Source organism: Anguilla rostrata, chromosome 2 (assembly GCF_018555375.3).
Source record: "Anguilla rostrata isolate EN2019 chromosome 2, ASM1855537v3, whole genome shotgun sequence".
Lineage (NCBI taxonomy): Eukaryota > Metazoa > Chordata > Actinopteri > Anguilliformes > Anguillidae > Anguilla > Anguilla rostrata.
The window spans coordinates 73,698,402-73,770,490 of record NC_057934.1 but is presented as its reverse complement, the minus strand read 5'-3'; the positions used below and the strand labels follow the sequence as shown (position 1 = coordinate 73,770,490).

General features: G+C 47.8%; 4 protein-coding genes and 1 long non-coding RNA gene across 7 annotated transcripts in view; 1 reads left to right on the top strand and 4 right to left on the bottom strand.

The window, feature by feature from the left end:
* Window positions 1-13,753, bottom strand: part of cep131 (centrosomal protein 131) — a 34,649-nt gene extending 20,896 nt beyond the window's left edge. Inside the window, exons 1-12 of the mRNA XM_064323464.1 lie at window positions 12,850-13,753; window positions 11,381-11,577; window positions 10,874-10,968; window positions 8,603-8,771; window positions 7,826-8,089; window positions 7,572-7,735; window positions 7,226-7,405; window positions 5,756-5,873; window positions 4,155-4,262; window positions 2,671-2,839; window positions 567-646; window positions 175-339 (exon numbers count right to left, since the gene is read on the bottom strand). Coding sequence (XP_064179534.1) covers window positions 175-339; window positions 567-646; window positions 2,671-2,839; window positions 4,155-4,262; window positions 5,756-5,873; window positions 7,226-7,405; window positions 7,572-7,735; window positions 7,826-8,089; window positions 8,603-8,771; window positions 10,874-10,968; window positions 11,381-11,566 — 1,698 coding nt within the window. The 5' untranslated portion in view covers window positions 11,567-11,577; window positions 12,850-13,753. The remainder of the gene's footprint in view (window positions 1-174; window positions 340-566; window positions 647-2,670; window positions 2,840-4,154; window positions 4,263-5,755; window positions 5,874-7,225; window positions 7,406-7,571; window positions 7,736-7,825; window positions 8,090-8,602; window positions 8,772-10,873; window positions 10,969-11,380; window positions 11,578-12,849) is intronic.
* Window positions 13,754-21,538: 7,785 nt separating this feature from the next.
* On the bottom strand, window positions 21,539-25,708 carry si:dkey-282h22.5 (uncharacterized protein LOC107988040 homolog). The gene is made up of 4 exons (XM_064324397.1): window positions 23,855-25,708; window positions 23,301-23,419; window positions 22,769-22,895; window positions 21,539-22,082 (listed from the first exon to the last, which is right to left on the bottom strand). Exons 2-4 carry the CDS (start codon window positions 23,407-23,409, stop codon window positions 21,818-21,820), a joined length of 501 nt encoding a protein of 166 aa, XP_064180467.1. The 5' UTR covers window positions 23,410-23,419; window positions 23,855-25,708; the 3' UTR covers window positions 21,539-21,817.
* A 1,611-nt stretch (window positions 25,709-27,319) lies between these two features.
* nploc4 (NPL4 homolog, ubiquitin recognition factor) lies at window positions 27,320-55,664 on the bottom strand. Of its 3 annotated transcripts, none has more exons than XR_010328567.1 (18): window positions 55,453-55,662; window positions 54,133-54,213; window positions 53,107-53,216; window positions 51,243-51,494; window positions 47,698-47,746; window positions 45,658-45,752; window positions 43,659-43,782; window positions 41,930-42,109; window positions 41,426-41,512; window positions 38,978-39,049; window positions 38,267-38,393; window positions 36,405-36,565; window positions 33,943-34,014; window positions 31,809-31,901; window positions 30,509-30,625; window positions 29,050-29,152; window positions 28,056-28,524; window positions 27,320-28,025 (listed from the first exon to the last, which is right to left on the bottom strand). XR_010328567.1 is itself a non-coding variant. In XM_064324394.1 (18 exons), exons 1-18 carry the CDS (start codon window positions 55,465-55,467, stop codon window positions 28,364-28,366), a joined length of 1,797 nt encoding a protein of 598 aa, XP_064180464.1. In that variant the 5' UTR covers window positions 55,468-55,664; the 3' UTR covers window positions 27,320-28,363. The 3 variants fall into 3 exon arrangements, 2 of the variants coding, with proteins under 2 accessions (XP_064180464.1, XP_064180463.1); XM_064324394.1 differs by having other exon boundaries at window positions 27,320-28,524; window positions 51,243-51,342; window positions 51,445-51,494; window positions 55,453-55,664; XM_064324393.1 differs by having other exon boundaries at window positions 27,320-28,524.
* A 495-nt stretch (window positions 55,665-56,159) lies between these two features.
* Window positions 56,160-60,539, top strand: tspan10 (tetraspanin 10). Its single transcript, XM_064324395.1, has 3 exons — window positions 56,160-56,477; window positions 57,013-57,593; window positions 59,444-60,539. Exons 1-3 carry the CDS (start codon window positions 56,385-56,387, stop codon window positions 59,748-59,750), a joined length of 981 nt encoding a protein of 326 aa, XP_064180465.1. The 5' UTR covers window positions 56,160-56,384; the 3' UTR covers window positions 59,751-60,539.
* A 1,218-nt stretch (window positions 60,540-61,757) lies between these two features.
* On the bottom strand, window positions 61,758-63,424 carry LOC135249112 (uncharacterized). Its single transcript, XR_010328566.1, has 2 exons — window positions 63,311-63,424; window positions 61,758-63,082 (listed from the first exon to the last, which is right to left on the bottom strand). It is a non-coding gene; the product is annotated as an uncharacterized LOC135249112 (long non-coding RNA).
* Between the last annotated feature and the right edge of the window lie 8,665 nt (window positions 63,425-72,089).

Here is a 72,089-nt window from a genome sequence, read left to right as displayed (position 1 = left end):
ACACAGCACAAAGATTACCCACACACACAGATTATACACATGCACACACACTCACAGCACAAAGATTATACACACACACACAGCACAAAGATCATACACACACACACTCACACAGCACAAAGATTACACACACACACACTCACACAGATTACACACACACACACACACACACACCTCGTCGATCCAGGCATATTTCTCCTTCCTGAAGCTCTTGGGCTCTGGCTCCTCCTCAAGCAGCTTCAGTGTGTCCAGCAGCTCAGTCAAGGTGGTTTTAGACTGTGGTCTGCTGCATGGCTCCCCCTGCTGGTGGTCCTCCACACTCACTGGCCCTGTCGCCCCCTCCAGCACACACATAAGCTCACATAAACTCACTCTATACAAACTCACTACATATAAACTCACTGCATCTACCACAACAACACATACAAACTCACTGCATATGAACTCACTGCATCTACCACAACACAATTAAATGCTGATGATGATTTGGTAGAGTTCGGAGTGCCATTGCATGATAGACTGGTAATGTTTTGGGAGGCCCCAGGAGCAGGTGGGGGGGGGCTTACCTGGGAACCTGTGCATGGGGGGGAACTGGCCCTCATACTGGAGGGGTCATCATGATCAGCTGCCACACTGCCACTGGAATCTGTGAGGGAGCAGAGATAGAGGATCAGCATTACACTGCCAACCACAGGCCAACTACATCACTGTCCCACCTGCTACATCCCTCCTCCACCAGCTACATCTCTCCTCCACCAGCTACATCTCTCCACCACCAGCTATATCTCTCCTCCACCTGCTACATCCCACCTCCTCCACCTACATCTCTCCACCACCAGCTACATCCCTCCTCCACCAGCTACACCTCTCCACCACCAGCTACATCTCTCCACCACCAGCAACATCCCTCCTCCACCAGCTACACCTCTCCTCCACCAACTACATCTCTCCACCACCAGCTACATCCCACCTCCTCCACCTACATCTTTCCTCCACCAACTACATCTCTCCACCACCAGCTACATCCCTCCTCCACCAGCTACAACTCTCCTCCACCAACTACATCTCTCCACCACCAGCTACATCCCTCCTTCACCAGCTACACCTCTCCTCCACCAGCTACATCCCTCCTCCACCAGCTACATCACTGCTCCACCAGCTACATCCCTCCTCCACCAGCTACATCCCTCCTCCACCAGCTACATCCCTCCTCCACCAGCTACATCACTGCTCCACCAGCTACATCCCTTCTCCACCAGCTACATTTCTCCACCACCAGCTACATCACTGCTCCACCAGCTACATCCCTCCTCCACCAGCTACATCACTGCTCCACCACTACACTCTCCTCCACCAGCTACATCCCTCCTCCACCACTACACCTCTCCACCACCACTACATCTCTCCACCACCAGCAACATCCCTCCTCCACCAGCTACACTCTCCTCCACCAACTACATCTCCCACCACCAGCTACATCCCTCCTCACCACTACACCTTCCTCCACCAACTACATCTCTCCACCACCAGCTACATCCTCTCCACCAGCTACATACTCTCCTCCACCAACTACATCCTCCTCCACCAGCTACATCCCTCCTCACCAGCTACATCCTCCTCCACCAGCTACATCCTCCTCCACCAGCTACATCACTGCTCCACCAGCTACATCCCTCCTTCACCAGCTACATCCCTCCTCCACCAGCTACATCCCTCCTCCACCTGCTACATCACTGCTCCACCAGCTACATCCCTTCTCCACCAGCTACATTTCTCCACCACCAGCTACATCACTGCTCCACCAGCTACATCCCTCCTCCACCAGCTACATCACTGCTCCACCAGCTACACCTCTCCTCCACCAGCTACATCCCTCCTCCACCAGCTACATCACTGTTCCACCAGCTACATCCCTCCTCCACCAGCTACATCACTGCTCCACCAGCTACATCCCTCCTCCACCAGCTACATCCCTCCTCCACCAGCTACATCTCTCCTCCACAAAGGTACATCTCTCCTCCACCAGCTAATCCACTCCCACTCATCTCTCTCACATACATCTCTCACACCAGCTACATCCCTCCTCCACCAGCTACATCTCTGTTCCACCAGCTACATCTCTCCTCCACCAGCTACATCACTGCTCCACCAGCTACATCCCTCCTCAACCAGCTACATCACTGCTCCACCAGCTACATTTGTCCACCACCAGCTACATCTCTCCACCACCTGCAACATCTCTCCTCCACCAGCTACATCTCTCCTCCACCAGCTACATTACTGCTCCACCAGCTACATCTCTCCACCACCAGCTACATCCCGACCCCACCTGCTACATCCCTCCTCCACCTGCTACATCACTGCTCCACCAGCTACATCCCTCCTCCACCAGCTACATCACTGCTCCACCAGCTACATTTGTCCTCCACCAGCTACATCTCTCCACCACCAGCTACATCACTGCTCCACCAGCTACATCTCTCCTCCACCAGCTACATTACTGCTCCACCAGCTACATCTCTCCTCCAATAGCTACACCCCTCCTCCACCAACTACATCTCTCCTCCACTAGCTACATCCCTCCCCCACCAATCAGAGCCCTCCAGTGGGTCTTCACCAATCAGAGTCCTCCAAGGGCCCTCCGATGGACACTGAACCAGCTTTACTCACCTGTGTTCTTGGCCTTGATGTCCATGGTCGAGCCGCTGCTCTTGTTGCTATGCAACGCCCTGGCAGCTTTCCTGCGGCCCACCTTCCCTGTCTGTCTCAGCGCAGCAAGCTCCGCCCCCACCACCCGCTGCACCTCTATCGCCCGCTGGGCCCTCTTCTGCTGCAGCTCCTGAGAGAGAGTGACAAAGAGAGGGGGAGGGAAAGAGAGAGAGCGAGGGGGAGAGAGAGAAAGAGAGAGAGAGCCATCATCAGTCTCTACCAAAGTCTGCTTGGAATGTGTATGTGTGTGTGTGTGTGTGTGGGCGTGCAAGTTTTTCCCTGCCGCCAAATCAGGCAAAGGTGGTATCTCAATCAAAATCATGCAAGGCTTAAACCCCAGCCACAATATCAAGGGCAAATGCTTCTGATTCAAATACTACAAAATACTCAAATCCATTATATTTATTAAGTTTTTTCCCAAAATACTTGATACATTTTAATTGGCTCTAGCAGTATTACGTTTAGTAAACGGTAATCTGCGTAATGTACGGTTCTGCAGTCCTGCCAAGCGGATACGCTCAGAATTCAAAGTTCTGAAAATGTAATGATTCTCCTGAACAGCACGAGCACTTCCTCTTGTTTTGGCATAAAAAGTTTGAAAAATTCTAACAGGCAGCCTGAAACTGGAAGTCTCACAGCGGCCTACTGTTGCAAGCTTCGCAGACACAGATCTGCAGTTCTGAGTTCACAGAGCAGTGCAGCAGCACACTAGCTTTCTTCTTCATCACCATCATCATCGCCTTGTCCCTGAGGTCCCACTCTGGAGCACTGCGGCCGGGGCATGTTTAAACGTTCGTAATCCACTGTGCAAAAACAGGCTTTAGTACTGCCGAGAGTCACATTGCTGTCAAGGCAGCACAGAAAAATGATCAAGGTGGCTATCTTGGAATTCTATAAGTAATGTGGTACCAGGAAGGTGAACCAGGTATTCTAGCAACCTGGGAGAGCTGCAGCACCATGGACAGCACCGGCTCCACTCACAGGAGAGCCGTAGCACCATGGACAGCACCAGCTCCACTCACAGGTAGGGCGGCAGCTGAGGCGCACTGCACTTAGCTTGGCTGCTATCCATTAACAAATCTTGGGCCCTTCTATAAAAGGGCCCTATTCTCAGACCAAAGGATACTTCCTCTGTACGGCTGCAATGGTTTGTTTGAATGTTTGTTTTCTACAGACTCCTTTTGCCCTGACTTCGCCGGGGGTGGTTTTTGGTTGTCTGTTACCACGTTTCTTGTTTTCTGAAGAATTTCCGTTGTTTTTTAAGTTCTTGGAATCTGTCATCTGTCCACCATGTGATACAGCAACTAACCACAGCACAGCATCGCGGCAAGAAAATCCCTGGCGGGTGTGGGTGTGCATGTGCATGTGCCTGCAAATGTGAGTATGTGTGTGTGTGTGTACATGTGTCTCTGTGTGTGTGACTGCATGTGAGACAGTGGTCGCACCTCGATGGCTGCCAGACGAGCGAGCCGTGCCTTCTCTTCTCGAACCCGTTTCCTGTCCTCTGGTTTCTTCTTCTGCAGAATCATTTCCTTCCCACTCGACTCCTGCTCCTTCACAGCAACAACAGCCATGTCAGGACCGCAGCACTGACATCCCAGCGCTAGGTCTGTACTGCTGCTCAAAAAGCACTGACATGCCAGCGCTAGGTCTGTCCTCCTGCTCAAACAGCACTGACATCCCAGCACTAGGTCTGTACTGCTGCTCAAATAGCACTGATATCCCAGCGCTAGGTCTGTACTGCTGTTCAAACAGCACTGACATCCCAGCGTTAGGTCTGTACTGCTGCTCAAACAGCACAGACATCCCAGCGCTCGGTCTGTACTGCTGCTCAAACAGCACTGACATCCCAGCGCTAGGTCTGTACTGCTGCTCAAACAGCACTGACATCCCAGCGCTAGGTCTGTACTGCTGCTCAAACAGCACTGACATCCCAGCGCTAGGTCTGTACTGCTGCTCAAACAGCACTGACATCCCAGCGCTAGGTCTGTACTGCTGCTCAAACAGCACTGACATCCCAGCGCTAGGTCTGTACTCCTAATTAAACATCACTGACATCCCAGAACATAGGATCGCTACCTGCCAAAGCATCGGCAAGAAATCCTGCGGTGTGGTGTGCATGTCATCCTGCTCAAACAGCTAGTGTGACATGTCCTGTGGTTGTACTGCATGTAAATGGCGCACTGAGCTCCAGACGCAGGATCTGTCCTTTGCTCTCAAACAGCCGACTTTCGTCTATGGTTCTTCTCTGCTGTTTCAATACCCACTGACTCCTGCTCCTCACGCACACAGCATGTCAAACAGCACTGACATGCCAGCGCTAGGTCTGTACTGCTGCTCAAACAGCACTGACATCCCAGCGCTAGCTCTGTACTGCTGTTCAAACAGCACAGACATCCCAGCGCTGGGTCTGTACTTCTGCTCAAACAGCACTGACATCCCAGCGCTAGGTCTGTACTCCTAATTAAACAGCACTGACATCCCAGCGCTAGGTCTGTACTGTGGCTCAAACAGCACTGACATCCCAGCGCTAGGTCTGTACTCCTAATTAAACAGCACTGACAACCCAGCGCGAGGTCTGTACTGTTGCTCAAATAGCACTGACATGCCAGTACTGCAGTATTGTACTGCAGGACACACTCAAATCCAGGCCCCGCCCCCAGGACACACTGAACTACAAGACCCGCCCCCAGGACACACTCAAATCCAAGACCCATCCCCAGGACATACTCAACCCCAGACCCCGCTCCCAGGACACACTCAAACCCAGGCCCCACCCCAGGACACACTCAAACCCAGGCCCCACCCCCAGGACACACTCAACCCCAGGCCCCCCCCCGGACACACTCAACCCCAGGCCCGCCCCAGGACACACTCAAACCCAGGCCCCACCCCCAGGACACACTCAACCCCAGGCCCCGCCCCCTGGACACACTCAACCCCAGGCCCCGCCCCAGGTCACACTCAACCTCAGCCCCCCCAGGCACCTCACCAGGCCGCCCAGCACACTCAACCCCAGGCTCTGCCCCAGGCCCCACCCCCATACCTTCTTGCTGGTGCTAAGCAGGCGCTCCAGTGCAGCCCGGCCTGCGCGCTGCCTCTTAGCATGGCGCCTGTACCAGCGCTGGATAGTGACCACAGCATGGTTCACCTGCTGGATAAACCTGCACACACACATACACACAGAGTCAGTACAATAAACACACACACACACACACACACACAGTCAGTACAGTAAAAACACACACATACACACAGAGTCAGTACAGTAAAAACACACAAACACACACATACACACAGAGTCAGTACAGTTAAAACACACACACACACACAGAGTCATTACAATAAAAACACACACACACACACACAGTCAGTACAGTAAAAACACACACACACACACACATACACACAGAGTCAGTACAGTAAAAACACACACATACACACAGAGTCAGTACAGTAAAAACACACACACACACATACACACAGAGTCAGTACAGTAAAAACACACACACACAAACATACACACAGAGTCAGTACAGTAAAAACACACACACACACACACACACACAGAGTACAGAAAAAAACACACACACGCAGACTGAGTACAGTAAAAAACACAGACACACACACAGAGTCAGTACAGTAAAACACACACACACACACATACACACACACGCACGCACACAGAGTACAGAAAAAAAAGCACACACACACATACACACAGAGTCAGTACAGTAGAACACACACACATACACAGAATACAGTAGAAAAACACACACACAGTACAGTAAAACACACACACACAGTCAGTACAGTAAAACACACAAACACACACACACACAGAGTCAGTACAACAACACACACACACACACACACTGGCACACAAACACTCACACACAGTGTCAGTACAGTAAAACATACATAAACACACATACACACACACACACACACAGGCACACAAACACTCACACACAGTGTCAGTACAGTAAAACATACATAAACACACACACACACACAAACAGGCCATACAACACAAACACTCTTGACTGTCTTCATCAATGGCTACTACAGCATTGATCGGTAACACGTTACAATCAGGTCATGACCTGCCATTATCTAACGTAGATAACATGAATTAATGATATGCAAATAGATTAATTCCGGTTAGTAGTTAACAAATATATTCACTAATGTATTAGTCAAAAGATTACTCATACATTATCAAAACATAGGATAAACTTACAATTAGTTAACCATTTATAAATACATAAACGTTTTTAAAAATCCCAATACGAACTGGCATTAACTAATGTAGCCGTTAACGTAAATTAATAATGTACAAATACATACAAACAAAGCTGTACAAATGAACCTTTCAGTAGTTAGTAATTAACAACTACATTAGTTAATGCCAATTCATGTGACCTTATTGTAAAGTGTTACCCCTTGATCTGTACATCTCATGATGCCAAGAAAGTCCCCATGATGCTTTGCAGTGACAGGACAGTGACATCACCTTTCGGCCTCCTCCTCTGTGACCTCACGTCTCCTGTACAGGGTGGGGCTGCCGATCTGGGAGGGGCTGCTGCAGGAGGCATTGTTGTTATTGGAGGAGGACGAGAAGTTCTTCTGCGATTTCGTCAAAGATCCACCCTCCACTGGACTCTCCTCACGGGCTGTAGCTTTCATAATATTACTGAATAGAGAGGGAGAGAGAGAGAGCAGGGGAGAGAGAGAGAGGAGAGGGAGAGAGAGGAAGGGAGGAAGTTAAGATGTCATGTTGGTTTTGAACTGCTAGAGGGAGCAATGCTCCAGGAAATAGCAGACCGTCATGCAGGAACAGGGCACTGGATTCTGCCTACTTGAAGGAAGGCTTCTGATTGGAGCTCTTGGGAGTGAGGGGCTGGTCTGAGTGGTTGTTGTGCAGGATGGTCGTCACGGCGTTGCCCACAGCTCCTTTGTTGCTCCTGAAAGGTTTGTGACAGATCAGGGAGACGACCAGGCCACAGCCAAACACTCTGAATTGCTGCTAAACTGAGCTGACCACACCCACGACCACATCCATGAGCATGACCACATCCACAACCACATCCATGAGCATGACCACATCCACAACCACACCCATGAGCATGACCACATCCACAACCACATCCATGAGCATGACCACATCCACAACCACATCCATGAGCATGACCACATCCACAACCACATCCATGAGCATGACCACATCCACAATCACATCCATGAGCATGACCACATCCACAACCACATCCATGAGCATGACCACATCCATGACCACATCCATGAGCATGACCACATCCATGACCACATCCATGAACATGACTAGATCCATGAATATGACCACATCCATGAACATGACCTACATCCATGAGCACACCTGAGCATGCACCACATCAGGTGAGACAGTGCCAACGCTACCATCCTACACTATGTGGCTAGTGAATGGGGGCAGTGCAACTTCGCCTCTCCTCTTGCCCGTGGACCTATGCTGCGCACTAGCAAGCTTTGGGGGGCTGGAAACCCGCGCTGGTCATCCTGATGGATGAGAGAAAAGAGGGAGGGGGGGAGACGGCAGGGTATGAGAGAGAGAGAAAAGAGGGAGGGAGAGGGAGAGGCAGAGGGAGTGAGAGAGAGACAGAGAGAGAAGAGGGAGGAAGGGAGAGAGCGAAGAGGGAGAGAGAGAGAGACAGGGAGATATGGGTATTGGTGTGCACTGGTCATTCGACATGTTCATAGAATAGAGGGAGAGAGACGTTCTCTTATGATGTTACATATAAATACAAAGAACAGGAGCACACACTCAAAAAAAAAAAATTATATGCATCTTGGCAAAAGAGTTACTTTGCAGCCTTTCACTGTGGCCAGTGAAGACAAACAGGTGTGTGAGTGTGCGTGCGATGTAAGGGGATTGTGGGAAGGTGGTAGGTACCAGAATGTTCCAGGTGGTGCGGTCCGGAGAGGTCTTGCTGAGGCTGGCTAGCTTCCTCCTGCCATCCAGACTGCGGTCAAAAAACGACAGGAAGTCCTCCGACGACTCCTCCCTGAGGCCACAACACAAGGTCAAAGGTCACCAAAGCATTCTTCCTCCAGTGTTCACTGAACAGGAGCACAGGGATAGGGTGCTGGTGTGTCCCGCGCTTCCCTAACCCCAAGACCAGGGGTGGTCAAACTCAGCCGGGAGTCCCCTGTGTAATTAAAGTTGCTGATTTTAATTTCAGTGATGTCCCAAAATGGACTGTTGCCCAAATGTAATATATTTACATCTTGAATGGAGTTCAGGATTGCACACCCTACTGCAAACGACCACACCTCCTCCTTTTTCTGATTGGCCGCCTGTAAGAACCAATCACATCTCATACTGCCCTCAGAAGGCATTCCGATGGACAGAAGTCCGATGTGGAAGCGTGCTCTTACGGGGAAGTTAGAGGGGGCAAAAGCAGCAGCTCCATTCACCCCCTTTTTCCTGGGGGAGGGGTTCAGTTAGGATCACACGTGCACAGCGTGACCCCATCACTCACCCCAGAAAACCGAACAGCCTCCCAACCCAACATGGGGCCAGACACAGACACATCTAAAGCCTGCCCCCCCAAAGTCTGGCCCCGCCCACCAGCATCTGCCGGCACCCTGACTGGCAGCTGGCCTTCTGAAGACAAGCCTGCATGCTCACCCTGACAACAAAACCAGGGAGGCGTGCTGGGGGGGGGCTACTGTTAAACAATGGGGTCCCAGCACACACACTGGGAGAAACCTTGCCCCCAACCCCTGACCCCCGACCCTGTCACCTCCCCAACAGCAGCTCAGCACAATGCCACGCCCCCCCCTGGGGTTGGGGGAGGGGGGCAGCTGGAGAGAAAGTCCAGCAACAAGCCTCCTACAGCTCCAATGTACTCCATGACAGCATGACCACATGCCAGCGTGGGCCTGTAGCATTTACATTACATTACATTACAGGCTCTTATCCAGAGCGACGTACAACAAAGTTTATAACCATAACCATGGACAAGTGTGTTGAAAACCCTAGAGGGAACACTTTAGCACACTGCCATCTATAGAGACTGGGCCTGTAGCATTTAGCACATGCTAATCCAGAGAGACTGGGCCTGTAGCATTTAGCACATGCTAATCCAGAGAGACTGAGCCTGTAGCATTTAGCACATGCTAATCCAGAGAGAGTGGGCCTGTAGCATTTAGCACACACTAATCCAGAGAGACTGAGCCTGTAGCATTTAGCACATGCTACTCCAGAGAGAGTGGGCCTGTAGCATTTAGCACATGCTAATCCAGAGAGACTGGGCCTGTAGCATTTAGCACACACTAATCCAGAGACTGAGCCGGTAGCATTTAGCACATGATACTCCAGAGAGTGGCTGTCATTTAGCCACACTATCCAGAGAGATGAGCTGTACATTTAGCACACTAATCCAGAGAGACTGAGCCTGTAGCATTTAGCACATGCTACTCCAGAGAGACTGAGCCTGTAGCATTTAGCACATGCTACTCCAGAGAGACTGGGCCTATAGCATTTAACTGAATTTTTTGTAGTTGAGATGGTGTCTGTAACAAAATGTTTTGGAGTTCAGATGGTGTCTGTAACTGTGTTTTGGAGGTGACAGGCTGTCTGTAACAGTGTGTTATGGAGGTGACAGGCTGTCTGTAACTGTGTTTGGGAGGTGACAGGCTGTCTGTAACAGTGTGTTTTGGAGTTGACAGGCTGTCTGTAACAGTGTGTTTGGGAGGTGACAGGCTGTCTGTAACAGTGTGTTTGGGAGGTGACAGGCTGTCTGTAACAGTGTTTGGGAGGTGACAGGCTGTCTGTAACAGAGTGTTTGGGAGGTGACAGACTGTCTGTAACAGAGTGTTATGGAGTTGAAAGGCTGTCTGTAACAGAGGGTTTTGGAGGTGACAGACTGTCTGTAACAGAGTGTTATGGAGTTGAAAGGCTGTCTGTAACAGAGGGTTTTGGAGGTGACAGGCTGTCTGTAACTGTGTGTTTTGGAGGTGACAGGCTGTCTGTTACAGAGTGTTATGGAGTTGACAGGCTGTCTGTAACAGTGTGTTTTGGAGTTGACAGGCTGTCTGTAACAGTGTTTTGGAGGTGACAGGCTGTCCGATGTGTAACTTGCAGTGACAGGTGGACCGGTACCTCACACTGTTGTCAGCTCGCTGGTTGACCTGTGTGGTACTGTTAGAGCGCCGTAGGTTCTTGATAGAGCGGGAACTTCCCAGTCCAACTTCAGCCTAGGGACAACATGTGAGCTTTATCATAACCTCATCAGCTTCCTCCCAACACCATCGGCTTCATTACAACACCATCATCTTCATCACAAGAACATCAGCTTCATTACAACAACAGCTTCAACACAACACCGTCAGCTGCTTTACAACATCATTAGCTTCATTACAACACCAACAGCTTCACGTTATCACATATACATTATCAACACATCACCACAAAAGTATTTTTATTGTAAAAATGCATAAGAACATATCCTCTTTCATTCAAGTAATATACCGATACACCCCCAATAACCATGCACAAATACAGACGGACAGCCAGACAGATGTGCGCACATGCACAGACACACATAAATAGGCACAGAACAGAGTCACAGGATTATGGATTCGCGCGGCTGTTTACAGGGTTGCTTACCAGCGTGTTCCGCTTTCCCCTGCCGTCGCCCGCCACAGAGACCGACACCGAGCGGGAGAAGTGTTTCCCCGGCGATGCGCTGCTGGGCCGGCGCGATACGGCCAGCTGTGAGCCGGAGAGGCAGAGATCCGGGCCATCCCCAGCTACACCCACGGGTACAGCGCCGGGGCTGTGGGCAGCGTGCATGCTATCGGGACCTGCAGACAGACAGCCAGGGAGATAGGGAGACTGTAATTTGCCAGGATACTCAGTATGAGACCACAGAACTAACCAAGTCCAGTCACGCTAACTAAGCCCTGTCCTGCTTAGCTTCAGTACTAACCCTGCACAGCCCCAAGGCCTCAAATATGACTCAGACAGTGTCCGCAGCCCTTCAGCAGGTGCAGGAATCCGCTCTTTAAAAATACAGCTTCTTCCTCGTCAGACGGTGTTGCCCCGGGCAACCAAGCAATCCAAACATGGCCGCCCTATTCTCTTTGACAACCGCATAAATGGACAAAGGGGCGGAATTACTCACAACCGTGTCACCATATTCACTACAACATTTACGCCGAATCCCCGATGCAGCCAAGACATCGGTAGGCCTACGTTCTGCTGCGCCAGGGGCATCGTTCCGACATCGCCAAAAGCTGCACGGAGCAACCGACCGGAACAGGCAAAATGAACGGTGAAGTCGGGCTGATGTGCGGTTCAGGTTAAACTCTACAAACTCGCGTCCTAAAAGGCTCCGAGATTAAAGGCAGGTTGCCCCGGCAACAAACCTTAGCTTTCAACAAACAACGAAGTTTCATGAGACAACGCGGGCGGCTTTAGGCTTGGCAGCGACGATCTAAGAACAGACGAGAGTGGCACCTGTGCACTTGCATTGTGCCCCTCAAACCAAGGAAAATACACATTTCGTTTTTTTAAGGAAGCCCATCAAAACAACCTGTCTGATCGATGAAAAAAACTGCCAACGTGTAACAGCACAGGGCAACCTTGGAGTCAATAACTATCAGACTTCCAGACTCCAGGTTTATGTGTACTGCATCTCTAAAGGCAATCAGTCATCAGTCGCGCATTGGCGTGTAGGAGGGGAGAGCAGGGTTGCGAAGGATTGAGGGGGTCGAGAGAAACCAATGTTATAATAGGCCTACTGCCAGGCACAGTGAATCTTGTTGATCAGTGCAACCATGCATTTCAAGGCGTCACTGCCACACAGAAACATCTGAACGATAAATATTATTCTTGTCTTGTTATTACCACTAACTACTGACAGCTGTATATACTATGTATACTAAAATGCCAATGGTAAATAATAATTGTGATTATAAACAACAACAACAACAATAATGAACAATATAGAAACATTTCCGACAAACATATTTAATTAAACACGAGGTATCCGATATGGCTAGGCAGCATTTCAATTTTAATATGAACATGATTATAAATATTACGAATAAGTAGCTAATAGAAGTCTGACTTACCAGAAGTTATTACTCGCCGGTGATTCTGCCCAAAGTAATGGCAATTCAAGATAACAACGAAAATAAAATTTGAGTTCAAAGACTGACGGTGAGTTACTAAATCAATAGTCGTCTTCGAAAGTTCCACCAAATTAATGTTAATCACCACTGCTGTTAAATGGATTACATTAACTCTACAGCTTGTCTGCAGGTTTGGCCGACAGCTAGTCACAGAATATGCATTGCATACGGTATGAGCACGTCATTAATATAGCTAGATACAATAATGGGAAAAAAGTGTTGTAGCTAGCCAGTTACATGACACACTATTAAATAAGTATTCGATACTATGCTTAAATATTCTTCATAAAGAAAAATGGACAAGCGTCAAAGAATAGCTACACTCTTCCACAAAGAAGCAACAAAAGTAGGCTATACAAGTAAAGCACAGAGAGAATGAAAAATGGACATGTATTTGCTACAGGGTTCCACTAACCCCACTAATATTAGCAGGGAAGTCTTCCACCTGTCACGCTGTATGGTTAAATGCACTACTTTTGCAACAGGAACCTACAGATCGACTTCAGCCACCGCTTTCAATAAAAATTACGTTCTTATCTCGTCAAATACGTTACAGAATAGCAAGCGAACTATCCAGCAAGCTCCGTACTGATGCATCTTTATGCAACGCACAGTAAAATGGCTTTCACTTTTCCCATCACGGACTGATGTGTTTCTGTACTGTGCAGCTATTAAACGATTTCTGTCGCGAAAATGACTACAGACGACATGCAACCACCGACAGAATCACATAAAACAGAACTTCCAGCAGCTGATGCTTAACATCCAGTAGTTAACTGACTACGTCCCACGGCAGTTGAAATAGAGAATGAGGGACAACATTTTCGCTGTAACAACAGAAACATTTGAGCTCCGCCCATCGAAACCGGCGATTGGCGTTGTTGGGCGTCACTTTTCGCTAGCTAAGGCTACAATTGGTGGGTAAGGGGTTTCTGTTATAAAAATTGCTTATCTAGGGCGTGGCTAAGATGTAAGGTTGGTTGCCTTTGCAGGGGGCGTGCTCACAAGTTTGAAGCGGCAGATGTTTTCGCATTTGCTGGTGCAGCGGAAGCCTTAATTGAGATTCGTAATAAAGGAGAATTCCTGTACAAATGTTAATTTGCAGGAAAGATTAACCTTCTTCATTTGGAGTCAGGGAGTAACTATTTGTTTCATTCCGCAATAATTCTAACAAAAAAATGGAACAAAGCAAGAAACATCCTGGCTTCTGTTACAAATATCATTATAGACTGGCCGACTGGCCTCAGCAAAGATAAGCACTTTATTTATGAAGTATAAAAACTATACTTTTAAACATTGCCTTATCCTAGAAATAATCAATCCAATCCAGTAATCCATCAGTACTGTTTTTTTTCCCCAGAAGTTGTGAAAGGATAGTTCAACATCAACAGCTGAAAGACCAAAATCCAATAAAAGCAAATAAATAAATAAATAAATAAATAAATAAATAAATAAATAAATGCATTTTGCCAAGTATTGAAACATACTATTTTTATACTTAAGATCTGAATAAATGGATATGGGTAACAACAACAAAAATATAAAAGCAAATCAAGTAAACCTTTATATTAATACATAATATATTGTATTAATAACAAGAAATGCATCTTAAAAACTTTTGAAGGACCCACATGTCATAGCTAAATGGTACAAGTGTAACAAATGAGTTTGAGATTTTCCTGAGTCCAAAGTGGATTTTGAACATGTGACTCAGCAACCCCTGCTACACAAGGTACATGGGAGTTTCTGGGAGACCCCCAGATGTAGGAATGGGTGTAGTGCCCAAATATGCCCAAATTAACCAAGAAGAACAAAGATCCAAATAAAGTGCTATGTACACACAGGTCATTGAAGCCTATTTGCATATTGATATTTTTTCTTCAAACTTGTATAGCTCTCCTGTTCACAGCAGACCCATTGTGTCCCACAGATTGTGTTGTGTATGCGAAGTAGAAGCTCACAGCGATGCACTTCATAAGTAAAACTTTCCAAGGCAGACAGTGAAGTCGGCTTGGGGGGATGGGGGGGAGACAGAGAGAACAGGACCAGCTGGCCAGCAGAAAAGGAAAGGTTATTTAAACTCTACCGTCAGTTTCCAGATATGTGCTGTGTGCACACCAGGCCCTGAGACAGACTGTCCAGGGCAGGAGGGGGGGCTTAGTTTCAGCTCCAGATGGACTGAAGTGCAGACCTGCAGCTGGGGCAGTGCGGAAGGGGGGGCGGCAGGGAGGGAGCAACAGTTTGCATTCCAGCCCTTTGTCCCGACTGCTGCATTCCTATTGACGCTGGGCGGAGCTGGAGAACAGCGCGGCCTTCCCCTGACAGATGGCAGCCCGGAGGGGTCAAACTGCTGACCTCAAAGTCAAAAGCCCCCTGATCCTGGGGAGGGGGTGGGGGGTACCCCAGGCAGCTCACTCTTTTAGTTCCGCCCAGCATGTCTTCTCCTCTGTCTTTAGGGACGTTAGCGCCCCGACCCGCTAGGGAACCATCTGAACTCATCACACACATATCTGAGCACTTAAAAAAGGGGGAATGATCTGTAAAGACATGGGTCACATGATCGCCCTAAATTACAGTCGAGCCCTTTGTAAACGGGCTGTGTGACGCTGAGAGCTCAGCTCCCCACCAGAGGGCGCCAGATGGAGTACCTTACCCAAATTTCCACAGTAAATATCCTCACAGTGCAGAACTCTATCGCTTCACCGTCAGCCTGCTGCCAAACAGACCCAAAACTGGGTGGAACCATCCAGGGAGGGAATAGCTGACATTTGGATCACCCAATTAGAGGAAGGCAGGCGGTGTGAATGAACATGGCTTTCCTCCAATCAGACCTACCACAGCCTGCTGGTAGCTGTAGAAGCTGAAGTGAAAATAAAATAATTTGTTGAATGGAATTCATCAATAGAATGGAACAAGTTTTACATACTTCCAACTGACAATGCACAAACAATTCTTTTAAACTGTTAAGCTGATCTCTTTAGGAAAAGTTGCGTTCTTTTTACCAAGTTAGCTACAAAACCAGTAAGCTAGCTCTGTCAGCTTGGACAAGTCAGTGAAAAATTTCCCCATTCAAAAAAATCTACTTTCCACTTCACTGACTAGATGTGACTTTGTTGTTGGAACACCCATTAGCTGTGTGGTCCCAAGATTGGATGAGGTTGAATTGGATACATCCAATCAGACCAAGTCATATTTGTTCCACAGAGCAGGCGAGGCTCAGTCTGTGTCAGACTACACAGTCAATTTTGTAGTAAAAAACATGAGGTAAGTCCGTTAGCCTGGGTAAGTGTCAGCAGTAACCCAGCTTTAAAACAAGAGGTAAGTCAGTTAGCCTGGGTAAGTATCAGTAATAACCAAGCTTTAATACATGAGGTAAGTCAGTTAGCCTGGGTAAGTATCAGTAATAACCAAGCTTTAATACATGAGGTAAGTCAGTTAGCCTGGGTAAGTATCAGTAATAACCAAGCTTTAATACATGAGGTAAGTCAGTTAGCCTGGGTAAGTATCAGTAATAACCAAGCTTTAATACATGAGGTAAGTCATTTAGCCCGGGTAAGTGTCAGGCTGGTAACTATATGGCATTGGAAAGATGGGAGCAGGTGTGTGTCGGGTCTATACTGATCTATGCTGGTCACATTGAGAGGGTAGAGAAGATTTAAGGATCTTGCTTGAGCTGGCAATATGCTCGTTACTGTTTAATGGAGACATCACTCAAACACAGTCACACCCCCTCACCCAAACACAGCCACACCCCTTACTCAAACACAACCACGCCCCCAACTCAAACAGTCACACCCCCAACTCAAACACAGCCACACCCCCTCACTCAAACACAGCACACCCCCAACTCAACAAGCACACCCCCACTAAACACAGCCCACCCTCATCAAACACAGCCACACCCCTCACTCAAACACAGCCACACCCCTCACTCAAACACAGCCACCCCCAACTCAAACACAGCCACCCCTCACTCAAACACAGCCACACCCCTCACTCAAACACAGCCACACCCCCAACTCAAACACAGCCACACCCCCACTCAAACAGCACCCCCACTCAAACACAGCCACCCCCACTCAAACACAGCCACACCCTCACTCAAACACAGCCACACCCCACTCAAACACAGCCACCCCTCAAACACAGCCACACCCCACTCAAACAGCACCCTCACCCAACTCAAACACAGCCACACCCCAACTCAAACACAGCCACGCCCCCCACTCAAACACAGCCACCCCCCACTCAAACACAGCCACCCCCAACTCAAACACAGCCACACCCTCACTCAACACAGCCACCCCCCAACTCAGACACAGCCACACCCCTCACTCAAACACAGCCACACCCCAACTCAAACACAGCCACACCCTCACTCAACACAGCCACGCCCCAATCAACACAGCCACCCCCTCATCAAACACAGCCACACCCCCAACTCAAACACAGCCACACCCCTCACTCAAACACAGCCACGCCCCCATCAAACACAGCCACACCCCCACTCAAACACAGCCACCCCCCACTCAAACACAGCCACACCCCCACTCAAACACAGCCACACCCCTCACTCAAACACAGCCACACCCCCAACTCAAACACAGCCACGCCCCCTCACTCAAACACAGCCACACCCCCAACTCAAACACAGCCACACCCACCACTCAACACACAGCCACCCCCCAACTCAAACACAGCCACACCCTCTCACTCAAACACAGCCACACCCCCAACTCAGACACAGCCAACCCCCACTCAAACACAGCCACACCCCCAACTCAAACACAGCCACACCCTCTCACTCAAACACAGCCACACCCCTCACTCAAACACAGCCACACCCCCTCACTCAAACACAGCCACACCCCCAACTCAAACACAGCAACCCCCCATCAACAGCCCCCCACTCACAGCCACACCCACTCACTCAAACACAGCCACACCCCCACTCAAACACAACACACCCCTCACAGCCCAAAAAAACAGCCACACCCCTCACTCAAACACAGCCACACCCCCAACTCAAACACAGCCACACCCTTCACTCAAACACAGCCACACCCCTCACTCACACAGCCACCCCCTCACTCAACACAGCCACACCCTCACACCACCCCAACCAACACAGCCACACCCCCTAACAACATCACAACACAGCCACACCCTCTCACTCAAACACAACCACACCCCTCACCCACACACAGCCACGCCCCCTCACGTGAACACAGCCACACCCCCTCACTCAAACACAGCCACACCTCCTCACTCAAACACAGCCACACCCTCTCACTCAAACACAGCCACACCCTCTCACTCAAACACAGCCATACCCCTCACCAAACACAGCCACACCCCCTCACCCACACAGCCACACCCTCTCACTCAAACACAGCCACACCCCTCACTCAAACACAGCCACACCTCCTCACTCACACACAGCCACACCCTCTCACTCAAACACAGCCACACCCTCTCACTCAAACACAGCCACACCTCCTCACTCAAACACAGCCACACCCTCTCACTCAAACACAGCCACACCCACTCACTCAAACACAGCCATACCCCCTCACTCAAACACAGCCACACCCCCTCACCCACACACAGCCACACCCTCTCACTCAAACACAGCCACACCCCTCACTCAAACACAGCCATACCCCCTCACTCGAACACAGGTTTCACACAGATACACAAACAGCAGGTGAGCAGTGTGTTCATATATAAATGCATCATCACATATTGACATTATGTTTCAAGAACTCTTTTCTGTGGACTCTCAATTCAGTGTTTTTGTTCACACTCAGTACAGTATATGCAATTTATTCTTTATTGTTTTATTGGTCATGTGAATTTACAGCATGGATTTTATTGGTATGAAGATAAATGGACCAGAAGTCTCCAGGGATCGCGTTAACAGACCAGGTCACCATGGTTATGCTGCCACCTAGTGGCATGAAGTTAATTCTTACTCAGAAATGACAGGGATAGTTCACACTCTGGGGTTTCAAAGGGCTAGTTCATGTTCTGGGGTTAATGGTATTATTCCAGTTTTAGTGCATGTTTTTGGCAGGTTCGGGCAGCTGCTGTGCAAAATGAAGCATAGTTAAGATGTCTCAATCCCTGCCTGTGTTACAGTGGCAGGTAGAAGGGCAGTCAGGGGGTTTGAGGTCTCAATCGAAGTCTACTGTAAGAAACTCCAAAGCAGCTGGAACAGCAATATTATACACACATAGAAACAGATTGATTTTATTGTTTATTCACAAAATCACATCGATATCTAGACTATGCTGGTACTTCTTTCCCTGAGCACAGTGGTCTCCGGGTGCCTGCTCCACAGGAAATAGTTCCTCCCAAAAGTGATATTAAACATTTTTCTGAAGAGTGATCAGGTAATTTTCATATGCACAGCCTGTGTAGGTGTGCCATTGCTGTCCGTGCTGCTTTGGAGTTATCTGAAAGCCCCGACCGCCCCTGAACTTGCCACCGTAAAGCCAGCAGGTGATCAGAAACTTTGCATATCTACAGAAAGTCTGTTATCACATACAAAGCACATCTGAACTGTGCACACACTGAATGGGCATGGAACATTCAGAAAATGCTAGGATGACATTTAGCATAATTTCAGATATGATTACTTCACGGCACTAGAATGAGGAGGAACAGTCCAACCTGCCTCACAACACGTACCTTAAAAAGCAGAAGCACAGTGTGGAGTATGAGGCTATTAGAAGCTACAGGAACAGCCCAGACCGGACTGGTGGTCACAGCGCTCCAAATTAGGAGCCACTGCAGGCGACTATGGAAGATGGTACCTTCTGTTAGTGGAGAAGTGTTTGTGTGGTGTGATGTGTGTGAGGGTGTGTGTGCATGTGTGTGAGTCAGAGAGTGTGAGTGTGTGTGCATGTGTGTGAGTGTGCGAGTGCACATGTGAGTGTGTGTGTGTGTATGTGTGTGAGTGTGCGAGTGTGTCCGTGTGTGTATAGTGTGTGTGTCTATAGTGTGTTTTTATGCGTGTGTGTGAGCGTGTGTGCACGTGTGAGTGTGTGTGTGCATGTGTGTGAGTGTTTGAGTGTGTGCGAGTGTGCGTGTGTAAGTGTGTGAATGTGTGTGAGTGTGTGGTTTTGTGTGTGTGTGCGTGTATAGTGTGTTTTTATGTGTGTGTGTGAGTGTGTGTGTGTATAGTGTTTTTTTGTGTGTGTGTATAGTGTGTGTGTGAGTGTGTTTGTGTGTATAGTATGTTATGTGTATGTGTGTATAGTGTGTTTGTGTGTATAGTGTGTTATGTGTGTGTAGAGTGTGTGTGTGAAGTGTATTTTTATGTGTGTGTGTGAGTGAGTGTATAGTGTGTTTTTATGTGTGTGTATAGTGTGTGTGTAGTGTGTTTTTATGTGTGTGTATAGTGTGTGTGTGTGTGTATAGTGTTTTTGTGTGTGTGTGTGTGTGTGTATAGTGTGTTTTGGTGTGTGTTTATAGTGTGTGAGAGGTGTGTGTATAGTGTGTGTGTGTAGTGTGTTTTTATGTGTGTGTATAGTGTGTGTGAGTGTGTGTGTGTTGTATAGTGTGTTTTGTGTGTGTGTGTATAGTGTGTTTTTATGTGTATGTGTGTGTATAGTGTGTGAGTGTGTTTTTATGTGTGTGTGTGTAAAGTGTGTTTTATGTGTATGTGTGTATAGTGTGTAAGTGTGTGTATGGTGTGTTTTTAAGTGTGTGTGTGTGTGTGTGTAAAGTGTGTTTTATGTGTGTGTGTATAGTGTGTGTGTAGCGTGTTTTTATGTGTGTGTGTATAGTGTGTTTTATGTGTGTGTATAGTGTGTGAGTGTGTATAGTGTGTGTATAGTGTGTGTGTATAGTGTGTGTGTGTGTGTATAGTGTGTTTTATGTGTGTGTATAGTGTGTGTGCATAGTGTGTTTTATGTGTGTGTGTATAGTGTGTGAGTGTGTGTATAGTATGTTTTTGTGTGTGTGTGAGTGTGTGTGTGTATAGTGTGTTTTTATGTGTGTGTATAGTGTGTGTGTGTGTGTATGGTGTGTTTTATGTGTGTGTGCGTGTGTGTGTGTATAGTGTGTTTCTATGTGTGTGTGTATAGTGTGTGAGTGTGTGTGTATAGTGTGTTTTATGTGTGTGTGTATAGTGTGTTTATGTGTGTGTGTGTATAGTGTGTGTGTGTGTATATGTGTGTGTGAGTATGTGTGTATAGTGTGTTGCATGTGTGTGTGTGTGTGTGTATAGTGTGTGAGTGTGTGTATAGTGTGTTTTTATGTGTGTGTGTGTATAGTGTGTTTTTATGTGTGTGTGTGTATAGTGTGTGTATAGTGTGTTTTATGTGTGTGTGTAGTGTGTTTTGTGTGTATGTGTATAGTGTGTGTGTATAGTGTGTTTTATGTGTGTGTATAGTGTTTGTGCATAGTGTTTTATGTGTGTGTGTATAGTGTGTGAGTGTGTATAGTGCGTTTTATGTGTGTATGTGTATAGTGTGTGTGTATAGTGTGTGAGTGTGTGTGTATAGTGTGTTTTATGTGTGTGTGTATAGTGTGTTTTATGTGTTGTGTTGTATATGTGTGTGTGTATATGTGTGTGTGTAGTGTGATGTGTGTTTATGTGTGTGTTGATGTGTGTTATAGTGTGTGAGTGTGTGTATAGTGTGTTTTTATGTGTGTATAGTGTGTGTGTATAGTGTGTTTTGTGTGTGTGTGTTTTATGTGTGTGTGTGTGTATAGTGTGTTTTGTGTGTGTGTGTGTATAGTGTGTTGTGTTATAGTGTGTTTTTGTGTGTGTATGTTTTATGTGTGTGTGTGTATAGTGTGTGTATAGTGTGTTTTATGTGTGTGTGTGTATAGTGTGTGAGTGGAACAGTAGATTTAGGGAGTAAATGAGTGAATGCATGGGGCCCAGGTTGCACCTTCAGGCCGGAGGACTCTTGGGCTTCTTTCGGATGACCCTCTTCCTGTGGCCCTGCTCTCTGCCCCCTTCGGCAGCGGGGGTGGCGGGGTCCTGACTGGGCAGGGCCGGGTGCTCCGCCCTGGGGGGTGGGGGCCCACGACCCATCCGCATGTCCTCCGCGAACGCCTCCGCCCTGTCAAAGCGGGCGGTGAGCTCCCCCAGCCGGTCCTTCAGGCTGTTAAACTCCTTATACAGGTCCCCCAGCGCCTCGGACAGAGGCTGGATCCTGCGCCACAAACGCCAGGTCAACATCAAAAACTACACTTCTTCTTTTAGCACTTAGCCTCTATGCTAATGCTACACTACTGTCCAGCACTCATCCTCCATGCTACTGCTACACTACTGTCCATCACTTAGCCTCTATGCTAATGCTACACTACCGTCCAGCACTTAGCCTCTATGCTAATGCTACACTACTGTCCAGGACTTATACTCTATGCTAATGCTACACTACTGTCCAGCACTTAGCCTCTATGTTAATGCTACACTACTGTCCAGTACTTATACTCCATGCTAATGCTACACTACTGTCCAGCTCTTAGCCTCCATGCTAATGCTACACTACTGTCCAGCACTTATACTCTGTGCTAATGTTACACTACTGTCCAGCACTTAGCCTCTATGCTAATGCTACACTACTGTCCAGTACTTATACTCTATGCTAATGCTACACTACTGTCCAGCACTTAGCTTCTATGCTAATGCTACACTACTGTCCAGTACTTAGACTCTATGCTAATGCTACACTACTGTCCAGCACTTAGCCTCTATGCTAATGCTACACTACTGTCCATCACTTAGCTTCTATGCTAATGTTACACTGCTGTCCAGCACTTGTCAGTAGATTGGGTCTGTTCTGTGGCTATATTCAAGTACACACACATACACACACACACACAGCAGGTGTCTTACCTCCCATAGTCAGGCAGTACGGTTCTGTGGTCATTCAAAAGGAGATCTTTGACTTGGGTGGTGATAGCAAACTTCCAGTTATCCAGAACCATAGTGAGATTGGCACAGCTCTTGGTGTTGCCCTTCTCTGATACAGGGACACACAACCCAGCACAGAGCAGTCATTATCTGTCATATCTCATCTAACACATAATAATAACTCTATCCCATATATCATTATTTAATAAAATAATAATCTAATCCATAATAATATAATTTGTGTGATTATAATTTCATCTAAACTTAATTATTTCAAATAATCCTAATCTAAACGAATAGGATAGATAATACAATTCTTCGTAATCTTCTATCATCTAACTGCATAGTTTTACTTCTCAGCGGGTTTACAGTATCAATTCTCTCCTCGGTCAGACGCACCCTTCTTAGGAGGTCGTTTTATTGACCCTAGAAATGAAATTACGCTCGAATTACGCAGTTTGTGTGTGGTTTTAGAGGAATTGTGCGCGCTGTGATCCGGATAACGGTCTCTTACCGTCCGGTCGGTAGTCCCACTCGGCGCCGTGTTGTCGCCTCGCTTTCTGCGCACTGCTCAGCGCGACCAGGCACAGGCAAGCCAAGGCGGCGGTCCTCTTCACCTCCATATTCACCGAACTTACGAACAAATATAATGTTCATGAAAACGCCAATGACTGAACATGACGCGAACAGCCGCTATTTATGCGGCCGAAAGACGTTTTAATTAGTTTAACACACGTGTTCACACTTCAACGCAAGGGCAGAAACAAACACGAATAGGCTACAGGTCACAAATATTCCGGAGAACCACTTGCTTTACTTTTTTACAATTAGTTTCTAGCTGAATGTATTCATAGTACTGCATTCAAAATATCTCCTGGTTTAATAGCCTTCAAAGGCAGACGTGACCTTGAAATGTTTGTAAACAGAAACTTTAGAATGGTAAACATTATTCGGTAAATATGAGTATTTATGCCGTGCATAAAGATTTACGGATTATATTATAACTCCAGTGGTATTTTCTAGCATACATGTAGCACACGTGTAAGCATTTGGTAAACGTGCAGATACCTGGGATCGGGGCCCTAGGACAAACTCCTTTGCACAAAGCAGGGAACCTGTCTCTTCTAAATTCCTCAGCGCCGAAACACAAAATGTACTGAACATAAACCAGACATCTCCCTATATCCGCCCTGCAAACCTCATCCGTCATAAACGCGGCCCCGTCCGAAAGAAGATGGGGGGAGGAGGGTCCCTCTTTCCTAATGCTTGGACCAACGCGCAAAAACGCATCCGACATGGCAGGATAGTTACTTAAGTTTTATGAATTTATTCATGACAATTTTGGATTAGCTGCGTGTCCGTTTAAACGTGGAACCTGGAATTACTCGTTTATACACGCGAGTTCTATTACTAGATTAACAAACTGAGTTGTCTGAGTTGCTTACCGATCACTTTCTAAAAGTAGGATTGGTTTTCCTGTTAATCCTCAAATTTGGCTATCACTGGTAATAACTTGGCATATTAATACTACTTGCTCGCTTTTTGGGTTTACGGTCGTTTTTTCCTCAGTTCCACTGCAAAGCGTCTATGTGACAGTGTCTGTAAAAAGGCTATATAAAGTTGAACTGAAAATATACTATTTGGAAGAGAAAAAAAACATTATCGTTTTTATTCGTTTGAATAAAGAGTAACAGTGCCTGAACTCTTTTAATTTGCTACACATCGAAGTCCTGTTTGGGTTCCCGCCCGTTCCGCAAGCCTTCCTCAGCGGGCGCAGGTGGCTGCGCAAACGAGCAGATCGCGTGCAGAGGACCGGCGCGCGGACTGTCCAGATGGGATTTATCTGTTGTTACGGACGGGAAGCGTTTTTCATGGAGTGGTTCTGTGGCCGCGCGGAATTCCAGCACGTGAAGTCACAGTGCGACTCCGAAATTTTTACACACTGACACGAGATCAGAAATGGGACCACGCAATCCAAAATAACGTAACTACGTACAAATATGCTATTGCCCAAGCCTTCCAACTTAGTCTTAATGTACATTTTCCACATTCTACAGAAGCCGTTATCCTGAGCGATTTAGGCTACACCACGTCGTTAAACATTTCATACATATTGCCGGCTGGATATTTTTCGAAGCAACCTGAACCTTCAGCCTTACACCGTGAGTATAGCCTATGGGGCACCCAGCTTCTGTATGTGTACTGTATGTACACATACACACACACACACCTTCAGCGTTACACTGTGAGTATAGCCTATGGCGCATCTAGCTCCTGTGCTATACTGTATGTACACATACACACACACACCTTCAGCGTTACACTGTGAGTATAGCCTATGGCGCACCTAGCTCCTGTGCTATACTGTATGTACACAAACACACACACACACACATAGATAGGGAGATAGACGGATAGATATGCATGTATAGCCAAGCACTCTTGACTAAAGGTGGGCTACGGTGAGCTCATTTGCATTTCCCCGCTTTCCCAGTTTTGAAATGTTGAAAGTAGTTAAGAAAGTTTTTCTTCTACAATACTGTACAGAAAATGGAAATTGGACAACATACATGGTTCCTTTGTTTTAAATGTATTTTATTTTTTCACATTTTTTTTCTGGTAGACCTGTGATTAAAACTTCAAAACCCAAATCTACAGCATACAAGAGTGAAAAAGTCCTTCAGCTACGCAGGAGACTGATTTGGTCTCTCAGTCCACATCAGACCCGTAAATAACGCCACTCTTAACAGAACCATATTTAAACTTTTCCGTTTTTCACTGAAATACTGCTGAACACACTTAGAAAACAGGAAAAAGACAGATTCTCTCTGATTAAGCCAAACTGCAGCCCAGCCCCACCAGCCCCCCTCTGCCCAAACTGCAGCCCAGCCCCTCCAGCCCCCCTCCAGCCCCCCTCTGCCCAAGCTGCAGCCCGTCCCCTCCAGCCCCCCTCTGCCCAAACTGCAGCCCAGCCCCTCCAGCCCCCCTCTGCCCAAACTGCAGCCCAGCCCCTCCAGCCCCCCTCTGCCCAAACTGCAGCCCGTCCCTCCAGCCCCCTCTGCCCAACTGCAGCCCAGCCCCTCCAGCCCCCCTCTGCCCAAACTGCAGCCCAGCCCCTCCAGCCCCCTCTGCCCAAACTGCAGCCCGTCCCCTCCAGCCCCCTCCAGCCCCCTCTGCCCAAGCTGCAGCCCAGTCCCCTCCAGCCCCCCTCTGCCCAAACTGCAGCCCAGCCCCTCCAGCCCCCCTCTGCCCAAACTGCAGCCTCCAGCCCCTCCAGCCCCCCTCTGCCCAAACTGCAGCCCAGCCCTCCAGCCCCCTCTGCCCAAACTGCAGCCCGTCCGCAGCCCCCTCCAGCCCCCTCTGCTCAAATGCACCCGCCCTCCAGCCCCTCTGCTCAAAATGCACCCTCCCGTCCCGCCCCTCTCTGCCCAAGCTGCAGCCCGTCCCCTCCAGCCCCCTCTGCCCAAACTGCAGCCCAGCCCTCCAGCCCCCTCTGCCCAAACTGCAGCCCAGCCCCTCCAGCCCCCTCTGCCCAAACTGCAGCCCAGCCCCTCCAGCCCCCTCTGCCCAAACTGCAGCCCAGCCCTCCAGCCCCCTCTGCCCAAACTGCAGCCCGTCCCTCCAGCCCCTCAGCCCCCTCTGCTCAAAATGCACCCGCCCTCCAGCCCCCTCTGCCCAAACTGCAGCCAGCCCCACCAGCCCCCTCCAGCCCCCTCTGCCCAAACTGCAGCCCAGCCCTCCAGCCCCCTCTGCCCAAACTGCAGCCCAGCCCCTCCAGCCCCCTCGCCCAAACTGCAGCCCAGCCCTCCAAGCCCCCTCTGCCCAAACTGCAGCCCGTCCCGTCCCGCCCCCCAGCCCCCCTCTGCCCAAACTGCAGCCCAGCCCCTCCAGCCCCCTCTGCCCAAACTGCAGCCCAGCCCCTCCAGCCCCCCTCTGCCCAAACCTGCACCAGCCCCTCCAGCCCCCTCTGCCCAAACTGCACGCCCGTCCCCCAGCCCCCCTCCACCCCCCCTCTGCCCAAACTGCCTGTTTCAAAGGTGAATAGAGTTCCTGTGACCCAGACCAGGAAAAGGCGAGGAGCACGCCCAACCCAACCCAACCCCAACCCAACCCAACCCCAAACCCAACCGAACCCAACCCAAACCTGACAACCCAACCCAACCTAAAACCTAACCAACCCAAACCCAACTCAACCCAGCCCAACCCCAAACCCAACCGAACCCAACCCAAAACCTGACAAACCCAAACCCAAACCAAACCCAACCAAAACCAACCAAAGCTGTTAACCGTGAAGCACGCCTTTTAAAAACAGAATTTTATTTCAGAAAGGTAAAAAGTGGACTTCTCTCTTATCAGTGAAATGTGCTCCTGTAACCCCCCCCAAACACGCAGCCCCCCCACACTGAGCTCCATGCTAGCTCAGCACTGGCCTTCTACACTTCATTTCTACTCAAACATCAGTATTTAGTGGAGTGCTTTTCAAAAGCACATCAAGAGCAACTTTTAAATGAAACATTGTGCGATGGACATCAACACTTTTGAATATTCATTTATTTCATTTGGAATGAGTTTAAACTTTATGCATTCAAACAGATGGCAAGAGCAAGAGCTTGCCAAATTTAGAGCCTGCCCCCCCCTCCACAGGTGCAGAACATATGGAACTTATGACAAAATAAGCCCTGTTGAGGGTTGAGATTTATTTTTTTTCGCTGAGGGTTGACCTCTGACCCCCAGCGTGGCTGAAGCCTTTGAAGGCTGAGCAAAGCCTGATGGGATTGTACACATCACTCTGACTGCATGCGAAGGGCGGCAGAGAGGGAGGGAGGGAGGGAGTGAAGAGAAGGGAGGGAGTGAAAGAGGACAGGAGTTTGGACTCAACTGTCTATCTTTTTGAACACACACGCAGACACACACACACGCACGCACGCACGCCTGCCCGCCCTCCCGCACACACACACACACACACACACACACACACTGGGGAAGCAGCGGTAGAGCTGAGCCCACAGCCCCATACAGACTAATGCACACCTTCACAAGCATTTCACCAGCTTCAGGGACCACATGCCACTCCAAACGTGGCAGCAAACCAGAGCGAGTGGGCGTATCCCCGCCACAGGGGTGTGCTTCTGTCCGAACGAAGAACAGAAAAGCAACAAGCCTCAGAGCAGTTACACAACCATTTCAGCGAACACTGAGGGGGCGTGGCCTCAGAGAGCAAACGCTGAGGGGGCGGGGCCTCAGAGAGCAAACGTTGAGGGGGCGGCGCCTCAGAGCACATGCTGAGGGGGCGGGGCCTCAGAGAGCAAACGTTGAGGGGGCGGCGCCTCAGACCAAATGCTGAGGGGGCGGCGCCTCAGAGTGCCAACTTTGGGGGCGGGGCCAGGGTAGGGACAGAGTTAGGTGGCATTTGACCTCTGACCTAGAGGTGACCGCTGCAGCCTGGGTGTGAGCCGAAGGGCAGATGGGCGAAGGGGGGCAGGAGAATGGGGGGGGATCCCATTCTTCTGGCTGGTCCTGGCTGTGATGTGGTGGGCGGGACAGGAGAGGAGAGGGCGGGGTCTAAGGGGGCACGGCCTAGCTGCGGGGTAGACTGCACATTTCGCAGTGCTCTGTCCCAGGCTGGTTCATGAAGGTGCAGTGAAGGCAGGACCACATGGCAGAAGAGGATGCTGGGAGGGAGGGCCCCCCCATGGCGCCATACTCATGTGACCCGGACGTCTGCCCGCCCACCGTACCTGTGGGGAAACACACTTGTGAGGGACCTTTACACACACCTGTCTGATTATTCCCCTCAGCCTGCGAGCAGTCTCAGGCCCCTCCCCGCCCAGCCCCCTCCCCGCCCAGCCCAGCCCCGCGTCCGCCCAGCCCTGCCACGCCCCACTCACCACACAGCTGCTCGATGGTGGCCCCCCCGCCCCGCCCAGCCCAGCCCCACCCCGCCCCGGCCTGGCCCCGCCCCACCTCGCCCTGGCCCCGCCCACTCACCACAAGCTGCTCGATGGTGGCCCCCCGCCCGCCCAGCCCAGCCCCACCCCGCCCGGCCTGGCCCCGCCCACCTCGCCTGGCCCCGCCCCACTCACCACACAGCTGCTCGATGGTGGCCCCCCCGCCCAGCCCAGCCCCCGCCCTGGCCCCCCCCACTCACCACACAGCTGCTCGATGGTGCCCCCCCGCCTGGCCCCGCCCCCCCCGCCCTGGCCCCGCCCCACTCACCACACAGCTGCTCATGGTGCCCCCCCGCCTGGCCCCGCCCCACTCACCACACAGCTGCTCGATGGTGGCCCACTGCTCAGACTTCTTCCAGGTCTGCGCCACCTCCTCATTGGACGTCTTCACCGCTTCCAGCAGGAGACCGATGCTGTCCTATGAGCACAGGCACAGACCTTACCCACAATGCACTGGGAAACAGGCAAAGACCTTATCCAGTATGCAGAGGGAAACAGGTGGACCCCTTAGCCACAATGCACTGGGAAACAGGCAAAGACCTTATCCAGTATGCAGAGGGAAACAGGTGGACCCCTTAGCCACAATACACTGGGAAACAGGCAAAGACCTTATCCAGTATGCAGAGGGAAACAGGTGGACCCCTTAGCCAAATACACTGGAAACAGGCAAAGACCTTATCCAGTATGCAGAGGAAACAGGTGGACCCTTAGCCACAATGCACTGGAAACAGGCAAAGACCTTATCCAGTATGCAGAGGGAAACAGGTGACCCTAGCCACAATGCACTGGGAAACAGCAAAGACCTTATCCAGTATGCATGGGAAACAGGTGGACCCCTTAGCCACAATGCACTGGGAAACAGGCAAAGACCTTATCCAGTATGCAGAGGGAACAGGACCCCTTAGCCACAATGCACTGGGAAACAGGCAAAGACCTTATCCAGTATGCAGAGGGAAACAGGTGGACCCTTAGCCACATGCACGGGAACAGGCAAGACTTATCCAGTATGCAGAGGAACAGTGACCCTTAGCCACAATACACTTGGAAACTGCCACAGACCTTATCCAGTATGCAGAGGGAAACAGGTGGACCCCTTAGCCACAATGCACTGGGAAACAGGCAAAGACCTTATCCAGTATGCAGAGGGAAACAGGTGGACCCCTTAGCCACAATGCACTGGGAAACAGGCAAAGACCTTATCCAGTATGCAGAGGGAAACAGGTAGGGACCATTACTGATCCAAAACAGAGAACACAGCATTGATGCTGTCCTACACAGGCGAGCAGAAAGGGTGATTGCGGGCAATGTGACGTGCAGTTGTCAGGTCATGTGACTGGCCATGGTTGTAAGTCATGTGACGTGTGGTTGCAGGTCATGTGACATGTGGTTGTCAGGTCAGGTGACTGGGCGCGGTTGCAGTTCAGGTGACTAGGCATGGTTGCGAGCCATGTGACTGGGTGTGGTTGCAGGTCATGTGACTGGGCGTGGTTGCAGGTCATGTGACTGGGCGTGGTTGCAGGTCATCTGACTGGGCGTGGTTGCAGGTCATGAGACTGGGTGTGGTTGTAGGTCATGAGACTGGGCGTGGTTGTAGGTCATGAGACTGGGCGTGGTTGCAGGTCATGTGACTGGGTGTGACTGCAGGTCATGTGACTGGGTGTGATTTCAGGTCATGTGACTGGGTGTGATTGCAGGTCATGTGACTGGGTGTGATTTCAGGTCATGTGCCTGGGTGTGATTGCAGGTCATGCGACGGGCGTGGTGCAGTACAGACCTTCAGGGGCATGACCTCGTTGGTAACCAGGAAGAGCAGCAGGTGGAAGTCAGAGACCAAGTCCAGAAACACTGACGATGTACTCTGGGACAGGTATGAGGCTAAACTATGGAAATCCTGCACACACACACACGCACGCACGCACACACACGTACATGCACACAAACAGACACACAAGGAAGAGAGCTGCAGTTAATGTCATAGCTGAACGAGGTTCACTAATTATTAGCAGCACATCCACGTGCCTTTAACAAGCCTCTGATGATGTCAGCAGATGAAATTTCAGACATGTGGAGATCATTAGAAAAGGCCCTGCAGCCCTATTGGGTACACACTGTGAGGCCCTATTTGGCACAGACTGTGAGGACCCACTCCACCCAGTGCAATCAGCATGCTGTGCCTCATTACTGTGGCATGCATCCTGCAGGCAGAGGGGGAGCCCTGTTAAAACACTGCCTTATAAACCTTCACTGTCACCCTGCAGGCCTAATGCACAGCATGTCTGTATTACACAGATCGTTCCTGACAGCCCAGCACACTTCCACACAAGCACAGAACCCTCATATCAGATCAGCTGCAGGACATACAACAGAACCATCTGGAGCTATGAGGGGTGACGGGTAGCTGACCAATCCCTGCGCAGCTATGAGGGGTGAGCGTTAGCTGACCAATCCCTGCGCAGCTATGAGGGGTGAGGGTTAGCTGACCAATCCCTGTGCAGCTATGAGAGGAGTGAGCGTTAGCTGACCAATCCCTACGCAGCTATGCGGGGTGAGCGTTAGCTGACCAATCCCTGCGCAGCTATGAGGGGTGAGCGTTAGCTGACCAATCCCTGCGCAGCTATGAGGGGTGAGCGTTAGCTGACCAATCCCTGCGCAGCTATGAGGGGTGAGGGTTAGCTGACCAATCCCTGTGCAGCTATGAGAGGAGTGAGCGTTAGCTGACCAATACCTATGCAGCTATGCGGGGTGAGCGTTAGCTGACCAATCCCTGCGCAGCTATGAGAGGGGTGAGCGTTAGCTGACCAATCCCTGTGCAGCTATGAGAGGGGTGAGTGTTAGCTGACCAATCCCTGCGCAGCTATGAGAGGGGTGAGTGTTAACTGACCAATCCCTGTGCAGCTATGAGAGGGGTGAGCATTAACTGACCAATCCCTGTGCAGCTATGAAAGGGGTGAGCGTTAGCTGACCAATCCCTGCACAGCTAAGAGGGGTGAGCGTTAGCTGACCAATCCCTGCACAGCTATGAGGGGTGAGCGTTAACTGACCAATCCCTGCGCAGCTATGAGAGGGGTGATTACCTGTGTCTCTCCCAGGACGTCCCGGTTCTCGATGGGGAAGCGATGTGGGGAGGTAAAGGTGTAGGCGGGGTCTTTAGGGAAGGTGGTGGTGATCTGTGAAAGAGTACAGAATCACTAACCTTACTGCAGCAACATCACACTACCGTTACAGCAATGTTACTGCAATGGCACACTAACCTTACTGCAATGTAACACTAACCTTACTGCAACAGCAGCGTTACAGCAACATACAAACAATGTGCTAAAGGGTTCACATATTCACCTGTATTAGTTAATTTTATTTTACAGGTCATATAAAATTATATATTGGGTCCCATTCAACATGGTTTGTTACCAGACACTGCACTCTGATCCCACACACTGCACACTAATCTTACACACTGATCCTGCACACTGCACACTGATCCTACACACTGCTCCTGCATCCTGCACACTGCACCTGCACACTGCTCCTGCACACTGATACTACACACTGATCCTGCACACTGCACACTGATCCTACACACTGCTCCTGCATCCTGCACACTGCACACTGATCCAACACACTGCACACTGATCCTGCACACTGCACACTGATCCTGCACACTGCACACTGATCCTTCATACTGCACAATGATCCAACACACTGCTCCTGCATCCTGCGCACTGCACACTGATCCTGCACACTGCACACTGATACTGCACACTGATCCTACACACTGTACTTTGATCCTACACACTGCACACTGATCCTGCATACTGCACACTGTTCCTACACACTGTACTTTGATCCTACACACTGAACACTGATCCTGCACACTGCACACTGATACTACACACTGCACACTGTTCCTGCATACTGCACACTGATCCTACACACTGCACACTGATCCTGCACACTGCACACTGCTAACTGATCCTACACACTGCACACTGATCCTACACACTGCACACTGTTCCTGCATACTGCACACTGATCCTACACACTGCACACTGATCCTAGATACTGCACACTGATCCTGCACACTGCGTACTGATCCTGCACACTGATCTTACACACTGCACACTGATCCTGCACACTGCACACTGATCCTGCACACTGATCTTACACACTGCACACTGATCCTGCACACTGCACACTGATCCTACACACTGCAAACTGATCCTGCACACTGCATACTGATCTTGCACACTGCGTACTGATCCTGCACACTGATCCTACACACTGCACACTGATCCTGCACACTGATCCTACACACTGCACACTGATCCTATACACTGCGTACTGATCCTGCACACTGATCCTACACACCGCACACTGATCCTACACACTGCACACTGTTCCTGCATACTGCACACTGATCCTGCACACTGCACACTGATCCTACACACTGAAAACTGATCCTGCACACTGTATACTGATCCTGCACACTGCGTACTGAACCTACACACTGCACACTGATCCTGCATACTGATCCTACACACTGCACACTGATCCCACACACTGCACACTGATCCTACACACTGCACACTGATCCTAGATACTGATCCTACACACTGCACACTCATCCGATACACTGCGTACTGATCCTGTACACTGCACACTGATCCTAGATACTGATCCTACACACTGCGTACTGATCCTGCACACTGCACACTGATCCTACACACTGCATATTGATACTGCACAGTACACCACTGCACAGCCCACTGAAAGCCGGACTGGTGGATATATATTTAAGGTGCTCTGTTCCTGGAGGGGAGGTTCAGAAGGCTGGAATAATAAGATACTGTGCTCCTCTGTAATGAGTGAAGACTGGACACTTCATGTAAACCTTCAGATTTCCACACAAAAAAAATCTGCGCTCCAACTGGCTACAAATCCCAGGATGCACCGGCACATATTTCTGTCATCTCATTCAAATTCCAAACTACAATAAATAAAAAGCAGTAGATAGTTCAGACAGCACAGTGCATCTATAGCTAAGCTGAGGATGGTGTCAGTAGCGAAGCAGGTGGAGCAGTGCATTCTGGGATAGACGCCACAGATGGCTTGTGCTAGAGGCTCAGCGTCAGCACTCAGACAGAACTCACATTACTTCAAGGGTCAACAAAAACAAAAGCGTTGCCATGGACAGTCGTCATGGATACTCACGTCAATGATGAGATACTCCACAGGCAGTGGCCGGGCGAGGTATGTGATGTCATTGCCAAATTTGTCTTTGTCCTGATTGGAGGAAACAACTGATCATAACACAAATCTCAGTACCTACGGTCTAGACACCCTTAATCAGATGTGCTGCAGACCCTGTCTCTCACGCACAAACATGCTCTCTGTGTCGTAGGCACGCTTGCTCACAGACATACATACACACACGCTCACTCGCGTGCACACACACACACACACCACGCACACACACAGACACACACACACACATACGCACACACACGCACGCATGCACACACACACACGCACGCACGCACACACACACAAACATACACACGCACGCACACAGACACACACACACACACATGCACACACATAGGCACACACACACACAAACATACACACGCACACAGACACATACGCGCACAAACACACACACAGACACACACACAAACATACACACGCACACACAGACACACACACATGCACGCACATGCGCGCACATGCACACACAAACATACACACGCGCACACACACACACACACACACGCACATGCACACACACACAAACATACACACACATAAACATATACACACGCACACACACGCGCGCGCACGCGCACACACACACACACACAAGTATTCATCCCCCAGAGGAGCCTTTGCAGAAAGGCCTCTTTGACTGAAAGCAGCTGTCAGAGCCCTGGGTCTCCTCAGGTACGTGGAGACCAGCTGCACACATTTAGGGACGCGCTCCCATTCCTGAATGTACGTTTTCTCCACAGAGTAGCAGTTTTCAGGACAAGCCACGGATTTTCAGCAGGGATTTAAACCCAGATTTCGGCCTCCTAGCAGCATTGACTCCACAGGCAGTTCCCTGGTCCTCCAGGCTGTGTGACTGATCTGATCTGCTGCATCAGTTGAGATCTCACAAACTTTATCACACTTATTCTGAAGTCATGGATGGACTGGAAGTCAGCATAGGTGAACCTCATTAATGTATTTATTCTTTCAATAGAATTTACATTAGCTTATTAATACACGGGGGGAATACTTATTTACATTATTTTAAATATAATTCTTTACATATCATTTGTAGATTATAGAGTTACTTATAAATGAACAGAAATTCCATTTAAATATATGTGTGTGTGCGTGCGAATGTGTTTATAGTGTGTGTGTGTGTGTACGCACATATGGTGTACAGCTGGTGTGCATGTGGGGCATGTGCATACATGTCGTATCAGTGTGTGTGTATGCATGTGCATGTATGAATGTGTTTATGTGTGTGTGCACGCACGTGGTGTGTGTGTGCATGTGTGTGTGTGTGCGGTGTGTCCGTGTATGTGTGTTGTGTGTGCAGTGCCTTGTAGAAGACATTGGGGGTGTACTGTTGTGTTGTGTTGAGTGCAGTACCTTGTAGAACACGCTGGGGTGTACGGTTACGTTGTGTTGAGTGCAGTACCTTGTAGAACCCTGCAGCTCATCCAGAATGCTGCGGCTCGTCTGGTCTTCAACCTCCCCAGACACTCCCACGTAACTCCCCTGCTCACTACCCTCCACTGGCTGCCTGTTATAGCTCGCATCAAATTCAAAACATTGGTTCTAGCATACCAGGCAGTCAAGGGATCAGCCCCAGCATACCTTCACAAGATTTTCAAACCCTACATGCCAACCAGATCCCTCCGTTCTGCTACCTCAGGACGCCTAGCACCTCCCCCTCTTCGCACCTGCACTTCCAGAACACGTCTCCTGTCTGTTCTGGCCCCACGATGGTGGAATGACCTCCCTGTGGAGGTCAGAACAGCTGAGACTGTGACCCATTTCAAACGACGACTGAAGACCCACCTCTTCAGGCTGCACCTCTCCCCATCCCGCCCGTCCCCCCGTAAATGACTAAACTTAGGGGTGTAACTAGGCAGCTGTTTAATAGGTGACTTAGTTGATGCGCCAGTCTTAACGACTACTTGTATTTTTATTTATTTTTATTTTTCCATAGATTGCGTTGTTGCCGTTCTCGTTGTTAGTGTTAATCAGTTTAACCACCAGGGTCCAAGTTGAACTATGCGGTTGTTCCCTGTACTTGGACCGGTACTTCTCTCTAGGGGTTTTGTCATACTTGTTCCTGGTTATGGTTATACACTTTGTTGTACGTCGCTCTGGATAAGAGCGTCTGCCAAATGCCTGTAATGTAATGTAATGTAATGTAAAGATGTCGGGGGCGTACTGTTGTGTGTTGTGTTGAGTGCCGTACCTTGTAGAAGATGTTGTGGTGTACGGTTATGTTGTGTTGAGTGCAGTACCTTGTAGAAGATGTTGTGGTGTACGGTTATGTTGTGTTGAGTGCAGTACCTTGTAGAAGATGTTGTGGTGTACGGTTATGTTGTGTTGACTGCAGTACCTTGTAGAAGATGTTGTGGTGTACGGTTATGTTGTGTTGAGTGCAGTACCGTGTAGAAGACGTCGGGGGCGTACTGCTCGGTGCTGGACTCCTTGGCGTACCCCAGCTCTGGGGCGTCCCGACAGGGCAGCAGGCACTCGTCCCGTACCAGCGCCATGCACTGATTGGACACCTGGTACCCCTCAAAGTGCACCTGATTATCAGGACCCCCTGGTGGCACAGCAGGACAGCCCCAGATCAGATACAATGACACCATAGCCATACAGCACCATCACAATATTCATACCATCACACAACTATTACATTATGAGACCATCCCACTATTATCCCGACGTACCACTGTCACGACATGGCTCCACTACTCCACTACACCGCCATGTAATTCCACTCTCACACCACTATCACGGTTTCCGTTAGTGTACTGCAAGCCCGGCGGCCTGCCGGGCCTAAGTTGACCCCCTGCCAGGCCTAAGCATCGGGGAATTCTTTTTTTTTTTAAATGTATTTTTAAGATGTTTTTTTAAACTACAGTTACAGTGGGGCGGCTTGGTTGAAAAGCTCCCCAGCGACATCTGTTGGTTAAAACGTGAACGCACTATAGGAAAACAGCAGGCCTGAGACATAGACGTATGTCTGTGGTCTGAGATCAGCGTTCTTTACCCTCATTGTGCGTAGAGTGACGTTCAACACTTGACGCTTCCAACTATCACAAGCTAACGTTACCTAGCAAGCCATCATTTCTTATTTAGCAGGCTAACTAACCTCGTTACAAACTGCGTTATCATTTCATCTCGTCGGTAAGTACATTCTTTTTATATTAACTTAAGCAGTGTGTAGGTAACGTTAAAATAGTAGCATGAATGTAACGTTCGTGGTAAGAAGAAATTTCAGGATTTTTTCAATATTGCTTGTGTCGAAAGTGCTGCGACGGAAACAATGATAGATTTACTCAGGAGCCACATCTGTCCAAAATGTAAAAAAGTCAGGCAGTTTTCACGGTCGGGAAAAATTTTATGACAACGTGGTCATTTAGCTAACTTAGCTAGCTAGCCAAACAGTCAGCAACACAGATACCTTCCTGAACTTAAGAGATAATGTCAAGGAGGAAAAGTAAAAGCCAAAAAACCTTAGACAGTTTTTTAAATGTTTAAATGTGCCAAGCATTCCAAGGCTTGTTGTAAGATTCAGTAGCCAATCAGGACTTGAATACAAGTTTTCTGTTGAGTGATAAGTGATATTATTTAATTTAATTTAATTTAATTTAATTTAATTTAATTTAATTTAATTTAATTTCTTTGTTGTTGTTGAAATGTGCCAGCATTCAAAGACTGTAAGAATCAGTAGCCAATCAGGACTTTTTTCAAGGTTTTTTTAGAGTGCAAAAACTTTGATATTATTTAATTTAATTTATTTTGTTGTTGTTGAAAACACAGCAAGACTGTACCACTGTTGTCAGATTCTTTGTAAGACTCTGCTATGCTGTAAATAGTTGTTGATTTTTTAAAAATGTGTGTTTAATAAATGACTTATTTATAACAACATTCACATTACGTAGTCATATTTTCAAATCTCCAGTCAGCTTTTAGCACTGACTTAATGTAGGGCCCTATGGAATCTGTGTTATAGCTTTTTTAAATTCTCAATTCCGCAATTCCGTCCGTGATTCTGTTATCACAGAAACCATAGGGCCCTACCTTAATGCTGCCATCAGTCTGTCGCTGGCCCACGCCGGGCCCCCATCAAAAAAGACACTTGGCTGCCAGCCCCCGTCAAAAGGTACTTGCCACCGGGCTAACAACCCTGCACTATCATGCCATCACATAAAACATACAGAGTGCAACTATCATATCATTGGTAGGGAGGTTAGCCCTTTATCCAATCACTGCCTGTGCTGAGTAAAGGGGGTGGTACCTGTTGCTACCACAGTGACAAACTTGGAGCCAAAGTGGCCATCGGGGGACAGGCGGCAGGGATTGGGCTGCCGGTTCTGGAAGTCTCCGGCTGTGATGCACTCCTCAGCACTCAGGTAGTACGCGTCCTGGATAGGAAGTCATCATACCATTATATCCCATTAACCAGGAAGTCATAACACTACATCCCATTAACCAGGAAGTCATACCATTACATCCCATTAACCAGGAAGTAATCACACCATTACATCCCATTAACCAGGACGTCATATCATTACATCCTATTAACCAGGATGTAATCATATCATTACATCTCATTAACCAGGAAGTCATACCTTTACATCTCATTAACCAGGAAGTAATCATACCATTACATCCCACTAACCAGGAAGTCATAACATTACATCCCATTAACCAGGAAGTAATCATACCATTACATCCCATTAACCAAGAAGTAATCATACCATTACATCCCATTAACCAGGAAGTAATCATACCATTACATCCCATTAACTAGGAAGTCCTACCATTACATCTCATTAACCAGGAAGTAATCATACCATTACATCCCATTAACCAGAAAGTCATCATACCATTAGATCCTATTAACTAGGAAGTCATACCATTACATCCAACTAACCAGGAAGTCATCATACATTCCATTAACACACAGGGGCCCATGGGTGGCTGTGGGTTCGAGGTGCGGTCTCACCTTGTTCCTGGTGTAGCGCACGGTGCCTATCCTGGTGTCCTCTGAGAGGAGATCTGTGAAGATCCAGCCAACCTGCAAAACACACACACAGATTATATATATACACACACACAGATTACACACACACAAACACAGATTATACACACACAATCACATTATATACACACACACAGATTATACACACACACACACACAGATTATACACACACAAACATTATATACACACACACAGATTATACACACACACAAACACAGATTATATACACACACACACACAAACCAGATTATACACACACAAACACAGATTATACACACACACACACACAAACACAGATTATACACACACACATTATACATAAACACACATAGTATTATGCACACACACAAACACACACACACACACAGATTATACACACACGCATCCACAGATTACATACACACACACAGATTATACACACAAATACACACAGAGTATAAACACACACAATCACAGCCACATATTATACACACACACACACAGTATTATACACACACACAAACACAGATTATATATATATATATATACACACACACACACAGATTATAAACACACACACACATTGTACACACACACACAGATTATACACACACACACACACACAGATTATACATACACACACAGTATTATACACACACAAGCAGATTATATATATATATACACACACAGATTATAAACACACACACACATTGTACACACACACACAGATTATATACACACAGATTATATAAACAGATTATACACACACACACACAACCACACACAGATTATACACACACACACACACACACAGATTATACACACACAAATACACAGATTATATACACACACACAGATTATGTACACAAACACAGATTATACATACACATACACACATTTTACACACACATATACACACAGATTATACACACACACACACACACACACAAACACACACACAGACATACACACACAGATTATATACACACACACAAACACAGATTATATACACACACACAAACCAGATTATACACACACAAACACAGATTATATACACACACACACACAAACACAGATTATACACACACACACATTATACATAAACACACATAGTATTATGCACACACACAAACACACACACAGATTATACACACACGCATCCACAGATTACATACACACCCACAGATTATACACACAAATACACACAATCACAGCCACAGATTATACACACACACACAGTATTATACACACACACAAACACAGGTTATATATATATATATATATACACACACACACACAGATTATAAACACACACACACATTGTACACACACACACAGATTATACACACACACACATACACAGATTATATACACACACACACACAGATTATACATACACACACAGTATTATACATACACACAGTATTATACACACACAAGCAGATTATATATATATATACACACACAGATTATACACACACACACACAACCACACACACAGACTATACACACACACACACACACACACAGATTATACACACACACACACACACACACACAGATTATACACACACAAATACACAGATTATATACACACACACAGATTATGTACACAAACACAGATTATACGTACACCAACACACATTTTACACACACATATACACACAGGTTATACACACACACACACACACACACAAACACACACACAGACATACACGCATACACACACAAATGACACATACACACACTGTGTGTGCGCAGCGTGTAAATGGTAAATGGCGCATTTGGCGCATAAATGCATTTACCAAAAATGCATTTATATAGCACTTTTATCCAAAGCGCTTTACAATTGATGCCTCTCATTCGCCAGAGCAGTTGGGGATTAGGTGTCTTGCTCAAGGACACTTCGACACGCCCAGGGCGGGGTTTGAACCGGCAACCCTCCGACTGCCAGACACTCGGTCTTACCTCCTGAGCTATGTCGCCCCACGTGTGTGCAGTGTGCAGTGTGCAGTAAGCAGAGAGCAGTGTGTAATGCGCAGGGTGTAGTGTTCAGTGTGTGTATGTACAGTGTGTAGTTTGCAGTGTGCAGTAGGCAGTCAGCAGAGAGCAGTGTTCAGTGTGCAGTGTGCAGAGAGCAGTGTTCAGTGTGCAGTGTGCAGAGAGTAGTGTGCAGAGTGCAGGGTGTAGTGTGCAGTGTGCAGCGAACAGTAGGCAGTGTGCAGTGTTCAGTGTGCAGTGTGCAGAGTGCAGGGTGTAGTGTGCAGTGTGCAGCGAACAGTAGGCAGTGTGCAGTGTGCAGTGTGCAGTGTGCAGTGTGCAGAGTGCAGGGTGTAGTGTGCAGTGTGCAGCGAACAGTAGGCAGTGTGCAGTGTTCAGTGTGCAGAGTGCAGGGTGTAGTGTGCAGTATGCAGTAGGCAGCGTGCAGTTACCTTACGAAGGCCGAGTTTAGCTGCAGTCTCGTCCACTGCGGCAGCCTTGGGATCATCCACTAACTCCAGGCTGTTCTGAGTTCCAATCTGAGAGAGCCAATCACGTACAGTTAGGCTGAGTCAAGAGCCAATCACATACACTTAGCCTGAGCCAGGAGCCAATCAGGTACACTTAGCCTGAGTCAGGAACCAATTACCTACTGTGACCCCAAGTCAGGAGCCAATCATGAACAGTAAGCCTGAGTCAAGAGCCAATCATTTACAGTTTAATAAATAAATTAATAAAACAAATCGACTGCTACTTAGCCCATTTTCTGAGCACGAACCGCAACTCCGGTGTTAAATTTGACTGAGTGAGTATATGCAGTGTGCTGGTATAAGAGTAGCAGGCTCTGGTGTTAAATTGCACTGAGTGGGTATATGCAGTGTGCTGCAGTGAGCTCCACTTAGTTGTGCCCTGCGTGAGCAGCTGCTGCCCCCGGTGGCTGAAACAGGCAGGCGCACCTGTGGGGGCTCATAGATGGCGGCCACCTCGGCCCGAAGGCCCAGGGGGATGTCCTTGTGCTCGGTGTAGCGGCCGTACAGGAAGCCCATTCGCTGGCTGCCCGTCTTCCTCCAGAAGTCCAGGAAGCGGTCGGCGATGGTGTGGTTCTCAAACATAATATTATCCACGTGTCTGTACTTCTGCAGGAGCAAAACAAACACACAGGTCTGTACTTCTGCAGGAGCAAAACAAACACACAGGTCTGTACTTCTGCAGGAGCAAAACAAACACACAGGTCTGTACTTCTGCAGGAGCAAAACAAACGTACAGGTCTGTACTTCTGCAGGAGCAAAACAAACGTACAGGTCTGTACTTCTGCAGGAGCAAAACAAACGCACAGGTCTGTACTTCTGCATGAGCAAAACAAACGCACAGGTCTGTACTTCTGCAGGAGCAAAACAAACGCACAGGTCTGTACTTCTGCAGGAGCAAAACAAACGCAAGTGTCTGTACTTCTGCAGGAGCAAAACAAACGCACAGGTCTGTACTTCTGCAGGAGCAAAACAAACGCACAGGTCTGTACTTCTGCAGGAGAAAAACAAACACACAGGTCTGTACTTCTGCAGGAGAAAAACAAACACACAGGTCTGCAATGCTTGCGTTAGCGCGGGCATTAGAGTGTGTAGTGCAGACCCAGGTCAAATACGTATTTGTTTTGGATTCAAATACTTTTCTACACTATACTGATCTTGTCTGGTGTTTTGGAAGCAATGAAATACTCAAAAAATGCAAACCCCGCCTTCTGATCATATTGGCAGGCTCAATTACACCAGGCAAGATCAACAGAGCACAGAAAAGTATTTGACCCAGGTCTGGTGTGGTGTACAGCTGCGTAGGTGTGCAGGTGTGTAAATGTACAGGTGTACAGATGTGTAAGAGTACAGGTTGCAGTGTGTAGAGTGTAGAGTCGGTGTAGGTTACAGTGTGTAAGAGGAGGTGACCAGGTGTTGTTTTAGGTTACAGGTGTGTAAGAGTGCAGGTGTACCAGTGTGTATGTGTATAGGTGTACAGGTGTGTAAGTGTGCAGGTGTACAGGTGTGTAGGTGTGTAAGAGTGCAGGGGTACAGGAGTACCGGTGTAGGTGTACAGGTGTGTAAGAGTGCAGGTTTACAGGTGTACTGGTGTGGAGGTGTGTAGGTGTACAGGGATACAGGTGTGCAGGTGTTCCGGTGTACAGGTGTTCCGGTGTACTGGTGTACAGGTGTGCAGGTGTACCGGTGTGTAGGTGTACAGGGATACAGGTGTGCAGGTGTCCCGGTGTACAGGTGTGCAGGTGTACCGGTGTAAAGGTGCGCAGGTGTACCGGTGTGTAGGTGTACAGGTCTACAGGTGTGTAAGAGTGCAGGTGTACCAGTGTGTATGTGTATAGGTGTACAGGTGTGTAAGTGTGCAGGTGTACAGGAGTACCGGTGTAGGTGTACAGGTGTGTAAGAGTGCAGGTTTACAGGTGTACTGGTGTGGAGGTGTGTAGGTGTACAGGTGTACCGGTGTGTAGGTGTACAGGGATACAGGTGTGCAGGTGTCCCGATGTACAGGTGTGCAGGTGTACCGGTGTGTAGGTGTACAGGGATGCAGGTGTACCGGTGTACAGGTGTACCGGTGTAAAGGTGCGCAGGTGTACGGGTGTGTAGGTGTACAGGGATACAGGTGTCCCGGTGTACAGGTGTGCAGGTGTTCAGGTGCATATACCTGGCGGCTGAGCGTGATGGCGCTGGGTTGGCACTTGGTGCAGATTCCCTCAGGCCAGGGCGGGTGCCCCTCACAGCCAGACTTTATCTTACAGCTGATGTTCTCCAGAGCCACAAACTTCCCTCTGTCAGCAAACACACAGGTCACACAGTGTAATACACACACACACACAGGTCACACAGTGTAACACACACACACACATGCACACACACACACACACAGTGTAATACACACAGACAGACACACACACACAGGTCACATAGTGTAACACAAGCACACACACACACAGTCTAATACACACAGACACACACACACAGGTCACACGGTGTAACACACACACACACACAGGTCACACAGTGTAACACAAGCACACACACACAGTGTAATACACACAGACACACACGCGCACACACACACACAGGTCACATAGTGTAATACACACACACACACAGGTCACACAGTGTAACACACACACACACACAGGTCACACAGTGTAATACACACACACACACACAGGTCACCAGTGTAATACACACACACACACACACACACACAGGTCACACAGTGTAACACACACACACACACACACACAAGGTCACACAGTGTAATACACACACACACACACAGGTCACACAGTGTAATACACACACACACACACACACAGGTCACACAGTGTAATACACACACACACAGGTCACACAGTGTAACACACGCACACACACAGGTCACACAGTGTAATACACACACACACAGGTCACACAGTGTAACACACGCACACACATGCACACACACACAGTGTAATACACACAGACAGACACACGCACACACAGGTCACACAGTGTAATACACACACACACATGCACACACAGACAGTGTAATACACACAGACACACACACACACAGGTCACACAGGGTAATACACACACACACACACACAGGTCACACAGTGTAATACACACACACACACACACAGGTCACACAGTGTAATACACGCACATGCACACACAAACACAGGTCACACAGTGTAACACACACACACACACACACACACACACACACACAGTCACACACACACACACACACACACACACACACACAGTGTAATACACACAGACACACACACACAGGTCACACAATGTAATACACATACACACACACGCATACACAGGTCACAGTGTAATACACATACACACGCACACACACACACACACACACACACACACAGTGTAATACACACAGACACACAGGTCACACAGTGTAATACACACACACACATACACAGGTCACAGTGTAATACACACACACACGCACACACACACACACACACACACAGTGTAATACAGACACACACACACACAGGTCACACACTCACACACACACCACACACACAGCACCACGTCACACAGAGTAATACACACACACACGCACACACACACACAGTGTAATACACACAGACACACACACAGGTCACAGAGTGTAACACACACACACACACGCGCGCACACACTGTAATACACACACACACACACACAGGTCACACAGTGTAATACACACAGACACACACAGACACACACATGCACACACATGCACACACACAGTGTAATACACACAGAAACACAGGTCACACAGTGTAACACACACACACACACAGTGTAATACACACAGACGCACACACAGGTCACACAGTGTAACACACACACACACACACACACACACACACACACACACAAAGGTCACACAGAATATCACACACACACAAACCCCCAGCCAAATCCTACGTCCAAGCAGGAGATAATATTATGGCACATGACAAAAATCAGTGATACTCAACGGCACCAAATCCTCCAGAACACACATTGCAGGTCACTGAATTAACCCAACATTATGTCACCACACATAAGTGTCTGCATTGGTATTTTTTCTAAAGTTGCTCTTTACAGAAACAGCTAGCCTTGGGTAGACTGCAGTGAACAGTCTGGCGCCCCCTGGTGTCACTCACTTGTCAGCGCCACCCGTCAGCTTGCGGATGTACGCGTGGAATGACATGTGCTTCACAGGAGGGTCCAGGTGGTTCAGGTAGTCCTCATCAAAGGGCTGTCAATCACAAACACAGAGACGTCATTCACAAACACAGAGATGTCAATCACAAACACAGGGCTGTAAACTAATGAGACACAGAAACGTGAGGAATGTCATATCCTCTACGCTAGTAAGCTGCTACTTTAGCCAACTGCTCATTATACTAATGACCTGTTACCCATGCTAACTGCTTTCTAGGCTAATTACATTACATTACATTTGTTTAGCAGACGCTTTTATCCAAAGCAACATACAAAAGTGCATTTCGTGGTCATGGACAACTACAAAACACAGGTTCAATAAGATACAATACTTACTTCGTACAACTATTTCTAGCCAAGAACACAGTTTAGTTCACACAGTGAACACTATTCTGACCTAACCTCTGCCAAGCCAACTAGGCAGAAGAACAAGCTACAGTATTACGACAAATACAAATTACCAAAAAGTGCTCGGATGGGGGAACACGTAACAAGTGTCATCAAAGGGGGGGAGGGGGGGGGGGATTTAGAGTGAAATATACAGCGTGGTGGTGGTTAGTCTAGGTATAGTCTGTAGAGATGAGTCTTCAGGCCACGGCGGAAGATGGGTAGTGAGGGGGAGGTTTGGAGAGGGACGGGGAGTTCGTTCCACCACTGGGGAGCTAGGGTGGAGAAGCTCTGTGATCCCTTTACTTGGGTGGGAGGGGGTGCAAGGCGCCCTGCTGCTGCAGAGCGGAGTGGTCGAGCAGGCGTATAGGATCGAATCATGTCCTGCAAGTAGATAGGGGCTGTCCTGTTGGCTGCAGTGTAGGCAAGGGTCAGGGCTTTGAACCGGATCCTGGCGGCGACCGGTATCCAGTGAAGTGTTCGCAGCAGAGGAGTGACGTGGGAGAATTTGGAAAGGTTGTAGATGAGTCGGGCAGCGGCATTCTGAATCATCTGTAGTGGCTGTATGGCACAAGCTGGCAGGCTTACAAGGAGAGAGTTGCAGTAATCAAGGCGAGAGATCACCGTAGCCTGGACGAGCAGCTGGGTGGAGTGCGTCGTCAGGTATGGTCAAATCCTTCTGATGTTGTACAGAAGGAATCTGCAGGACTGTGATGTTGCCTTGATGTGCTCCTTGAGGTCCAGTTGGTCATCCAGGACCACCCCCAAGCTCTTTGCAGAGTGAGAGGCAGTCACTGTGGTACCATCAACCGTGATTGAGAGCTCACGAAGTAAGGAGGTCTTGTATGGGAAGAAGAGCAGCTCAGTTTGTTGAGGTTGAGCTTCAGGTGGTGGCTGGCCATCCAGGTAGAAATGTCATCCAGGCAGGAAGATATCTTATCATGGATGAACTGCAACCCAGGCTAACTGCTCTTTATGCTAATGGTCTGCAACCCAAAGTAACTGCTTTCTATGTTAATGAACTGCTCTTCATGCTAATAAACAGCTACCCAGGCTATCAGCTCTTTATGCAAATGACCTGCAACCCAGGCTAAATGCTCTGCTAATAACCTAGAACCCAGGCTAACTGCTCTTTATGCTAATGACCTACAACCCAGGCTAACTGCTCTGCTAATGACCTGCAACCCAGGCTAACTGCTCTGCTAATGACCTGCAACCCAGGCTAACTGCTCTGCTAATAACCTGGAACCCAGGCTAACTGCTCTTTATGCTAATGATCTGCCACCCAGGCTAACTGCTTTCTATGCTAATGTCCTGCAACCCAGGCTAACAGCTTTCTATGCTAATGTCCTGCAACCCAAGCTAACTGTTCTTTATGCTAATGATCTGCTACCCAGGCTAACTGCAGACTAAGATGATTAATTAAATTAACAAAATATTATGATATTGTTATTGTGATCGTTGGCTTTGTCTAACAACATTATGTTTAATGTCAGGTCCCCCAGTAAAACAATTCTATCCAATGATGTTTGCTCATGAGGCCCACCTGCACCAGCACACACAAAGGTGCAGTAAATCAGGTACACACTTACCTCTAATGGAACACAGTGCACACACTTCCCCATTGGACCATGTCTACATCTGTACCAATACACAAAAAACAAGAATGTCAGACTCCACATACACATACATACACACAAACATGCAGATATGCACACAGACACGCATCCACACACACACACACACACACACAGACACACACACAGACACACACACAGACACACACACACACACACACACGCGCGCACACACACGCATCCACACACACACACACACACAATCGTTAACATGCATACAAAAAAATCTCTTTATGAACATTTACTGGCATTTAGCAGACCTACTTATCCAGAGTGATTAATAATGCGAACACAAACGCGAAATCAGGGATCAAGGGGCAGTAATTCCCAAGAGAGGGAAAGCATAATTCTGAGAGAGGTGGAATAAAATAGACAGAAGTAGAGAAGCACAGGCTCTGAGAACACAAACAGAAAGAAGGCACACCTAGGCACACGTGAGGTAGGGCTGACCACAGAAATCTTGGTCAACCAATAAACACTTCTTTTTTTTAATTTTTTTTTTTTTTACCTAAAGTCGATTAAACGTTAAAACATAGATTTTTGTTGTCTTCCTCAATTTACTGATTTCAGACCACTGGCCAGGGGTAATAGCTAAATTAATAAGCTAGTTGGTGTACTTCACCAATAGCTGAACAATAGCCCACCATAAATGCAGAAAAAAACAAGGCCACTTTTACATTTCGATACAAGCACCCAGATTTTTCTTTTTTTTTTTCCCAAGCAAATTCGGGGGAAGAAAACAACCCCACAGTCACATGTAATAAGCATCTCGGCAACTCTGAGAAACACACTTGTTACAGACAAGGCTGGGTGCAGAAAAAATGCTTTTCTTTAAATTTTGTTTCTGTTCAGCATATCGTACAGGGAGGCTGGAGCCTTGGATGGAGCGCTTGGTTTCTATACAGCATGTGGTACAGGGAGGCTGGAGCCTAGGTTTCTGTTCAGCATATCGTACAGGGAGGCTGGAGCCTTGGATGGAGCGCTTGGTTTCTATACAGCATGTGGTACAGGGAGGCTGGAGCCTAGGTTTCTATACAGCATGTGATACAGGGAGGCTGGAGCGCTTGGTTTCTATACAGCATGTGATACAGGGAGGCTGGAGCCTAGGTTTCTGTACAGCATGTGGTACAGGGAGGCTGGAGCCTAGGTTTCTATACAGCATGTGGTACAGGGAGGCTGGAGCCTAGGTTTCTATACAGCATGTGGTACAGGGAGGCTGGAGCCTAGGTTTCTGTACAGCATGTGGTACAGGGAGGCTGGAGCCTAGGTTTCTGTACAGCATGTGGTACAGGGAGGCTGGAGCCTAGGTTTCTGTACAGCATGTGGTACAGGGAGGCTGGAGCCTAGGTTTCTATACAGCATGTGGTACAGGGAGGCTGGAGCTTAGGTTTCTATACAGCATGTGGTACAGGGAGGCTGGAGCCTAGGTTTCTATACAGCATGTGGTACAGGGAGGCTGGAGCCTAGGTTTCTGTACAGCATGTGGTACAGGGAGGCTGGAGCCTAGGTTTCTGTACAGCATGTGGTACAGGGAGGCTGGAGCCTAGGTTTCTGTACAGCATGTGGTACAGGGAGGCTGGAGCCTAGGTTTCTATACAGCATGTGGTACAGGGAGGCTGGAGCCTAGGTTTCTATACAGCATGTGGTACAGGGAGGCTGGAGCCTAGGTTTCTATACAGCATGTGATACAGGGAGGCTGGAGCCTAGGTTTCTATACAGCATGTGGTACAGGGAGGCTGGAGCCTAGGTTTCTATACAGCATGTGGTACAGGGAGGCTGGAGCCTAGGTTTCTATACAGCATGTGGTACAGGGAGGCTGGAGCCTAGGTTTCTATACAGCATGTGGTACAGGGAGGCTGGAGCCTAGGTTTCTATACAGCATGTGATACAGGGAGGCTGGAGCCTAGGTTTCTATACAGCATGTGGTACAGGGAGGCTGGAGCCTAGGTTTCTGTACAGCATGTGGTACAGGGAGGCTGGAGCCTAGGTTTCTATACAGCATGTGGTACAGGGAGGCTGGAGCCTAGGTTTCTATACAGCATGTGATACAGGGAGCCTAGGTTTCTATACAGCATGTGGTACAGGGAGGCTGGGGCCTAGGTTTCTATACAGCATGTGGTACAGGGAGGCTGGAGCCTAGGTTTCTATACAGCATGTGGTACAGGGAGGCTGGAGCCTTGGATGGAGCGCTTGTTGTGACTGACGGTGCTGACTTAATGGGGGAAAGAGTGCTCTGCGTCCACACAGTAGACAGGAGCACTTAAACTCCCGATTGCCACATCTCACAAGCATGAGAATCTGGATCCTAGCTTACGCCAGAATCTGTACCCATTGTATAGATTCTTGCAGGGCACGCTATGATAACATTTTCTCCCAGTATTCAGCAATATGGTTAAAATTCTAAGCCCTATACAAATACCACTGTATGCTAAGTTAACGTTGACAGTTACCGTCCAAAAACTGCCAAAAAACACAGAAAGCACCAAAAAGAGGAGGAAATCACCAAAATGGCAAAAAAAGGCTAAAATCACAGAATCTGTGACATGCAGTGAATGCTTATAAATCACACATCGGAGAATAGATCACTCCATTTAGTCAGGCAGAATATTTGTGGACACTGGGATTGTGACAGTGTGGATGTTGGGAATGTGATGGTGTGGACATTGGGTTTGTGATGATGTGGATGTTGTGTTTGTGAGGGTGTGGATGTTGGGTTTGTGATGGTGTGGACCTTGGGTTTGTGATGGTGTGGGCGTTGGGTTTGTGACGGTGTGGACGTTGGGTTTGTAATGGTGGGGACATTGGGTTTGTGATGGTGTGGATGTTCGGTTTGTGATGGTGTGGACGTTGGGTTTGTGATGGTGTGGACGTTGGGTTTGTGATGGTGTGGACGTTGGGTTTGTGATGGTGTGGACATTGGGTTTGTGATGGTGTGGATGTTCGGTTTGTGATGGTGTGGGCGTTGGGTTTGTGATGGTGTGGGCGTTGGGTTTGTGATGGTGGGGACGTTGGGTTTGTGATGGTGTGGACGTTGGGTTTGTGATGGTGTGGACGTTGGGTTTGTGATGGTGTGGATGTTGGGTTTGTGATGGTGTGGATGTTGGGTTTGTGATGGTGTGGACGTTGGGTTTGTGATGGTGTGGACGTTGGGTTTGTGATGGTGTGGACGTTGGGTTTGTGATGGTGTGGATTTTGGGTTTGCGATGCTGTGGACGCTGGGTTTGTGATGGTGTGGACGTTGGGTTTGTGATGGTGTGGACGTTGGGTTTGCGATGGTGTGGATGTTGGGTTTGCGATGGTGTGGATTTTGGGTTTGTGATGGTGTGGACGTTGGGTTTGTGATGGTGTGGACGTTGGGTTTGTGATGGTGTGGACGTTGGGTTTGTGATGGTGTGGACGTTGGGTTTGCGATGGTGTGGACGTTGGGTTTGTGATGGTGTGGATGTTGGGTTTGCGATGGTGTGGACGTTGAGTTTGTGATGGTGTACAGACTGACTCACAGCTGAGGGTCTCTGTTCCTGTAGATCTTGCCGTCCTGCTTGGCCAGATACTGGTCAATCTCGTCCTCAGAGATCTGGGGCGTGGACTGTGAGCGGGGCACTGCTGAGGAGGAAGAGGCGGCAGCGGAGGAGGCGGATGATGAAGATGATGTGGAAGGTAACGAGGAGGAAGTGTGAGGGCCGGTCACATCCATGACCTCACCTGAGGGCCCAGGAGAGCCTGACGGATACAGGAAGAGCATGTCCCCGTGCCTGTGGAGACAGGACCGCGTTACAGCTGTACAACCGTACAACCGCACAAATGAGCTATACAACCACACAACCACACAACTGAGCTATACAACCACACAGCCGTAAACTGATCTATACAACCACACAGTCGTACAAACTGAGCTATACAACCACACAACCACACAACCGTACAACTGAGCTATACAACCACACAGTCTTACAACTGAGCTATACAACCACACAACCGTACAACTGAGCTATAAACCCACACAACTACACAGCCGTACAACTGAGCTATACAACCACACAGCCGTACAACTGAGCTATACAACCACACAGCCGTACAACTGAGCCATACAACCGCACAACCATACAACTGAGCTATACAACCACACAACCGAACGACTGAGCTATACAACCACACAACCGTACAACTGAGCTATACAACCAAACAACCGTACAACTGAGCTATAAAACCACACAACTACACAGCCGTACAACTGAGCTATACAACCACACAGCCGTACAACTGAGCTATACAACCACACAGCCGTACAACTGAGCCATACAACCGCACAACCATACAACTGAGCTATACAACCACACAGCCGTACAACTGAGCCATACAACCACACAACCATACAACTGAGCTATACAACCACACAACCGAACGACTGAGCTATACAATCACACAGCCGTACAACTCAGCTATACAACTACACAACCACACAACCGTACAACTGAGCTATACAACCACACAACCATACAACTGAGCTATGCAACCACACAACCGTACAACTGAGCTATACAACCACACAACCACACCAACGCATAACCGTACCATTTGCACAACCACACAACCGTGCCATACAACAGTACAGCCACATAACCGTACAACTGTACAATCATACAACTACACAACAGTACCACACAACCATACAACTGAGCCATACAACCACGCAACCATACAACTGAGCTATACAACCACACAACCATACAACTGAGCTATACAACCACGCAACCATACAACTGAGCCATACAACCACGCAACCATACAACTGAGCTATACAACCACACAACCACCCAACTGAGCCATACAACCACATAACCGTACAACTGTACAATCATACAACTACACAACAGTACCACACAATCACATAACCACACAACTGAGCTATACAACCGTACAACTGTACAATCATACAACTATACAACAGCACCATACAACCACACAACCATGCCATACAACCACACTACCGTACAACCACACCATTTGCACAACAACCACACAACCATGCCATACAACATTACAACCACAAAAGCACACAACTGAGCCACACAACTGTAAAACCACCCAATTTGTATAATCATACAACACAACCGCACCATACAGCCACATAATACACAACTGAGTCACACAACATATAATACAACTGTACAACCGTACTACCGCACCATTTGTAAAATCACACAAGAACATAATCGTGTGATACAACTGTACCATCATTTACTCAAACAGTCTGACCTGAGATTATTCTGACATAGACACAGACAATAGACAACACACACACACACACACACACACACACACACACACAGACACAGACACAGACACACACACACAGTCACTCACTTGATCTTAAGCAGGCTAAGGGTCTTGTTCTGGGAGAGTATCTCTCCTGTCTTGTTGCGGTTCAGATACACAGAGAACCCATTGGAGCTGAAGCCAAACTCCTTGGCAACCTGCAGGTGAAAGGAAACAGAGCTCAGGTAATACTGCTGAAGCTGAGGAAACAGAACTCAGTTAATACTGCTGAATCTGAAGAAACAGAACTCAGGTAATACTGCTGAATCTGAGGAAACAGAGCTCAGGTAATACTGCTGAATCTGAAGAAACAGAACTCAGGTAATACTGCTGAATCTGAAGAAACAGAACTCAGGTAATACTGCTGAATCTGAGGAAACAGAACTCAGTTAATACTGCTGAATCTGAGGAAACAGAGCTCAGGTAATACTGCTGAAGCTGAGGAAACAGAACTCAGGTAATACTGCTGAATCTGAGGAAACAGAACTCAGGTAATACTGCTGAATCTGAGGAAACAGAACTCAGGTAATACTGCTGAATCTGAGGAAACAGAAGTCAGGTAATACTGCTCAAGCTGAGAAAACAGAACTCAGGTAATACTGCTGAATCTGAGGAAACAGAACTCAGGTAATACTGCTGAACCTGAGGAAACAGAACTCTGGTAATACTGCTCAAGCTGTGGAAACAGAACTCAGGTAATACTGCTGAAGCTGTATTAAACATAACTCAGGTAATACTGCTGAATCTGAGGAAACAGAACTCAGGTAATACTGTTGAAGCTGAGGAAACAGAACTCAGTTAATACTGCTGAATCTGAGGAAACAGAACTCAGGTAATACTGCTCAAGCTGGGGAAACAGAACTCAGGTAATACTGCTGAAGCTGAGGAAACAGAACTCAGGTAATACGGCTGAATCTGAGGAAACAGAACTCAGGTAATACTGCTCAAGCTGAGAAAACAGAACTCAGGATACACTGCTCAAGCAGAGAAAACAGAACAATCTTACTATTTGACGCCATTACTGATCTTTGATGGTAGTATTGATACTTGATGGCAGTACTGACACCTTATTACCTTCTTGAGAAACGCGGCCGCCGTCTCCCGCTTGGTGGACGGGATCTTTTTCATCCCATCCGGAGACTGGACGCGGATGATCTGGGAATAAGAGAAGAGTCTGTGAGACTGCGTAGTATGCCGAATCATATAATTAAACTGGACAAAAGCATAGATAGGGATATCTGTTTTAATACGAGTACAACGCCCCAAAACGAGAGCATGAACTTTAGTTTCAATATGAGCGATGCGATCACGTAATTGTTCTGGTACACTATTATCCAATGCAGTTTCAATCCAACGCGATGCAATTACCTCGGGGGGTGGGGGGTGGTAACGTTTATTGCCTTTCAACAAATAATCGCATGCCCTGTCACAGAGCGGGGACTCGATTACAGCCGGCCTGACACCAGAACAATGGGAAACTAGATTAGACATATCTGAGTAGAGACATGACTTTGCACAAAACAGCATGACATGGCATCAGCCATTTAATGGAATGCTCGTCATTTCAAACCTGGCGACTTAAGATTTCCCAGTAAAAACGTTACTTTAGATACTTGTAATGTGCTATGGTCTGGCCAATGTAATCAATTTTCTAGCATTAATAACATGCTAGCAAGCTTGCGTGAATTCATTTGAAACCAGTGACAGCTAGCTAACTCGCAACATAATAAGTTCCCTGAAGTTCCGTTACAAGCCAAACTCAGCACTATGATACAGTTAGCTAAATTCGCCAGCTATATGACCGCGCATGGAGGGCGATCAATGAAAAAAAGTATCTAGCTATCTAGCTAGTTAACTAGATAGCGAAGATCACAGTTCGCGAAGGAACTAGCTAAATCACTCATTTGGAATTCGCTAATTAGAAAGACAACTGCAAACTAGCTAGCTATAATGAGCTGCCAAACTGACTAACTAATTAGTGCTTGCCATTGTTAATGTAAATAAGTAACAACTTAGCTAAAAGAGGCTAACGTTAGCTGCGTTACTGTACGTAGCCAGGCTGATACCAGCTAGCAGTAGCCTAGCTTGCTAATGTAATGTTTTTCTTTGTCACACGCGACTTTGCATTTTTCAAAACTGTTCCCAAATTGAACTTAAACTCATGTATTGCAATGACGATGTACATGTGGCAAACCCGGACTACGTAGCTACCAACCGAGTTGTGTTTATGCGCAGTTGGTTTTGTTTTTGCTGTATTTGCCTTTAGACCTAGCTCTGCGGCCCGAAACTGTGCTAGCTGCCAACTGCTAATTCTGCTGCCTCATCACTCCGGCAGACTTCGCTGCCACCGAACTCACTACCAGTTGTTGTATAATCACTTAGCTCATTACTTACTATGTTTTCTGCCATGGTCACAGGTGCTGCTCCTTCTCCGATGTGCTTCTCAAAGTATTGTGGAAATTCTATGTTTTTGCTTTCAAATGTTTTAATGATTGTCGGAGTTACCGAAACTACATCTCACTGCTTGGGTACCGGGTGTCACAAGCTAACAACACCGTAGCTTGTAGACCCACACCTACAACGAGTCCTGGCTGCAACAGAGTCGCTAAGCATTTCAGTTCCGGTACACAACGGTTCCACTTCCCCTACTGGTAAACCACGGGAAACACAACCACGACTGAAATGCAAAAAACACAGCGTTTAGAGGAGCACCAGAGAATCCATTACAATTACATTACGTTACATTTATTTGGCAGACGCTTTTATCCAAAGTGAATGTATGTGAAGTGGGACGAGAAAAATAAACAGGAACACACATTTACATTAAATTTCACCTGATACCTTAAATAACGGTGACATATTGAAATACTACATGCTTTCAAAAAAGTTAACAGAAATATGCTTCATTTTCAATTACATTTTGAAATCATTTAAAAAGCATTACTGGTAGCTCCAAACAGGAAAAAACAGGTACACAGGTACACACGTATACACGTGGTTGGAGAAAGTGTAATAGAGAAGTGCAAAGTGCTCTTTCTGCATAGTGCAGCACTGAAGTTCTGCTTCAGGTCTGGTATTTGACATGCGCTTCTTCTCCCCTGAAACAGCCACAGTGGGAGCTTCCTAATCTCTGTGTTATGACTCTCACATGATTCTGCAACTACTATATCTCTGGGCAACAGACCAGCTGAGTGCTACAACCCCCCAACCCCAATCCCCTCCTCTCTTTCTCTTTCTCACTCTGCCTCTCTCTTACTCTCCCTCGCTCTCTCGCTCTCTCTCTCTCTCTCAGGAGAAGACTCCACATATCCTGGCTCCTGGGAAATATGAGACAGTTTAAGGTGTTGAAGCTCCTTCGTTTCTGGAGGACCAGAGAGGACGACGCGCAGAATAAAGAGACGGCTCCACTCATACCCAAGGTACCCTGCGGTCATGATAGCGGCTGTCCTAGCCTTCTGAAAGTTCCCCCTGAACAAAGGGAGCTCTCGCAATGGGACAACTGCTGTGGGAACACCCAGGGTAAATTCCAGCGACAGTATGTATTGTTGTTTATACTCAACAAATGATATCTGGTCAAAACAGTAAGTGTGTGCAGCTCCTCTTCCTCATGTGTTATGCGTTTGGCTGAGAGACAAACAGGGCTGTCCAGCCATGCGACACCAGCCTTGCAGGATCAACTTCTGTGGTAAAAACAGCAGTTCTTCCATGTGCACATGGGCTCATCTTGTCCTGAGTCATTCTTTTGCATTTAATCATGTCCTTACGTGTCATCTCAAATCTAAAGTTCTCTCGCACCCCATCTCTCTCTCTCTCACTCACTTTCATTCTCCCTCTCTATCTATCCCAATCTCTCTCCCTCTATCTTTCCCTCTCTCCCTCACTTGCTATATCTTGCTCTCTCCCTCTTTCATCCCATCTCTCCCTCTTTCTCTCTCTCTCTCTCTCTCTCTGAAGGAAAATATTGATACGCAGGCAGCTGTATTTGATTCCACTAACGGAGAAGAGGTGCATGATGGGAAAGCTTGGCAGGATGAGCCTGTGAGCGGGCAGGGAGGCTGGGCACCGTCCTGGTCATGTGACTCGGTGCTGAAGAGCCTCCTCTTCCTCAGTAACCTGCTGTTCTGTGTGGTGGGGCTGGTGGCGCTGGCGCTGGGGGTGTGGGGGCTGGTGGAGAAGGAGTCCCTGGCGCAGGAGCGGGTTGGGCAGCTGGGCGCAGACCCCATGCTGCTGGTCCTGTGCCTGGGGCTGGCGCTGGCGCTGCTGTGTCTGTGCGGGTGTGTGGGCACACTGCGGGAGAATGCCTGCCTGCTCCGAGCCTTCAGCGCTGCCCTGCTGGCCCTGCTCACCTCCCAGGTGCTGCTTGCCATCGCCGTCTACGCCCTCCATGGGCAGGTAGGGGCCTACCTGCGCTCCGCCATGCTGCTCGCCATGGCCCGTTACCAGGACGACCTGGACCTGCGCTTCCTCACCGACGAGCTACAGATGGGTCTGCAGTGCTGCGGAGCCGACAGCTACAGGGACTGGGAGATTAACATGTGAGTGTGTGCAGTAACACAGCTACAGGGACTGGGAGATTAACATGTGAGTGTGTGCAGTAACACAGCTACAGGGACTGGGAGATTAACATGTGAGTGTGTGCAGTAACACAGCTACAGGGACTGGGAGATTAACATGTGAGTGTGTACAGTAACACAGCTACAGGGACTGGGAGATTAACATGTGAGTGTGTGCAGTAACACAGCTACAGGGACTGGGAGATTAACATGTGAGTGTGTGCAGTAACACAGCTACAGGGACTGGGAGATTAACATGTGAGTGTGTGCAGTAACACAGCTACAGGGATGGGAGATTAACATGTGAGTGTGTGCAGTAACACAGCTACAGGGATGGGAGATTAACATGTGAGTGTGTGCAGTAACACAGCTACAGGGACTGGGAGATTAACATGTGAGTGTGTGCAGTAACACAGCTACAGGGACTGGGAGATTAACATGTGAGTGTGTGCAGTAACACAGCTACAGGGACTGGGAGATTAACATGTGAGTGTGTGCAGTAACACAGCTACAGGGACTGGGAGATTAACATGTGAGTGTGTGCAGTAACACAGCTACAGGGACTGGGAGATTTTGCAGTTGTGTTTATTGTATCAGTGGTTTCATCACTGCAGGTATCCACAGGTGAAGATGTGTATGCTGTGTGGAAGTTGCAGGTGAATGTGTGTGTGTTGTGTGTATTTCACAACTGAAGGGGTGTATGTTGTGTGTAATTCACAGCTAAGGGTGGTATGTGTGTGTATTCACTCGATGGGAATGTATGTAGTGTGTGGTATTTCACAGCTGAAGGGTGTAGTTGTGTGTTATTTCACAACTGAAGGGTGTATGTTGTGTGTATTTCACAGCTAAGGGTGGTTTGCAGTGTTTATGTTATTTCACAGCTGAGGTATCACAGTAAGGTGTTAGTGTGATTTACAGCTGAATGTGTGTGTGTTGTGTGTATTTCACAACTGAAGGGGTGTATGTTGTGTGTAATTTCACAGCTGAAGGGGTGTATGTTGTGTATTTCACCGATGAAGGTATGTATGTTGTGTGTATTTCACAGCTGAAGGGGTGTATGTTGTGTTTATTTCACAACTGAAGGGGTGTATGTTGTGTGTATTTCACAGCTGAAGGTGTGCATGTTGTGTGTATTTCACAGCTGAAGGTGTGTATGTTGTGTGTATTTCACAGCTGAATGTGTGTATGTTGTGTGCATTTCACAGCTGAAGGGGTGTATGTTGTGTGTATTTCACAGCTGAAGGGGTGTGTGTTGTGTGTATTTCACAGCTGAAGGGGTGTATGTTGTGTGTAATTTCACAGCTGAAGGGGTGTGTGTTGTGTATTTCACCGATGAAGGTATGTATGTTGTGTGTATTTCACAGCTGAAGGGGTGTGTGTTGTGTGTAATTTCACAGCTGAAGGGGTGTGTGTTGTGTGTAATTTCACAGCTGAAGGGGTGTATGTCGTATGTAATTTCACAGCTGAAGGGGTGTATGTTGTGTTTTTCACATCTGAAGGTGTGTATGTTGTGTGTATTTCACAGCTGAAGGGTGTATGTTGTGTGTATTTCACAGCTGAAGGTGTGTGGGTTGTTGTGTGTATATTTCACAGCTGAAGGGGTGTATGTTGTGTGTTTTTCACAGCTGAAGGGGTGTATGTTGTGTTTTTCACATCTGAAGGTGTGTATGTTGTGTGTATTTCACAGCTGAAGGGGTGTATGTTGTGTGTAATTTCACAGCTGAAGGGGTGTATGTTGTGTGTAATTTCACAGCTGAAGGGGTGTATGTTGTGTGTATTTCACAGCTAAAGGTGTGGGCTGGTCTAACTGACGCCCCTCCTTTCCCTCCCAGGTATTTTAACTGCTCAGGGCCAGGGGTGCAGGCCTGTGGGGTACCCCCGTCCTGCTGTGTGGACCCCCTTGAGAATGGCACTGTGTGGAATTCGCAGTGTGGAGTGGGGGCTCAGAGGCTGGATGAGTTTTCGGCTCAGGCGGTTGTGTTCCTGGGGGGGTGCCTGGGGGGGATCTCCCGCTGGGTGGAGCGGAACTCAGGCTCCATAGGGGTGGTGGGTGTGGTCCTGCTGGGTGTGCAGGTGTTGGGGGTGTTCATCTCCACATGGCTGCTCGAGCACATTCAGAGAAGCAAGTCCCAGTACTGAGCCCGCCCATAGCAGCAGTGACCCCTCCCACAGCAGCACTGACTCCACCCACAGCAGCAGTGACCCAACCTACATCAGCACTGAGCCCGCCCATAGCAGCAGTGACCCCTCCCACAGCAGCACTGACTCCACCCACAGCAGCACTGACCCCTCTCACAGTCAGACTAACCACACCCACAGTAGTACTGGTCCTGTCCACATACACACACTCACACTTCACAAACACACATGTACACTTAATTACACATACACTCACTCACTCAATCACACACATCCAGATGAACACACACACACACACTCACTGAGTCATTAGCTGCCGTAACAGTCCACTGCAGTGGTGACATTTTAACACAAGAGGGCAGAAGAGGCCAGCAGAATAGGGCAGTGTAGGCCTATGGTACTGTTACAGGCTGCTGCACACATATATCTATTTCTCTACACGTAATGAATACTGTATAATTTTTTTGAATAAAATAATCAATGGTGAATCTCTGGTCGATCTCAATGGGGTAATCCTGGTTAAATAAAGGAAATTTAAAAAATAATACTGTAAAGACTGAGCCACCAACTCTGGGTTAATAGTATATTATAAACAACGATGGGTGGAATCTGTACTATATTGTAAAGAATGATAGGTGGAGTCTGTACTATATTATAAATAATGATGGGTGGAGTCTGTACTATATTGTAAACAATGATGGTTGGAGTCTGCACTATATTATAAATAATTATGGGTGGAGTCTGTACTATATTATAAATAATTATGGGTGGAGTCTGTACTATATTATAAACAATATGGTGGGGTCTGTACTATATTATAAATAATGATGGTCAAATTCTGTACTATATTAAGTAATGATGGGTGAGTCTGTACTATATTTAAACAATGATGGTTGGAGTCTGCACTATATTATAAATAATTATGGGTGGAGTCTGTACTATATTATAAATAATTATGGGTGGAGTCTGTACTATATTATAAACAATGATGGGTGGAGTCTGTACTATATTATAAATAATGATGGTTCAAATCTGTACTATATTATAAGTAATGATGGGTGGAGTCTGTACTATATTGTAAACAATGATGGTTGGAGTCTGCACTATATTATAAATAATTATGGGTGGAGTCTGTACTATATTATAAATAATTATGGGTGGAGTCTGTACTATATTATAAACAATGATGGGTGGAGTCTGTACTATATTATAAACAATGATGGTTGGAGTCTGTACTATATTATAAGTAATGATGGGTGGAGTCTTTGCTATATTATAAATAAAGATGGGTGGAGTCTGTACTATATAAATAATGATGGGTGGAGTCTGAACTATATAAATAATTATGGGTGGAGACTGTACTATACTATAAATAATGATGGGTGGAGACTGTACTATATAAATAATGATGGGTGGAGACTGTACTATACTATAAATAATGATGGGTGGAGTCTTTACTATATTAGAATATACCCACAAAAGAACACTTTGTTCATTTTTTCAATTTTTCTTTATTTTGATGTGGTCCTATAGAGGTGTCATGGATTGGCCTTTGGGTTCAGGAGATGTGGGCCTGCTACACAAATATTATCTGTACACTGTCATTGTTTCACCCTGCTTTACCCACCTACCCACAACCCCCTGCTTCAGCTGGCCAATCACAAGGCCAGGCTTTCAAACCAAACAGGAGAGTGATGATATAGCTCATATAGAGCTGTATATGAAAGATAAAAAGCACACATCCAGGTGAGTTTTTTAAGAAGCTAAATGAGTATGAGGAATCAAGGATAAGATAACATGAGGAAATTTACACAGGCAAGAAAAACAGGTCTGCCGCTGTACATGCAAGGGGATGAGTCTGAAGATAGACAGAGTGAGAGAGAGAGTAAAAGAAAGTGTGTGTGTGTGTAAGAGTAAGAAAAAAAGAGTGTGTGAGTGTAACACAGAGACACAATATGGGTGTAATAGAGATACAGAGAGAGTGTGTGTATGTTTTTGTTTGAGAGAGAGACTGTGTGTGTGTGTGTGTGTGATAGAGAGAGAGAGAGAGAAATAATGATAACAGAGTGAGTGAGTGCTTTCTTTGATGAAAAAAGGGGAGTGGCCTAGTGTAGCCTCACTTTGGGAGAGGGGAGTGGCCTAGTACAGCTGCACTCTGGGAAATTGATGTTCTTGACTATGGGAGAATCCATATCCCTTAATACCACACCCCTTTGCTCAGGTCTCGAGTGGTGATTGGTGCAGGTGGCAGGGGGGATTGTAGCAGGTGTGTGTGACAGTGACAGGATTGGTTCCTTGTACTGCAGTGGGTGTGGCCTGCTCTGAACGAACCAGTGGGTTTGTGTTCAGTGAATACCCACTATTTCACTTTTACCACCAGACACCCCAGCACTAATTCTACAAGTAAAACACAAATAAATCAATAAATATAAATATACAAACAGAAAGGCAGAAAAAAGAGAGAAAAAACAAATCAACACTCAATGCATAAATAAATAAATATGCCAGAGTGCTAGTGGACAGCAGTGACCTCACAGATACAGCACAAAACAAGCTTGTACTCCTGAGGGAACTAAATCAGAAAAAAAGAATGAATAAACAAGTAAGACGGAATTTGTGATTAATCTTTTGGTCGATAATATATTCGTATAGAGGTTAGAGTAGGACAGAAAGGGGTTTATGCTGGAATCCTACTCCTGTGGCGACGCGCTTGGGATGGGGGAGAGCAGGGGGACAGGTGTGGGGCTGAGGGGGGGTCCTGGCCCCGACCCTGCCTCTACAGGACCCGGATTTTGGGATGGAGGGGTGGTGCTCGTGAAGCAGGGAACCGACCCCTCCCACAGGGGAAGGGTTTTGAGAAGTCATGGGTCTGCGAGCTGATTAACTCACTGAGAGGCTGCCTCATTGCATCACGTTTCATTCCGAGAAAGAACGAGGGAGAGAGAAAGAAAGAAAGAAAGAAAGGAAGAGGACAGGAGAAGAGCAGAGCAGCAGAGATGAGAGAACAGTTATTGGCAGGCTGGTCTCTACAGAATGACTATGGGGAGGGGTTATTAATAGCAAAGGTGGATGTGAACTTTGGAAACAGAGAGAAATTATGAAGAGCAGGACAGTAAGGTTTTTTGGAGACTTTCTTTCCTTTTAGTTTTTATAATGGTTGCTGTTCTTGGTTTTGTTTGGTAAAGTACATGTTGTACTCTTATAGCTGCATCCAGAAAATGTGTGGTGGAGGGGGATTGTGGGAAGCTGGAGGACTCAGATGATGCCATACTGAGCCAGCTCATGCAGCTCCAGGTGATTAAAGGCCTCCCATGGACAGATCACAGTGATGTCTGCAAGACAAAGAAGAGTGCTTACACACACTCACTCACACACACACACACACACACAAACACACACTCACTCACACACACACACACACACACACACACACACACTCACTCACACACACACACACTCACACACACACACACACACACACACACACACACACACACACACACTCACACACCGCACCTACAGTCTCAGCACATACTGTAATACATTTCAGCCAAACTCACCAGTGCCTAATCCCTCCATTCCAGGGATGTCATCTCCAAATCTGTGGGAGACAAGAAAAGTAATAAAGAAAAAAGGTTATCCAAGCCCCAAATACAGCTCAATCACACTGTCACACTGTCCCCGCATTAAATACAGAGCATCAACTTGTCACACTGTCCCCTGCGGCCGCATGTAGAAGTGCACAGAAATACAGCTCAATCTGTGTCATACTGCCCCCTGTGGCCACATGTAGAAGTGCACAGAAATACAGCTCAATCTGTGTCACACTGCCCCCTGTGGCCACATGTAGAATGCACAGAAATACAGCTCAATCTGGACACACTCCCTGGTGGCCACAGTGGAGTGCCGAAACGCTCACTGATCACACTGTGTGGCCCAGTAATGCAGGGGTGGTCCCTGGACCCCCGTGCGGGTGTGCTCTTAAACTGGCGGGTCTGCCGCTGCTTGAATTGGGGGTCCTTGGTGTTGGCCGGGCGCGGTGGAGCGTGTGGCGATTCTCAGCTTGGGGGCAGGTCATGGTGGGGGCGTGTGCACGCGATGGAAAGTGGCTTTATGGTGTGCTGCAGATGGGAAGTGACCAGCAGAGTTCAGCATGAACTAGAGGAGAGAGAGCAGAGAGAGAGAGAGAGAATATATTATTATTATTATCATCATTATTATGTTGTTGTTGTTTTGTTATTATTATTATCATTATTATTATTATTATTATACCAGTATTAACTCTGGAGGCATTGCCTACATGTGACTTTCTGGTTGTCGAACTGAAGATTTATATTATATGTAAACGGATGCTCTGGCAATACTGTGTGTAATATATGTGTGATGCCAATAAAGCATATTTTATTTAGAGACTGTGTCGGACAGGCTGTTCACAGTCATGCAGACAGCATTGGCTGGGCAGCTGGGGGAGGGGCTGGTCACACTGCAGACAGTAGAGTTTTGCTTGAAAACGATAAAACAATATGCTCAACAGGCCATGGAAGAATATTTCAATTTCAGCTGATTAACTTGATAAAAATCAATAAACTATATATAATCATGGTTGGTAACCATTGTATAAGCAGAATAAACCACTCTGGGCTGTCCCATTATTGGAAAATAGGGACCTCGGCATTGCCTTGGCCGCACCACCACCCTCGTCGTACAGCCCGGAGTAGTTTATTCCTTACTTAATCTGCTGTAGAATGTATTTTATTCTGTAATTTAATTTTTCAGTGTTATCATTCTCACCTTCTTCCACAGTTTATTTGTCAAACTGAACTGTTGCACCTCTGAAATGTGCTTCACAACTGTGGGACTTTGGAAAGCACTGTTTTCATAAAGATCATTTATAAAGATCAATTTACAAATTGAATTATTATGCAGAATAAAGCTATGAATGTATCTCTATGTACAGCACATGTAGTGAAACAGTCTTGAGGAAAGCTCTAGCCAATCAAAAAATATTATTATTATTATTATTATTATTATTATTACTACTACTATTATTATTATTATTATTTATTTTAATTTATTAATTTATTTTATTTCACCTTTATTTCACCAGGCAAGTCATTAAGAACAAATTCTTATTTACAATGGCTGCCTGACAAGCGACAAAAGCCACTTAAGGGAAGGGGAGGTGGGCTAGAAGATGAAAGCATGTATTATTATTAATTAACATTAATATTATTAACATTAATATTATTATTATTATCACTACTGCTGCTGGTACTACTACTACTACTTCTAATAATAATAATAATAACGGAAACATGGCCATGTCCTTTATGAGCTCTTTAACGATCTTCTTTTTTTTGTTGCCATTTTTCTCCCATTTCTCCCCCAATTTAGTCGTTATACCAATTCCCCGTGTGTATCACGGCCCTGTTCGATGCGCTACCCTTCTGTACACTACCCAGACGGCCCGACCTTCTTAATAAAAACATTGTTATCAGACCGTCCTCAGGATTAAAATCCATATTAAATTAGCACTGTATTGGGGTGTGGATTACAGAATGACACCTGTGAGGATGACCCAATTCCCATAATCCTTTGCTCAAGTTAATGAAGCCCCTCCTCTCTCCCCTGGTTTTTATGCTGACTAGGGCCAGGCTAATCCCATTAGTACAAGGGCAGACCATGCTGACCATGCAGATCCAGGCCGGGGAAATCCCTCCAAAGCCTGACCCCCCCCCCCCATCCCCCCCCACCCAAATTAGGGGGGTCACATCACGGCATCCCGCAGAGGAGGTCACTCAGAGGAGAAAAGGCTTGTTAATGCATTAATGGCTGTGTGGGATGTTGGTGAAGTTCGGTCTGAGTAAGAGCTCCAGCTAAATGCCTGTCATGTACTGAAAACTGTAAATGTCTGAAGCCCTAATTAGATAATGAGTGTCACAGACACAATGAATGCTCACATTTACAGATGTTTTGTTTTTCAAGCTGTTGAATGTGATGTATAATATCTGAACAGGTATGTTTACATATATTTAGATATATTTAGTAACACATAAATATGGTAAGTTTTTATGGAATTGCTCTGAATAGCAGTGAAGCTGTTATATGAAGCTCATATCTGGATTAACATTTCAGGCATATAAGGTCATATTAGCAGGACACACTCATACATGTGTTCCTGACACAACACTGATTTGATACAAAACTAATTTGATTTAAAGTGGAGTTGTATTGGAGACTACGACCAATGAAGAAATAAACAGCAGACCAACCAAATCACACCTCAACAACAACATTAGAATTGCCCTTAACATAATGGAGAAATCAACAGACATCAAGTGTATCATCAGAGAGAACTTCCATTCCACCAAAAAAAGATTGAAGCTGTAAACAAGTGCCTTCTCCATAGGAAACACACGCAGCTCGACTCTTACAACAAACAGGCAAGCAAGCGTTTTGTCTGCTCGTGGATTCCTCCACAAACTGCTGCTTTCCGTCCTTCTTCACATGTCAGCTGTTTAGCCACAATAATATCATTACTCATATTCAATTTGCAGTCCTCAATCAATCAATCTCTATTGTTCCTGATGAGCTAATCATAAACAGCCTATTTATAAATCACAAACATGGAACAATCAATGACCCTATGAAACACTAAAACACTGAGCTGAAGCTGGAAACACAGACCCTATAAAACACTGAGCTGAGGGCAGAAACACTGATGAACACCATGCAGGGAACCCGGAGGGCGCGGGGATTTCTGCAAGGTTGCAGCAGTGAAGAGTCCAATCACAGCAGGTTCCGAAAGCTCCTCTCCTCCACAGTGTGCGTTCGGGAGGTCCGAGTCCAGCCTGAACACAGGCAAGGGCACAGCAGCAGCACTGGGGCTGGGAGTCAAACCCGCAGCCTCCTGCTGTATAGCCACTGCTTCTGCTTTACACCTCCCTCCATTCTCCACGCCTCCTTTACATTCTCATCGTCCTGCCCACCTTTCACTCTTTCATCCCTCCATCCCATCCCTCTCCCATCTCCACCCCTGGCGCGCTCGGGCGCTCAGGTGAGGGGTGGGGGCCATAGAGCCTCAGACAGGGCCGTACTCACCACGGTGGCGGCTGGCGGTCGGCTGGTTGCTGGGCGTGAGTGTGGTGTCTGTGGCGCACAGTGACAGCTGCTAGGCGAGGCTTGGTGTGGAACAGGGCCCTTAGCCACCCTTCCTCTTATACCCCATCAGCCCCGCCCCCCCCCTTCCCCCCCTTCCCCTGACCCCCTGCCATTGGTGCAGGGTGTTCAGGGGCGGGGATAGGGTGGGTTCAGAGTGCTGAGGGGTCTGAAGACTCTTATATGAGAGTAGAAAATATACAGTTTGAATATATTTCAGTCGGACTTCGATGCAATGCATCAAAAATGAGAAATAATTCATGATAAAAATAATGAAGGGGGGTGTAAAGTTCTGAAGGCATTATATGTACAGTATTTTCACTGTATTAATAACTCCTACTGAGAGTTCTGATGCATGGATAGCAGAAACCAGAGCAGGTTTGATTTATGGGGCAAAGGCTGCATTTGTGGTTAGACGAGAGAAGGCTACAGTAAAGCACTCCTTATTTACTGGAAGAAGATTCCAAGCACGAAGGTTCCAGAATGAGTACGAAGGTTCCGGAATGACCACAAGGACTTGTCCAGTGACGGTACTGTTACACAATCTCCCAGCCCCTGTCCTACCCCACCCCTACACAAACAAACACAGTTTACACACACAGATAGCAAACACATACAGCACACATATAGCATGCACAGATAGCACACACAGATAACACACACATATAACATGTGCAGATAGCACACACAGATAACACACACATACAGCACACACAGATAATACACACATATAGCACACACACATATAGCATGTGCAGATAGCACACACAGATAACACACACATACAGCACACACAGATAACACATATAATTCAAACACAGTTCATACACCCATAACCCATGCATCTCGGCACTCTTACAGACTGAATTAATTGCACAAGCCAGATAATCTCTCCCTCAGTCAAAGCCTCAGTCAAATAGTAACATTCACCTTATGTACTTGCTATTTGGGGGTTCAGGTTTGGTGTTTGCTATTTGGGGTTCAGGTCTGGTGTTTGGGGGTTCAGGTCTGGTGTTTGGGGGTTCAGGTCTGGTGTTTGGGGGTTCAGGCCTGGTGTTTGGGGGTTCAGGCCTGGTGTTTGCTCTGTCTCTTGCCTTGCTACTCTGTAAAGTGTCTTTGTGACAGTTCTCCGCTATACAAAAATAAAAAAAATAAAAAAAATGGAACTATGCTATTACCGCTTGTGTCTCTCTTCATCTCTACTCCTCCACCTGCACTCATCTCGCTTTACTCCTCCGTCACGTCCCTCCATCTCCCCATCCTCGTATTTACCCCACCATCACAAGCTTGAAAACACAGACTCAGCCTCAATCAGAAAGACGAGACGAACCCTGATGTGTCTTATGAAAGAGCTGATGTGCCTTATGAAGGTGAACACCAGAGCCCTGGACCTGAACACCAGAGCCCTGTACCTGAACACTGATCACTCCCAACACCAGAGCCCTGTACCTGAACACTGATCACTCCCAACACCAGAGCCCTGTACCTGAACACTGATCACTCCCAACACCAGAGCCCTGTACCTGAACACTGATCACTCCCAACACCAGAGCCTTGGACCTGAACACTCATCACTCCCAACATCAGAGCCCTGGCCCTGAACACCAGAGCCCTGTACCTGAACACTGATCACTCCCAACACCAGAGCCCTGGACCTGAACACTCACCACTCTCCACACCACAGCCCTGGACCTGAACACTGATCACTCCCAACATCAGAGCCCTGGACCTGAACACTCATCACTCTCCACACCACAGCCCTGGACCTGAACACTGATCACTCAACACCAGAGTCAGAGCAAGGGGTGTATGATGTCACCATGGTGATGAAATGAGGTACTGACAGGGCATCATCACCTAACCCTAACCCCCCTCCCCCCACTTACACAACAGCTCAGTGTTAAACATATTAACCCTTTGTACTGCAGGCCTTGTGGTGAGTATCTCTGCAGTGTCTTATAAATGGCAAAACTGCAACACCAGACCGGCAGCTGACACCTGTTAAAATGAAAAAAACCATCCATCTTGTGTGCTCAAAAACAAAAACACCACAGACCGAGCCTGGGGGCGGGGGCGTGCACTCGTGGGGCAGCTGCTGGCATAGGTGCGGGCAGAGGGCCAGAAAGGACTTATTCTCTGTGCTGGAGATAATCCGGAATGTTCTCAGCCACGCAGAATCTCTCCCTCTCAATCGGCGAAGACGTCAGAGGCCTGAGCGCCATGGAGCCCATTCTTTTTCCAACACGTCAAAGCTAAAGAGCACGAGCTAGCGCACCTCCAGATCCTCCAGATCCCCGTGTCCCTGTGTGTGTCCCTGTGTCTGCATCCCTGTGCCTGACCCTGTGTCTGTGTCAGTGTGTGTCCCTGTGTCTGCGTCGCTGTGTCCCTGTGTGTGTCCCTGTGCCTGACCCTGTGTCTGCATCCCTGTGTCAGTGTGTGTCCCTGTGTGTGTCCCTGTGTGTGTCCCTGTGTCAGTGTCCCTGTGTGTCCCTGTGTCTGCGTCCCTGTGCCTGACCCTGTGTCTGTGTCAGTGTGTGTCCCTGTGTCTGCGTCCCTGTGCCAGACCCTGTGTCTGCATCCCTGTGTCAGTGTCCCTGTGTGTGTCCCTGTCAGTGTCCCTGTGTGTGTCCCTGTGTCTGCGTCCCTGTGCCTGACCCTATGTCAGTGTGTGTCCCTGTGTCAGTGTCCCTGTGTGTGTCCCTGTGTCTGCGCCCCTGTGCCTGACCCTGTCTGTGTCAGTGTGTGTCCCTGTGTCTGCGTCCCTGTGCCTGACCCTGTGTCTGTGTCCCTGTGCCTGACCCTGTCTGTGTCAGTGTGTGTCCCTGTGTCTGCGTCCCTGTGCCTGACCCTGTGTCTGTGTCAGTGTGTGTCCCTGTGTCTGCGTCCCTGTGCCTGACCCTGTGTCTGCATCCCTGTGTCAGTGTGTGTCCCTGTGTCCCTGTCCCTGTGTGTGTCCCTGTGTGTGTCCCTGTGTCTGCGTCCCTGTGCCTGACCCTATGTCAGTGTGTGTCCCTGTGTCTGCGTCCCTGTGCCTGACCCTGTGTCTGCATCCCTGTGTGTGTCCCTGTGTGTGTCCCTGTGTGCGTCCCTGTGTGTGTCCCTGTGTCAGTGTCCCTGTGTGTGTCCCTGTGCCTGACCCTGTGTCAGTGTGTGTCCCTGTGCCTGACCCTGTGTCTGCATCCCTGTGTCTGTGTCCCTGTGCCTGACCCTGTGTCTGTGTCCCTGTGTCAGTGTGTGTCCCTGTGTCTGCGTCCCTGTGCCTGGCCCTGTGTCTGCGTCCGTGTGTCAGTGTGTGTCCCTGTGTCTGCGTCCCTGTGCCTGGCCCTGTGTCTGCGTCCGTGTCAGTGTGTCCCTATGTCTGCGTTCCTGTGCCTGGCCCTGTGTCTGCATCCCTGTGTCTGTGCCCGTCCCTGTGCCTGACCCTGTGTCTGCATCCCTGTGTCAGTGTGTGTCCCTGTGTCTATGCCCGTCTCAGTGTCTGTCTCTGTGTCGGCTCTGTAGTTAAATGTTACATTTTGTAGATGTGTGTATTTTTTTGCTAACATAACTAATCAATATGATCTATAGTTAATAATCAGTGACTCACCTTGTAGTTTAGATGGGAGGGGCCCTGGCTCTCTATCAGGCAGTAAATATGACCTCATTGGCTGGGTATGGGAGACCAATGAGTGTAAGACATGTAGATTTGCAAGGCTGCAGGTAAACTTGAGTACTGTGATATGAAAGCAATAAATTCTCAGAGGGACCGCTTCTTTATGGGACTTACATACATCATGTGAGAACTGACCCCTTCTGCAGAATGAAGAATACTTCACAGTTCTTACCTCATACTCCTTCCGTGGAATCTAACATGTCTTTCTGTCTCTCTGTCTATGTGTGTCTATCTGCCTTGTCTGCCTGTCTGTGTGAGTCTGTCTGCCTGTGTGTGTGTGTGTGTGTCTGTCTGTCTGTGTGTGTGTGTCTATCTGCCTGTGTCTGCCTGCCTGTGTCTACCTCTCTGTGTGTCTCTGTCTGCCTGTCTGTGTGTGTGTCTGTCTGCCTGTCTGTGTGTCTGCCTGTGTCTGCCTGTCTGTGTGTGTCTATCTGCCTGTGTCTGCCTGCCTGTGTCTGCCAGTCTGTGTGTCTCAGTCTGCCTGTGTCTGTCTGCCTGTGTCTCTGTCTGTGTGTGTCTATCTGCCTGTCTGTGTGTGTGTGTCAGTTTGTCTGTGTCTCTCTGTCAGTATCTGTCCGCCTGTCTGTGTGTTCAGTTTCTCTGTGTCTCTCTGTTTGTCTGTCTGCCTGTCTGTGTGTGTGTCTGCCTGTGTCTGCCTGTCTGAGCGTCTCTGTCTGCCTGTGTGTGCCTGTCTGTGTGTGTCCGTCTGCCTGTGTCTGCCTGTCTGTGTGTGCGTCTGTCTGCCTGTGTGTATGTGTGTGTGTGTGTGTGTGTGTGTCAGGTCAGTGTCTGCCTGTCTGTCTGTGTGTATGTGTGTGTGTGTGTGTGTGTCAGGTCAGTGTCTGCCTGTCTGTCTGTGTGTATGTGTGTGTGTGTGTGTCAGGTCAGTGTCTGCCTGTCTGTCCGTGTGTATGTGTGTGTGTGTGTGTGTCAGGTCAGTGTCTGCCTGTCTGTCTGTGTGTGTGTGTGTGTGTGTGTGTGTGTGTCAGGTCAGTGTCTGCCTGTCTGTCTGTGTGTATGTGTGTGTGTGTGTGTGTGTGTGTGCATGTCAGGTCAGTGTCTGCCTGTTTGTGTGTGTGTGTGTGTGTGTGTGTGTCAGGTCAGTGTCTCTCTCTGTCCGCGTCACTCAGCTATCCAGCTCTGGGTACTGATTCATCATCCCAGGGCTCAGGGTCACTGTTGCCAGGGAAACAGCATGTGCCACAACACCATGGAAACGGCACGATCCAAGCGCACATGCTGGAGATTAAAATCCCCAGTGACCCTGAAACAATAATCAACTGTCTCCAGCTCTTTCACAGGAGTTTAACATCCCCAGTGACCCTGCAACAATAACCAACTCCCTCTTTCTCTTTCACAGGAGTTCAACATCCCCAGTGACCCTGCAACTAACCAACTGCCTCTTTCTCTTCACAGGAGTTCAAATCCTCAGTGACCCTGCAACAATAACCAACTGCTCTTTTCTTTCACGAGTTTAACACCCATGATCCGAAACAATAACCAACTGCCTCTTTCTCTTTCACAGGAGT

Bases quoted from the DNA above. Each gene is read 5' to 3' on its own strand.
- si:dkey-282h22.5 (XM_064324397.1), bottom strand. From the start codon at position 23,409: ATGGAGGTGAAGAGGACCGCCGCCTTGGCTTGCCTGTGCCTGGTCGCG. The intron at 22,896-23,300 runs GTAAGAGACCGT...TCCCTGTATCAG, and splicing joins GTGGGACTACCGACCGGACG to AGAAGGGCAACACCAAGAGC. The intron at 22,083-22,768 runs GTAAGACACCTG...TTTGTGGCGCAG, and splicing joins GTACTGCCTGACTATGGGAG to GATCCAGCCTCTGTCCGAGG.
- nploc4 (XM_064324393.1), bottom strand. The intron at 42,110-43,658 runs GTATATGCACCT...TTGCTCCTGCAG, and splicing joins CCATCACGCTCAGCCGCCAG to AAGTACAGACACGTGGATAA. The intron at 36,566-38,266 runs GTACCACCCCCT...CTGTGCCACCAG, and splicing joins TGTCACTGTGGTAGCAACAG to GGGGTCCTGATAATCAGGTG.
- tspan10 (XM_064324395.1), top strand. From the start codon at position 56,385: ATGAGACAGTTTAAGGTGTTGAAGCTCCTTCGTTTCTGGAGGACCAGA. The intron at 56,478-57,012 runs GTACCCTGCGGT...CTCTCTCTGAAG, and splicing joins CGGCTCCACTCATACCCAAG to GAAAATATTGATACGCAGGC. The intron at 57,594-59,443 runs GTGAGTGTGTGC...TTTCCCTCCCAG, and splicing joins AGGGACTGGGAGATTAACAT to GTATTTTAACTGCTCAGGGC.